This window comes from Engystomops pustulosus, chromosome 11 (assembly GCF_040894005.1).
Source record: "Engystomops pustulosus chromosome 11, aEngPut4.maternal, whole genome shotgun sequence".
NCBI lineage: Eukaryota > Metazoa > Chordata > Amphibia > Anura > Leptodactylidae > Engystomops > Engystomops pustulosus.
This window is the reverse complement of record NC_092421.1, coordinates 31,899,122-31,971,210: the sequence shown is the minus strand read 5'-3', so window position 1 is coordinate 31,971,210 and position 72,089 is coordinate 31,899,122. Positions and strand designations below refer to the sequence as shown.

General features: G+C 44.0%; 1 protein-coding gene and 2 long non-coding RNA genes across 4 annotated transcripts in view; 2 read left to right on the top strand and 1 right to left on the bottom strand.

The window, feature by feature from the left end:
- Positions 1-594, top strand: part of LOC140105851 (uncharacterized) — a 6,991-nt gene extending 6,397 nt beyond the window's left edge. Inside the window, exon 4 of the long non-coding RNA XR_011850658.1 lies at positions 239-594. This is a non-coding gene — a long non-coding RNA (uncharacterized lncRNA). The remainder of the gene's footprint in view (positions 1-238) is intronic.
- An 18,838-nt stretch (positions 595-19,432) lies between these two features.
- On the top strand, positions 19,433-47,877 carry LOC140106393 (beta-microseminoprotein-like). Its single transcript, XM_072130818.1, has 4 exons — positions 19,433-19,555; positions 23,026-23,131; positions 45,773-45,872; positions 47,645-47,877. Exons 1-4 carry the CDS (start codon positions 19,553-19,555, stop codon positions 47,769-47,771), a joined length of 336 nt encoding a protein of 111 aa, XP_071986919.1. The 5' UTR covers positions 19,433-19,552; the 3' UTR covers positions 47,772-47,877.
- Positions 47,878-53,437: 5,560 nt separating this feature from the next.
- Positions 53,438-72,089, bottom strand: part of LOC140106643 (uncharacterized) — a 26,515-nt gene continuing 7,863 nt past the window's right edge. Inside the window, exons 1-4 of one of the 2 annotated variants that reach the window (XR_011850824.1) lie at positions 55,586-55,652; positions 54,612-54,672; positions 53,812-53,930; positions 53,438-53,718 (exon numbers count right to left, since the gene is read on the bottom strand). This is a non-coding gene — a long non-coding RNA (uncharacterized lncRNA). Of the gene's footprint in view, positions 53,719-53,811; positions 53,931-54,611; positions 54,673-55,585; positions 55,653-72,089 lie in introns of those variants that run through there. The other variant, XR_011850825.1, reaches the window with a different exon arrangement.

The following is a 72,089-nucleotide window of genomic DNA, read 5'->3' as shown; positions in this document are numbered from 1 at the left end:
TAGTTACAAGGCTTCTGGTGAAAATCCTCTAGGTCTAAAAAAACATGTACAATATCAACCAAGAACTCAACCAAGATCAGACTAGATTTATTTCAGATACTTTTGTGATATACATGGAATCTCAATGGTCTTCTCGGGGCTGATGTTGGATAGAGCAGCGTTACATGGATATCATATTATACTAGTATGATTGTGCATATACAGTATTACTTTATATATATTTGTCTTCCCCATTTAGTGGCGGCAGACCTGACAGTTACGACAAGGAAAAGTGCACAGCCATCTTTGATAAGGAAAACTGCAGACACCATGTGGTTAGAAATGATGATCCTTGCAAGACTTGTCCCCACTCCATGGTGGGATAAATCCACTACTCAATATGATTGAGAAAACCGCAATATATACAGCATTTATCCAAAAATATAAGTTACCACATTTCATGCCATACATTGTTTCCAGCAGTATATAGTCCAGTTGTATGCTTAATAAAAAAGATCACTTTTTGTGTATGGTGCAAATGAGACATACATGAGAGGTGATGATTGCTTGATCCATTGCTTCACTGTCCTATAATAAATGTTTTTGAAAAGCTAACAGTGTCCTTTCACTTGTTGTGCTAAGCATAAACATCAATGTCAACTAAACCGATAGAAATCTATGGTAGCCCCAACTACAACATACAGTAGATTGTATCCATACATCTCCAGAATGAATAAAACTGCCTATAAAAGCTCCCATGCTTGTGGTGTGCTACCCAAATAGAATTAAAATTATTGCATACACATGTATAGGTTTCATAAATTAGCGGACAATGCCTTTGCGAGCTAACCTTTCCCTGAATCAGGTCCGATCAACATACAGTGTGAAATACATAAAAAGTCCATTGCATTACAGCCTGCCTTCTTAAATGGAAATATAAGATATTTTATGCTGTTCATAAAGGTCAATATCATATATTACTCTATTAGATAAAGTAAAAAAGGCAAATTCATACATTGATCACAAAAAATATATATATATAATACAAAATAGAAGAAGGAAAACGTAATGCATGTACAGTGATGTCTTTTCAACAGTATGTGGATGTAGCAATACGTGGAAAAAATTGGAAGGACTATTCTATGACTATCTCAAATAGATATAATTTTTGCCTTCACTATTGAGCTACTGGCATATCAACATTGTATTGATTAACTATGCTAGTAAGATTATGCATATACAATATATCTTTATATTTATATAAGTTCCCAATGTGGGTGCTCGCTTGGGTGCACCTTGCTGATGGTGCATATAACCTCAACTGGGGTGACTACTATAGATGAACCACCATCGACGATGACGAGCCCGCTTCAAAGGGGGATGGAGGTACAGAGACATTGTGCAGAATCGTAGTCGAGGACAGGCAGGAGGTGAGGATGGGCAGAACGGGATCAGAGTAGGGGATATAGCAATAGGTCAAGGCAGGCAGAACAGAATCATGGTCGGCAACAGAACCTGTATCACAACGGGAATTCAGAAAAATAGAACAAGGCATTCAACAAGCTTTCTCTAAGGCTGTGAGGCACAAAGATCTGGCGGGCTGTGCAGGGAGAGGCTTGGTTATGAAGGATTCTGGGATTGGCCAGCACTTGGCTGGCACTTTAAATTTTCTGAAGCCGGGGACGGTTAAGTGATCGGGGTGCCGCACTGGAGCACATAGAGGGGCATGGGTGACAGCTTCTTTTATTTATTAAAATTGATGCAGCTAGGTAAAATGCTTTTCTAGTCCGAACTCTTCGTCAGTTACATATTACATACATTGTAGAATAAACAAGGGACTTTTAAACCTAACCATTTGGCGGGAATATGAGATCATGATTACGCTACTGATAATCAAAACATGTAGTATTTAGTCATTGATAAAATGAATAGCCCTGGTCTACTTATGGAAAAAATGAATAAAATACATAAAGGGTAATAATAAGAATAGTGGATTAACCAAATCTGTTAAAACCTTACGGAAAAACTTAGGGAGAATAAATACATAAATAAATACATACGTAATACACACATAAATAAATATGATTGCTTGCCGTTATAATTAAGAGGAGTATAAGTAAGTAATCATTGTAATCTCATAGGCAGAGGTAAATTTAATTAAAAGAGGAGACAGCTTAGGGCGTTTTGAAATAATTTTTTTATAATTATTTGGACTCTTTACTAGAGATGAGCGAGCACTAAAATTCCTTTTGGCGAGGATAACGTGTAGCACTGTATGTATCAGTATTTTGCCTGGTTAAGGCGGCAGAGAGGAACCAAAGAAGGTGAGCAAGAAGCATTGAAATGATTTCCTACGGTATATTTAGTCGATAACACAGCATGGTCGCAACATAGTGACCAAGTTCCATAACTTATCCGGTGAAACACCCGAAAAATGAGCCTGACAGCTCATTTGATAAGGGGACAACATGTGAAGGCAGCCATGGAGACGACTTCCATGATTAAGAGCGACAGTATGGGGCATCCATATTGCGCTTCTATGAATGCAACTTCAGGTCTCCAGCATGGCGGCGACAGATGGGCCGAGTTCCATTATATATCTGGTGAAACACCTGAAAATTCTGCCTGACACAGCTTGTTTGATAAGGGGATGATGAGCTGTATATCCTCTCGCGCTCCAGCATCTGGGGTATAGACAGTTGCATGTATGCCTCTGAGGCTGCCTAATCTTGGGATGGAGCTGGCGGTCTGCTGCCAGGCGAGCTTTCGCCTGTCCAAGCCCCTGTCTCTCGGCTCCTCCCCACCCAAAAACGGGCCTGGGGGCCAGAAGCGGTTACTTTGAAAAAATTATAATTTTCAAAGCAGGCAGGGGGTACAAACAGCACTTCTAAGAACCTTTTGTATAAGATCAAGTGTAGTACTGTTCTTATAAGTAATTGGCTTGGTTATGGTGGGTGAGGGGAATGTAAACAGATGAGCTTCTTTTACCTGGTGGAGAATGAAAATCCTGAGAAAACCAGGCTTTATTCATCTTGATATGTCCAGCTTTGAAACCCAGTAGTTGTAGGGAATTGTGTGATCATTTAGGACGATGGTATGGTCAGCTACGTACTCCCTCACCATCTTTCTGTACAGATCAGCCCTACTCTGCCGAGACTGGGGACAGGTGACAGTGTCTTGCTGGGGTGACATAAAACTGGCAAAGGCCTTGAAGTTGACATCTGGCAGTCTACAATCACTCTGCGCTGCTGGTAAACTCTCGATAACATGGTTAATGTTGATTTCCACTTCATGGGCACGACGGACAACAGTCGGTGAGCAGGCAGTTGGAGACGGCGCTGCGCTGCCCTGAGAGTGGCAGCATCTGTGCTGGACTTCCTGAAATGCGCACAGATATGGCGCACCTTTGTGAGCAAATCAGACACATTGGGGTATGTCTTGAGGAACCGCTGAACTATGAGATTTAACACATGGGCCAGCATGGCACATGTGTCAGTCTGCCGAGTTGCAAAGCCGTCACCAGGTTACGGCCGTTGTCACACACAACCATGCCTGGCTTCAGGTTCAACGGTGCCAGCATCTCCAGGCTAAGTAATTTGGAGATGTGGACGTTGAGGGCTTGGGTGTGTGGGTGAGTTGCACTGTATTTCCTCTTGCGCTCCCGCGTCTGGGGTATAGAGAGCTGAACGCTGCGCATGGAGACAGTGGTGGATGCTGTGGAGGATTGTGGAGGCGAAGGTGTGGTTTTCGCACGGGAGGTGTTTGGGCCGGGGTCCTGGGCAGGGGGCTGACTAGCAGAGGCAGCAGATGACACAGGGGAAGGAGCAGTGGTGTGAACGGCCTTGGTTCTATTGAGTGGGGTGTTTAGCATTCATATGCCTGTGCATACTGGTGGTGGTTAAGCTGGTAGTGGTGGAACTCCTGCTGATCCTGGTGTGGCACAGGTTGCACACCACAGTCCGTCGGTCATCCGGTGTTTCTTTAAAGAACCTCCAGACTTCCGAAAATCTAGCCTTCGCCACGGGAGCTTCACTACGTGAAACATTTGGCGCTGATGCACCAGCTCTGGCCCTGCCTCTCCGTCTGGCCCCACCACTGCCTCTTTCAACCTGTTCTCGTCGAGGACTCACCTCCGTCTCAGAAGCACTGTGTTCACCCGCCCTATCAACCCAGCTTGGGTCTGTCACCTCATCATCCTCCGATCCCTCAGTCTGCTCCCCCCTCGGATTTCCTGCCCTGACAACAACTTCACCACTGTCTGACAACCGTGTCTCCTCATCATCCGCCACCTCTTTACACACTTCTTCCACTACGTCAACAATGTTATCATGACCCACAGACTGCGACCGGTGGAAAACCTGGGCATCTGGAAAGAGCTCAGCAGCAACCGGACAAGTGATTTGTGACTCTGGGAAGGGTCCAGAAAACAGTTCCTCAGAGTATGCCGGTTCAAATGCCAAATTTTCCTGGGAGGGGGCAGACTGGGGGGAAGGAGGCTGAGGTGGAGGAGCTGGAGGAGTGCTGATTTCGGTGACATTGTTGGACAGCGTGGAAGACTGACTGGTGGACAAATGGCTAGAAGCATTGAGTTACGAGTCCCAGTGACTTGAGACATGAACCTAGGGAGTGTAGCTCTGTGGCGTTCCCCTGCTCCATCAGCAGGTGGTGTCTCACCCCTCCCAGGACCACGGCCTCTGACCCCTGCAGTAGTTGGACGCCCACGCCCTCGTCCTCGTCCTCTACCCCTGCCCCTAGCCCTCGGGTTCAACATTTTCGAAATTAAAGCGGAAACTGTAAAATTTTTTTGTGTTTTTATGTGTTTTTTAATGTTTTTGTATTTTTTTTTCACAAAACGATCAGAAGAAGTCACACAGCAACAACAGAAGATGATGATGATTGCTATGGCTAGTTTGTAACCTACACTGATAGCACACAACTGGCCAGCCACAGGCAAATAAAAAAAATAAAATATATAACGCTATTGTAGCCCTAAGAAGGCCTGTTGGATTCTTGTATGGCTAGTTTCTAAACTACACTGACAGCACACAACTGGATTTTGTGCTTTGCCTGTGTTGACTTTTAGTTTTGAAAAAAAAAATTAAAGTAAAAAAAAAAATTGGCAGACTGTGCCTAATTCAATAAAACCCCTAATAAATTGTCCCACTTAGGTGTCCCAAGTCTTCATGCAAATTCCTCACAATATGGTACTAGCTGCACTACTAGTGCCAGCAAGGCCAGCCACAAGCAAATAAAGAAAAATAAAATTTAAAACGCTATTGTAGCCCTAAGAAGGCCTGTTGGATTCTTGTTTGGCTAGTAGTTTCTAACCTACACTGACAGCACACAACTGGATTTAAGGTATTCAACTTCTATATCCAATTTATTTCTTTTCTTTTTAATGTTCCAAATCTATGGTTTGTTGCGGTTCAATAAAGTACATTTGCAACATCCCCCACCGGGGCCTAGCCTTTTTTCGGGGCCTGGAGTCAGCCGGGGCCCGCAGTACCTGAGTGGCTGGCGGTTGCGGCCTAGGCACGCTAGTGTCACGGTGCTTGGTATGGGGAACCGGAGGGCTGTCCTACAGCCTGGCAGGTCTCCAGCAGGGTGGTGTTGGCAAGAAATGATGAGGGAGAGGCTGCTATAGCGGATCTCCCTGGGGCAACCCTTTGATGTCTAGAGTATAAGTCTCTGTGTGGTGGACAGGGTGCCCGTGATGGTGACAGCCGTAGTAGCAGGGACCAGACGGAGGCAGACGTTGAACAAAAACAACTTACAGTTCTTTATTGGAACCGATAGGAACCGCAGCAACGTGCCTTAACAAAATGGTGGAGTGCTGAGATGCATTTGGAGGGATCCACAGGAGGGATCATCAGCCTGGATGCAAGAGCAGGCTGGGAGGTAGCTGTGTCCTAATAGGAAGCTTCAGCTTTATCCTGGAGTCCTTCAGGTATCACCCTGGAAGGTAGGATGATACCCCTTTCCTCTCTCTGTCTAACTCACTGCTTTGTCTGACTGGCTAGTCTTTCTGACTGAATCCTGTCAGACTCACTTCTCTGACTGAACTAACTGTTGGAAATCTCCAACCGTCACTTTTTCTCTGCTCTTGGTCATGTGGTGGTTACTCCTCCAATTACATCCCAGCTTACAATACATTAGGATAACACATGTGATTGGATGACACATCTTACATCACATCAAAGAATTAACTCCTGCCTTGCCAGGCAGGATCTACCACTGCAGAGTTCATCTGTGTTATCTAGTGTTAGGTAGTGACATGCTGTGAGGCTAATCAGACCCTACACAGGCTGCAAGCTACATGGTGGGACGTATTTGCAAACACAGCTCTGCCTTGCATCGGCGAGGGTGTTGCATACCCCCGGGGCAATTGAAAGAGCCGCCCTCGGCTCGACTACAGACTGATTGGGGCGCAGAGGTAGATAGGGGCACTTCTGTGAAGTGCTGGCTACATGATCTGTAGGGACAAACCGCCCATGGTCCTGGAGACAGGCACCTGCGTTGGTGTCGGACTAAGACAAGGACATGTGTGACAGTTGGTCGCTAACGCCATTAAACCAAACTGTACAGTAGGAAAGGTGTGGTGTCATGTACTGTAATCCACTCCTTGCACCAGGGCCTGTATATTTGTTATATAAACACTTCTTCCCTGGCGACAAATATATAGTGTATATATGCATTACATTGGCATATGTGACACAATAAAACATTGTACAATGTACAAGTACCTGCCGACTGACATTCTTACCCTTGTGTGAGTGTCATCCAGGTGCTATATCTTTAACACCCCCGGTCCCCTAAGGACCCGCAGTTTACGGACTACCCCCAATAAAGATGCAAAGGGTCTCCTCTATGTGTAGAAGGACAGAGTCCTTTGTAGGGGTGCTATCATAGCACATGACAGTGGGCAGTTCAAGGTATGTCTCTTGACTGAAATAAATAAATAGGGGTGAGAGTCCCAGGAAAGTCTCTGGCTCTTGTGGAATAGTGGGCGCTCAGCCCAAATGGGATAGCAGTAATAATATTTACAATATGTACAATAAGCAGAGTACCTGGTAAGGCTTTCAGCCCATCAGGGGTTACTCAGTATCTTCTTCGGTGGTAAGTACTTCGGTGTCAGAAAAGCGTACCTGCCTCCTCCTTCTGTGCGACACCAGTTGATACTCCTGCAGGTACGCAGGAGCTTTACCTTTTGTCTCCCTTTGAGACCTCCGAAGTTCCGGCTGGGAGAAGATAACAACCTCCTCATCGTCCTCCTCTGAGTCAGGCGCTGGAGTCGGAGTCTCAGCTGCCTCTGATGCTTCAGGGGTTGCAGACACTGGAGCCGGGTCATCCTCCACAGGCAGCAGTATTGGAGACTGCGGTGGGGATGATGGTCTCTCTGGGGTACCTCTTACTGGAGTGGAAACAACAAAACAGAGTTGAGGCACAGTCACAAGTTCTAAGAAACTGGGGGTAGGTGAACACAAGGAGGTCTGTAAGTTGGGGGTCGAGGTGAGAGGTGTGTACATAGTGTGAGCCGGTTCCTATGTACCCGGAGTAGTGGACGGTCTCCTCTTGAAATCTCGTAGACTTCAGGGGAGAGACTGTCCCTAACTAGGTATGGCTCACGCTCCCAACGCCCATCTAGCTTACTGGTGGGATGGTTGTTGCGCAGCCACACTCGATCTCCTGGGGCAAGAGGCTCAGCACAGGCATTACGATAGAAGTCTCTTTTTTGTTTCTCTCGGGCCTCTTCCAACCGCAGATCCACAACTTCTCTGGCATCCGCCAGGCGCCTCTGGAGTTCGTGAACCCAGTCAGTCTGGGGGAGTAAAGACTGGGAATCAGGGGACTCCATGTCCCAGGTCATATCAGCAGGGAGATGGCCGTGTCTCCCGAACATCATATAATACGGGGTGTATCCTGTGGAGCAATGAGTGGTATTGTTGTACAGGTACACTAATTCGGGCAACAGTTTTGGCCAGTCAGCCCTTTTTGCAGGGGTCAGAGTCCTCAGCATGTTGATTAGAGTCTGATTCATCTTTTCACAAAGCCCGTTGCCTTGGGGAGGATAGGCTGTGGTCCTCAGCTTTTTGCAGCCATATAGAGTGCACAGCTCCTGGAAGACTTGGGACTCAAATGCTGTTCCTTGGTCCGTAAGGATCTGGTCCGGACAGCCATAGGGGAGGATGAAGCTCTTCCACAGGGCCGCTGCGGTGGTCCTTGCAGATAGATCTCTGACAGGTACTGCAACCACAAATTTGGTATAGTGGTCGATGATCGTGAGAGCATAACTGTGACCAGATCTGCTGGGCTCCAACTTCACATGATCCAATGCCAGGATCTCTAAGGGCCGTTGGCTCACAATGGGATGTAGAGGGGCCCTTTGATTGTGTCGCTCTCCTCGAGCGATGGCGCAGGCTGGGCATTCCCGACACCAGGCTTCGATGTCGGGCTTCATGTTGACCCAGTAGAAGCGCCTTCGGAGGGTGGCTTCAGTCTTCTGAGCGCCAAAGTGTCCGGACTGGTCATGGTACATATCCAGTTCTATCTTGGCGTCCCTCCTGGGAATCACAATCTGGTACAGCCGGTCATAAGTGATAGGGTCCAGAGTTCTTCTCTGTAGCAGACCCTGGTGCATGTTCAGAGTCTTTCTCTGGCGCCACAATTGAGACAGTTCTCCATCAGCTCTTCTGCGGCGGATTCTTTCAGGCACTCGCCCACTAGAGAGAGAGTCCATTACTTCTCCTATGGCGCGGCTATCAGCCTGAAGACTTATCCAGAGGTCCTTTTCCGCAGGGGGCTCTGACTCTTCTTGAGGAGTAGCTGGCGCTGCCTCTGACGGTAAGGAGTAAACTCTCTGGGCATCTTGACGCACAAACCGGGCATAGAACGCTGGCATCTCGACATCTTCCCACTGAGCATCCGTGGAGGGTCCCTCCCACTGGTCAGGGAGACGGGACAGAGCGTCGGCGTTGTCATTGGTCTTACCAGCCCGGTACTTGATGGTAAAGTTGAAGTTGGCAAGTCTGGAGGCCCATCGTTGTTCCAGTGCTCCAAGACGAGCGGTGTTCAGATGCGCCAAGGGGTTATTGTCTGTGAAGACAGTGAAGAAGGATGCAGCCAGGTAGTCCTTGAACTTTTCGGTCACAGCCCAGACTAACGCCAGAAACTCCAACTTGAAGGAACTGTAGTTCTGGTCGTTTTGCTCCGGTTCTCGGAGGGAACGGCTGGCGTAGGCTATGACCCTTTCAGTTCCGTTTTGGAGCTGGGATAGTGCAGCCCCTAGGCCTTGCTTGCTGGCATCAGTGTATAGGGTGAAAGGCAGACTGTAGTCTGGATATCCCAACACCGGAGGGTCAGTCAACCGTTGCTTGAGCATCTGGAAGGCAGCTTCTCGTTCGGCTGTCCACTCAATGGATACTCGGGAACGTTGGCTCTCTTTTGGCAGGCCCCTTAGAAGTTCTTGCAGGGGAGCCGCCAGCTGGGCAAACTTCGGGATGAAACGCCTGTAATAACTGGCAAATCCCAGGAAGCTTTTGATGTCCCGTATGGTTGATGGGGTATGCCAGTCGTGGACAGCTGCAATCTTCTCTGGATCCGGCTCAATTCCATGAGCGCTCACTACATGTCCCAGGTACTTGACGCTAGGTTGTAGCAGGTGGCACTTGGATGGCTTGACCTTCAACCCATGTTGGGTCAGGATTTGGAAGACTTCAGTCAGATGGTGGAGGTGGTCTTCATAAGTCTTGGAGTAGATGATGATGTCGTCCAAGTATAGCAGGACGGTCTCGGAGTTTCGATGACCCAAACATCTCTCCATCAGCCGTTGAAATGTGCCTGGGGCGTTGCATAGTCCGAACGGCATGTTGTTGAACTCGAACAGGCCCATTGGGGTGGTGAAAGCCGTCTTCTCTCTGTCTTCCGGCGCCATGGCCACTTGCCAGTAGCCACTGGTCAGGTCCAGGGTAGAGAAGTAGGCAGCTGACCCTAGGGCTGCGAGGGATTCCTCGTTTCGAGGCAGAGGATAGGCATCCTTGTGGGTGATATTGTTGATCTTCCTATAGTCAACACAGAATCGAAGGGTTCCATCCTTCTTTTTCACAAGGACCAGCGGGGCAGCCCATGGGCTGTGACTCTCCTGGATAACGTTGGCTGTCTTCATCTCTTGTACCAGCTTTTTCACCTCTTGGTAGCGGGCTGGAGGTATGGGCCGGTATCGTTCCTTGATAGGAGGATGAGAGCCAGTAGGGATGGTATGTTGGATCAGGGTAGTCTGCCCAAAATCCAGTGGGTGTTTGCTGAAGGCCTGGTGGTGCTTCATAACGACATCCAGGACACCTTGTACTTGGTCTGCAGGAGTAAAATCATCGTCTCCAATATTGAGCTCAAGCCACCAGGATTGCTCGGCAGGCTCACCTTCAGCACTTTGCTTCAGTTCCAACTGTTGGGAGGCAGACAGAGAGGTTTCCACCAAGTCTTCAGGATGGACGCTGAAGAGAGTGGCTACGGCCTGGTACTTTCTCAGATCCACTGGGGAGTCTCCCACATTTAGTAGTCGAATGGGTACTTGTCCTCGGGATACAGTGACTAGGCTCCGGGCGGCTAGAATGGGCAGGTCTTCATCAGCTGGTAGAGGTTCTACTATCGCCTGGTAGTCTTGACCTTGGACGCCCATGCAGGCTCGACACCATACTAACGTCTCAGTCCCAGGTTGAAGGCGGACAGGTTGGGGATCCTTGATCCGGGCTCTGCAGATTTCACCATTAGGGCCAGCAAACTTCTGTTGCGCCGCTAGAACCTGCATAGTCTCCTGAATTACCTTCCGGGAACCGTTGAGCACTGTTGGCAGGGAGTCGTGGAGAGCCTTCAGCACTTCAGGGTAGCAGTGGCGGAGGACATTGGTACCCAGTACCAGGGAGAAGTTACCGTTTTCGGGCACTCTTGTCACCACTACGCCCTGTCTGGTTAACTCAGTGTCTCCAATGGTTAGCGTGGGCTCCCAGTAGCCACGGATGGGTACGGGTTTTCCGTTCGTAGCAATAATGTTCAAGTAAGCCTTGGGAGGCTGGACTAAGGATGCTCCTCCTCGGCATTTCTCGACGGCAGCACTCCGGAGGGTGGTCACTTGAGAGCCGGTATCAATTAAGGCCGGTAGGGTAACTCCGTTGATGGTTACATGAACCATGGGGCGAGTCCCCACGAACCTGGGCATCCAGTTAGCATCTCGGGGACTTACAGGTTCTTCCCTTGGAGGTTGTCCCTTAGCTCCAAGGGTTTGTCGTTTAACTGACGACATCCATCCTCTTCATGCCCATATTTATGGCAGTAGCTGCACCGCTGGTGGGGTTTCTTCTGACTCCAGGTGCTTAACGACTTCGCTTCTCTTGGGCGCTGTTTGGCCGGAGAGTCACGAGGGGTAGCTGACTGTTCAGAGTTCTCTGGAGGTTTCTTTCTCATAGCGGAGACAGTCACTTCCAACTGGGTCAACCGATCAAGTATTTTATGCAGGGTGTCCGCCAGATTAGGGATCAGTCCTGCTAAGCCAGCAACTTCCGTAGCCGCAGGAGTAGGTGATGTTGACTGCGTTGGATGGCGAGCTAGAGCAGAGTCCTCCATTTCAATGGATTCAGGCTCTTTCTGCGGTCCAGTAGGCGGTCGGTCCCGTAATATGTCAATGGCAATTTCCTTAAACTCAAGAAAGGAGGCCTGGGCATGTTGAGAAGAGATGATCTTTAGTTGACACCTTTGATTTCTATCAACAAGTCCATTAATGAATTGTTCTCTCAGGGTTTGATCAGAGGTTTCAGCGTCTTTGGGATCAAGACGGGTTATGGCCTTCCATGTCTCCTGTAGGGAGAGGGCAAAGTCTCGGAGGGACTCTTGGGGCTTCTGTCTTTTCCCGAAGAATTGCTGCTTCAACTGTGAGGCAGAACACTTGTCAAAGGTGTTGCGCAGCCTATCAAGAATTTGGACCACATTCTGACACTGTTCTTGGGGCCAAGACTTGACTTCCCGGAGAGCGGGTCCTTTCAACTGCCCGGTTAGGATGCCCACTTTCTGTTCCTCTGTGAACGGGTACAGGGCGAAGGTGGCTAACAACTTGTCCCTGAATTCAGGGAGAGTGTGTGATTCTCCCTCGTAGTGGGGTAACCAGGGGGCCCCTGGATAGTATGGCATAGTCAGAGGCATCATGGTGGGGGTCCCAGGGACCCTGACTGTAGCAGGGGTGAAAGGACTCTCTGGAGGGCTTAACATGCTCCGGTACCCTGAGGAGGGACCAGGGGAGTGGACCTGCTCCAGTCTCGTATCTTCGTCCTGGGCGGACTTGACTGGCCTAGCTGAGGGAAGTCTGTAGGGTTACACAATGTCCGTTGCTATGGGCGATGGCTAGAATGGGACGTGGGCACTTTAAGACACAGTCACTATTCCCTGGGAGGTGAGCAAATAAGCTAGCATCGGAAACAATCTCTACCCCCCTTTAACTTCCCCAGCGGTACTCACTCAGGATCAGCCGCGGTGACAGGACAGCTCCGGTGCATGAAGGACTCCGTTCCCGATGTCCGGCAGGCAGCAGGGGCTCGTTGATGCTCAGTGGTGTTCTCCTCCAGTCGCAGGACACGTGCGCCAGAACTCCGGATGAGGCGCACGCTGCTGGCAGGCTTCAGGCGCGGCCTGCGCCGAAATCCAAGATGGCCGATTAACCCTCTTCGTTGCCGGCCGCACACGCTCCAGCTCCTCCTCCACGGTGCTTCGCGCCACTCGCGCAGGGGGCGGAGCTTAGTGACGACTCTGGAGTTCCCGCCAGTGAGGATTTGGCGGGCTGGAAATACTTGCTGCGCCACGGCCTTGTGAGGTAAATGCTTCAACCGCTCTGCACCAACTGTAGTTGAGCTAACAGAGTCCGTTGGCAGGGATTAACCCCCTGATTGCTGGAGCGATGCTTGACAGCGCTTGGCAGCAGTAATAAAGTCAATGTGAAATATAGCACAAAATCACTTGGGCCTATACCCGAATGGTAGCAGGGTTAGGCAGCACAGTAGTTTTTCAATAAAGGATAGTCTCTAGTGCCAGAATAAGGCACAGAAGTAATGATCCTGTGTTCGTGACGCCACTTGCAACATCCCCCACCGGGGCCTAGCCTTTTCTCGGGGCCTGGAGTCAGCCGCGGCCCGCAGTACCTGAGTGGCTGGCGGTTGCGGCCTAGGCACGCTAGTGTCACGGTGCTTGGTATGGGGAACCGGAGGGCTGCCCTACAGCCTGGCAGGTCTCCAGCAGGGTGGTGTTGGCAAGAAATGATGAGGGAGAGGCTGCTATAGCGGATCTCCCTGGGGCAACCCTTTGATGTCTAGAGTATAAGTCTCTGTGTGGTGGACAGGGTGCCCGTGATGGTGACAGCCGTAGTAGCAGGGACCAGACGGAGGCAGACGTTGAACAAAAACAACTTACAGTTCTTTATTGGAACCGATAGGAACCGCAGCAACGTGCCTTAACAAAATGGTGGAGTGCTGAGATGCATTTGGAGGGATCCACAGGAGGGATCATCAGCCTGGATGCAAGGGCAGGCTGGGAGGTAGCTGTGTCCTAATAGGAAGCTTCAGCTTTATCCTGGAGTCCTTCAGGTATCACCCTGGAAGGTAGGATGATACCCCTTTCCTCTCTCTGTCTAACTCACTGCTTTGTCTGACTGGCTAGTCTTTCTGACTGAATCCTGTCAGACTCACTTCTCTGACTGAACTAACTGTTGGAAATCTCCAACCGTCACTTTTTCTCTGCTCTTGGTCATGTGGTGGTTACTCCTCCAATTACATCCCAGCTTACAATACATTAGGATAACACATGTGATTGGATGACACATCTTACATCACATCAAAGAATTAACTCCTGCCTTGCCAGGCAGGATCTACCACTGCAGAGTTTATCTGTGTTATCTAGTGTTAGGTAATGACATGCTGTGAGGCTAATGAGACCCTACACAGGCTGCAAGCTACATGGTGGGACGTATTTGCAAACACAGCTCTGCCTTGCATCGGCGAGGGTGTTGCACATTGTTTTGACGGACCTTGTTTGAGAACTTTATTTTTGAAGTTGTACCTGTGTTGATTTACCCTACAGTGTAATGCTTGGGTGGTTCTACCCACATACTGTAAGTTACATTGACATGTGATCAGATATATAACGTATTTGCTACAGCAGTTAAAGTTAAATTTAAGATGAAAAATTTCTCCTGTAGTGTTCGATTTAAATGTGTCGGATGTGTTTATTATTTTACAGCACAAGTATTGTGATTTTCCACATGTTCAGCTCCCTTTCTTGGAAGCCGTGGTATGCGTACTCTTTTTGTGTTGTCTGGTTATACTGGGGCAAGTGCATTTTTACTGTTGGGGCTCTTCTATATTTGCACATTATGTTCTCCGGTACTATCTTAGTGAGTGTTGGGTCTGCTTTTGAGATGCTCCAATGTTTCTTTAGGATTCTTAGAATATTATTGCTGTCTTTACTGTATGTGGTGATGAATTCGAGTTGGTGGGATGGTTCTTTATACTGTTTTTCTTTTGGTTGGAGGTTCTCCAATTGGCGATATTGGCTAGCTCTTATCATCGCATCTGAAACTAATTTTTCAGAGTATTCTTTCTTTTTAAATCATTGTTTATTATATACTTGAGTGTCTGAGCAATTTCTCAAACATCTAAATTGGATATATGGAATGTTGCGAAGCCATTTTTTATGATGGTTGCTTTTAAAGTCCAGGTAGCTATTGACATCAACTTTTTTAAAGTGTGTCTGTGGTGAACTTGTTCTCATTATGTCCTATTATAAGATCTAAGAATTCCACTTTTTCTGTACTGCAATTAAGAGTGAAGGAAAGACCCCAATCATTCTTGTTTTTTTTCACAGAATTGTTGGAGAGATGACATTCCCTTTCCACATTATAAACAGATCATCTTTGTATCTTTTGTAAAGCCTTAGTTTTCCTAAATGTCTATTTTCAGATACAATAAAGATGTTTTCAAATATTTGCATGAATATTTGCAACTCAAATAATTGGGAGAACTGGAGGGAGTGATACAGAGATTGCAACTGAGCAGGCCAAAGTTGCATCTGCAGGGCTGAGAAATTTATGACATGATAGATTCGACCATGATAAACCACTCCACAAATACTCTTGCCACTGCAATTCAGTTCTTGTCTGGGTTTAGAAAGTATTAAGAGGCAAGTATCAAGATCAAGAGGTAAGGGGAAATAAGTGAAAATCTACCATAGGTAAACTATGGACACTTACTCATGGATCAAGGCACCGTGACTGTGGCAATCTTCTTTTGTTATCCGTAACCTCTTTTCTTCTAAAATCAACTTTTAAAATTATGTTAATGAGCCACTGCACCGTTTCATCCTCTCCACTCCTTCTTTAGCACTTGTGCAATGAGCACTTAATAGAGCTATGAATGTGTGTCCCTGATTTATCATGCTTAATTTTATGGTAGATTTTATTTAAATGAAATGGATGGACCTTTGTGTCCATTACATTACCAGTCATTTGTGAATAGCATTGGAGATGCCCATGGGCTTAGCAGGTAGTATCATACTGTGGTACCAGCTGCTATCAAGGATGTTAGGGACATGTCTCACACAGACCTATATTTTGTGCATATGTTGTAACTAGTGATTAGGATTCATTATAAATGCAAAAAAATTTTAAAACTAGTCTGTTGTTTTTCACTCCTGTGGATCACAGAAGGCAATAGAAGTCTTTGGATGGGCTACAGAACAATAGCGATGCAGCTGGGAAAGAAGACACTGCACATTTAGTAGAAAATGGAAGAAACATTAGATGATTGTCAATCTTCATTGGTCTGGAGATCCATGCAAGATCTCATCTTGTGGGTTAAGGATTATTCTAAGAATATGCCCAGAACAACACAGGAGGGCCTGGTCATGACCTTAAGCCATCTGAAAAAACAGCCTCAAAGCTTAATATTAAAAACACACTATGCTATTATGGATTAAAATCATGCAGGGCTTGCAAGGTTGCTCTGCTCATGCCAGCACATGTCTAGGTTTGGTTGAAGTTCCCCCACTGGGATGGCAGAAGGTCATGTGATCAGATGACACCAAAATAGAACTTTTTAGTATCAATTCCACTTACCGATTTTGAAGGAGGAAGAAGTACAAACCTAAGAACACATTCCAAAATATGAAGCATAGGGGAGGAAACCTCATACTTTGTGGATGGTTTTCTACAAAGGAAAAGGGAGACTTCACCATACTGAAGGGAGGATGGGTAGGGCCAGATATAGCAACATTTTGGACAAACACCTCCCTATTTAATAAGAGCATTGAAGATTGGTCATGGTTGGTTCTTCCATTATAACCCAAAACACACAGCCAAGGCAATTATGGAGCCATAGGAAGCATTTGAAGGTCCTGGAGTTGTCTCTGAACCAAATCATTCTTTGGAGGGAGTGTCCAGTGATAGCCTTGAAACCTGACAGATCTGGTGAAGGTCTGTATGGAGGACTGGGTCAAAATCCCTGCTGCAGTGTGTGCAAGCTTGGTCAAGAAATACAGGAAATGTCCTCTGTGATTTGTTCCTGTACCAAATATTAAGTCCTGTTTTTTCTATTTTATCAAATATTTTATTTTCTACTTTTCACTGAAAATGGTGTTCCATCAATCGACCCCATTTTTGGCCCCGTTCCTGCGAATGTAACAATGATCCATTGATGTGTACTTGGCACCGTAGGGACATTTTTCAGTCTCCAATGTTTAGCAGTAACTGATAAGAGAGCCAGTGTCATCATGACATCCATTCTCTGCTCTATTGTGATGCCAACACTGTGGTCTCTTGAGTCTCCTGCTCCCGCTCTTTGAAACAAGTAATGTAATGCAGCACAGACCTACGTCCACTTTGGACAGACAGCAAAGATGTATTCAGAGGATTTTTGAAGTATGCATTACCTTAATTTGCATAACATTCATTGGGCCCATTTATCATGCACAACAGATGCTGCATCTGCCAGGAGGCTTCCGGCCTCCCGATAAATCTTGGCGGGCTGCTGCAATGTGCGGGCTGCTGCAATGAACTAGCATAGAATTGTGCCCCAGGCTAAAGGTAGTGCCCACTGCATGGTCTAGCACTACAACCTCCCAAGCCGAACCGATGTAGAGGGCGTAATGTAGTTAAAATGACTGGGAATCACAGCTTGCATGCCTGTTTTCAAGTGTATAAACTGTGATAGCCCCCCCCCCCTCCCGAATTATGTTGAACAATGTACCAGTTGTCGGCTTTTGCACGTTATATTTAAGAAGTGTCCATGACACACGTGTTGTATGCGGCTGTATTATTTTTCATGTGACACTAATGCCCTATTTTATTGTATCAAAAAATCCTACCTTGCATTGGTAGGATCGCTGGAATACCAAATTTATATAGCTTTTATTATGCTTTTTAAAAAATTAATAACTTCTTTCTTCATTTTGCCCTATCCTGACACTCATACTTCAGTGCATGGAGTAATTTTTTTTCGGTACGTGAAGACTTTTCCACTGTCCAATTCCAATTTTGATCACTTGTTATAAACATTTTTATGTGTTTCTAAATGGGGAAAAAGTGGAGTTTTGGACATTTCGGAGATATTTAACATTACTGTGTTTACCGCCGAAATAACCGTTTTTATATGTTGATGGATGGGGACTACCAGTATGTTTTTGAAGTTCTTTAACTCTTGGGGGTCTGATCATTCCTAGAATATACTGCAATACTACAGTATTGCAATTTATGGAGAATTGCCATGAATCTTGCCGAATGACAGACTCCAGACTGCCATGGGATGGAGCGCCACTCCTGATGGCGTCAAGGGGATTGATGATCCCATCCCCGATGGCAGCACAGGCAGTGCAGTTTAAATACCGTATATACTCGAGTATAAGCCGACCCGAGTATAAGCCGAGACCCCTAATTTTACCACAAAAAAATGGGAAAACCTATTGACTCGAGTATAAGCCGAGGGTGTAGTATACAGCCAGCTAGCCCCCTGTAGTATACAACCAGCCAGCCAGCCCCTGTAGTATACAGCCTGTCCCAAGTAGTATACAATCAGCCTGCCCCCATGAAGTATACAGCCTGCCCCCATGAAGTATACAGCCTGCCCCCAAAAAGTATACAGCCTGCCCCCAAAAAGTATACAGCCTGCCCCAAAAAGTATACAGCCTGCCCTCAGTATGCCTAGTGAATAATAAAAAAATAAACTTAATACTCACCCTCCGACGATACTCACCTTTGATGCTTAGTGGCGGCTCCCGGTCCATGGCGCGGGTTCCCGGTCCTCGGCGGCTGCTCCTGGTCCTCGGCGGCGGCTCCTGGTCCTCGGCGGCAGCTCCCGATCCTCTGCGGCAGCTCCCGATCCTCTGCGGCGGCTTTTCTTTTCTATCTTCACGTGCCGGCAGTCGCGTCCATGCGACTTGCCGGTGGGCGCACAGTGCAATGCGGCGGTGTCAGGGGCGACACCGCTACATCATATTGTGCGCCCGCCGGCAATTCGCATAGACGCGACTGCCGGCACGTAAAGATAGAAGAGAGAAGCCGCCGCAGAGGATCGGGAGCTGCCGCCGAGGATCAGGAGCCGCCGCCGAGGACCGGGAGCCGGAGGGTGAGTATTAATTTTTTTTTTATTAACTCGTGTATTTTTTTTTTTTTTATTAACTCGTGTATAAGCCGAGATGAGGTTTTTCAGCACATTTTTTGTGCTGAAAAACTACTATTCTAGTTAGTAGATTAAATATAATTCTTTCTTGCTATGCACTTCATAACAAACTTCTCACATGATAAGTAGGGAAACTGCAGTTAAAATGTAAATCCCACATAGTGGATCCAATTTATACAAATACCACAGTGAATGAAGATCACAGTGGCAATCTACTTCTGTCAACATGTTAATTATTGCTGCTGTTTCTACCTATGAGATTGAACCTCAGCAAATGCCTCTGTCCTACCAATTTGTCATAGGAATTTTGTCTGGTTTCTACTGAAGTTGTAATAACTGCATACTGTGATACTGAATCATGTTTCCACAGTCATAGTGTGGACTGCTGGCAAAGTCTTAACCCAAGGTGGTAGAAACCCCTGGCCAAAAAAACTGATTGGGGCCCTCAATTAAATCCAGGTAACATTAATGCCCGAAAGCTGAATAGATCTTTATTTTTATAGTGCCATCAAATTACAGCTTATTGAGAAACTCAAAATTTACACCTCAGCTGCTGTAGAACCTCATAATACACACCTAGGCTGCTGCACATCATAATGTACCCTGCACGCCCCAGTTTTTTTCACCTAACAGATCAGGACACTGCTCCTATTTCGATTGTCCTAGGAGTGCACACATGGAAGATCCGCCCATCACCAGTGAGGCTCCGCCCACTTACTCAAGAAGCTGCACGTTATTTAAGGATTGTACAGGGCATTTATTACTTCCAGCACTACTCACCACTGGCAGTATCATTGTCTTCAGGGTTAGAAAGCTTTCACCAAGTATTAAACTGAGGCTCAAAATCAAAAAACCAGCACCAGTTTTCCAGGATGGTGAGTGTCTTTTCTTCTCACAGTCATTATATTGTAATTATACAAGTAGTTAACCAGTTACATCGGAATACAATGTCATTTCTGTAGACATCGCCTGGAGCTTTTTTTTAAGTTTTCCACTCCAAGACCTGTAAGATGGGTGTGTTTTGTGTGACCAATCATACTTCCTAATTGTGTTATTTAATATTCCTCATAACTTATGAAAAGCAAGGGGATAAAGAGGTACAATTGACAAGAGAGGAAGGTCTATCCTCTCTTTATAGGTTTTGTTTTTGGTGTGTTCAGTGCACATAAATGAAATGTACCCTCTAATCTGCATCTCTGATGATCATATTTAGACCAAATGTAGATTAGATTTTTTTTACATCTGTTAAAATATTTAAATCTTCAGAAAATCTTGTTACATTCTATCAGCTGTAACTATACCTATTTATTCTAGTTTTACATTTTTAAAAATGTGTTAAAATTATCACCAGAGTAATTTATAATAATCTCATGGATTTGCTCAGTTATGTACACTTTGTTCCTCATCTTGACTGGAAAATAACAGAAATGTTGATATTTTTGTTTATAGTTTAAACAGGAAAAACGGAAATGAGTATTCAGACCCTTTTTCTGTGACATTCATATTTAGCTTAAATGCTGTCCATTACCTTCTGATCCTCCTTAACCGGTTCAGGACCGGGCTCTTTCCTGTTTTTTCATTTTCATTTTTCACTCCCAACCTTCAAAAATCTATAACTTTTTTATTTTTACACATAAAAAAAAAAGTGTGATGGCTTGTTTTCTGCGTAACAAATTGCACTTCATAGTGATGGTATTGAATATTCAATGCTATGTACTGGGAAGCGGGAAAAAAATTCCAAATGCAGTGAAAATGGTGAAAAAACGCATTTGCGCCATTTTCTTGTTGGCTTGGATATTACGGCTTTCACTGCACGCCCCAAATGACATGTCTACTTTATTATTTGGGTCAATATGATTACGCAGATACCAAAATTGTGTAGGTTTTATAATGTTTTCATACATTTACAAAAATTAAAATCTCCTGTTCAAATTTTCTTTTTTGATTTTGCCATCTTCTGTGCGCTAATAACTTTTTTATACTTTGTTGTATGGAGCTGTGGTGTCATTTTTTGCGACATTTGATAATGTTTTCAATGATATAATTTTTCGGACTGTACGACCTTTTGATCACTTTTTATAGATTTTTTTTATATTTTTGAAAATGGCAAAAAAGTGCCATTTTCAACTTTGGGCGTTATTTTCCGTTATGGGGGTTAAATGCATTGAAAAACTGTTAATATATTTTGATAGATCGGGCATTTTTGGTTGTGTCGATACCTAATGTGTTTATGATTTTGACTGTTTATTTATATCTTTATCAGTTCTAGGGAAAGGGGGGTGATTTGAATTTTTAGGTTTCTTTATTATAATTTTTTAAAACTTTTTTTTATTTTTATTTTTACTGTTTTTCAGACTCCCTAGGGTACATTAACCCTAGGTTGTCTGATCGATCCTATCATATACTGCCATATTACAGTACAGTATGGCAGTATATGGGGATTTTCCTCCTCATTCATTACAATGTGCTATCAGCACATTGTAATGAAGAGGTTAAAACGAAATAGCCTCGGGTCTTTGTATCTGAAAATCTGCTGACATTGCTCTTGGCATTTTGGATAATAAAATTAAGGAATCTCTCATTCCCAAATATCCCAATACAGCCATCTTTTATGCTTTGCCAAAATCACATAAAGAATGCGTCTATGGCACGGGCTCCCCTTTGGAACATACTTCAACCTTTTGTTAAAGACTCTTTTGAAATGTTAAAGATAATGGACTCAATTGTATGGGAAAAACATTTCCACCGGATTAACTGCGATGTGGTGTCATTTTACACATGTATCCCACATAATTTAGCTATTCAAACTATTCCATATCGTCTTGAAAAGTACAGTATTTTCACGAAATTACAGATTTAATTCATACTGGATGTATTAGATTTTTTAGTAACTATTTATTTTTCTTTTGACAATGATTTCTCTCTTCAACATCAAAGGTTGCCCCTATGGGCTAGAGATTTGGCCAATTGCAGCGTTTTTGGGCTAAAAAACATGTTTTAGCTCCTTTCTCTTCCCCCAGTGGCACAATTTTGGTTTGGTATCGCTGGAGAGAGGAGCAGAGCGTTACTGTGTCCACTGAAACACATTTTTCCTATCTGATCCCTATCTATCCCTATCTGTTCCTTCCTGCATCCAGTTTGTTCCCTGTGTGATCACCTTTCATGATCACACTTGTCTTCCATTTTCCCATCTCCTGTCCGTCCCTTCTGAACCCAAACGCACTTTTCAGTGCGCTGTGTTAGTGTTGTTCCGCATTTGACGCACTTTTCAGTGTGCCATGTGAATAGCGCTGCACAGTATCTTTAGCGGTAGTTAGGGCAGTTAGGTGGTTTTGTAGCGCCTTTTTGCGCGGTGCATATAGGTTTTTTTTTGGTGCCTGGTATTATTTTTTTCCAGCGCCATAGGTGTATCCGTAGATGGGTGCACTTATCTAATTTTTGTGTGTGCCATCTGTGTGGCTTCTCCGTGTAGTTTGGTGTGCATTATTTTTTCTGTGTGCCATCTGTGTGGCTTGTTCGTGTGGTTTGGTGCGCATTATCAATTTTTTTTTTGTGTTGCATTTGTGTGGCTTGTCCATGTGGTTTGATGCGCATTAATTTTTCTGTGTGCCATCTGGGTGGCTTGTCCTTTTGTTTTGGTGCCCAATATTTAATTTTTTGTGTGTGTGCCGGCTAGACAGTTTATTCGTGTAGTTGCTTGTACATCATCTAATTTTTCTTGTTTCTGGTGCACATTCTTATTTTTTGTGTGGAATGTCTCAGAAGACGTACACCATGTTGGAGGCATATAACATGTTTGCCTCTGACACTGAGTCAGCAAGTGGGGATGATGTCCCCTTTTACCTATCATCATCCTCTGGCTCATCTTCCAGTGACCTGGAAGGACCCCCGAGAAGGCGTTATAGGGTTCCTGTGCCTGGGACTTCTATGATTGAAGTGCCTGAGCCTTATCAGGCTCGCTTGGGGTATCTGTTGAGGGTTGGAAAAGGGATAAAAATCTTATCCAAATTCTGGATGAATAAAGTGTGGTGCATACTTGAAATCTGGAACAGTTTTAGGCACATCGTGGCTAAAATACATTTTTTGATGTAGAGTGAATCCATCTTGTCAGTTCTTGGTTTACCTTGGATCTGAGTGAGATTTATAAAAATCCATGCCCCTTCAGATGTCCACATTTCAATAACTGGGAAGGACTGCCCCATGGCCCTCCCTGGTCATTGGAGGCTGATATTTAGATGAATAAAATAAAACATATTTAATTATACTTTTATTAAACGAAATAGTTTATTGCTGACAAGAATGAGGAATATTTACAGTATTAATAATGTAAAGCTTTTATTTCCAGAAATACTCTTTCGCTGCTTTCTTGGGTGCCGGGATCTTTTTGGGTATTTGTGATGCAGCCTGCTTTATAACCAAAACCTTTGAACCAAACGAAAAGGATCCTGGAGGTAAGCATTTAATTGCACCAACATATTCCTTGGTTGGATACTTTCAGAAAATAGACAAATTATTATTCATACTTCCTGCATTAAATTTTAGAATAGTCTACCAATATATGCAAATCAGGGTCGGGACAAGGTATTTTGGTGCCCTAGGCAGCCAAGACAAATGGTGCTCTGCCCCTTCCCATGGAACTTTGTGTTGTGCTGTGGTCAGGGATGTATGGAGAGTGTTCATGGGCATGTGTCAGACTATGACCATGCATATTACACATATATGCAGTTACAATGAGATGATTATGTTTATATAAACAAGCAACAAACCAAATTTATGTATAAATATATATGGCCAGGAATAGTACATATATAAAGGTATGATCATCTATATTCAAAAATAGAATATGGGATGTTTCAAACCCCCATAAATTACCATTCGCAAGACCATGAACAACCATTGATTGCCATATATATATGAGTGCTAATGATACCATTGATTTACATTATGGTACCATACAATTTTTGCTTAGTTAGTTTGTTTGACAATGCCTGATACTTCTCATCCATGCAGTTTGGGGCCTTCAACAGGGGTCTGGAGGCCACCATATTCTAATTGCTGACACATGTCCATCAAGTTCAACCAAGGAAGGGATTGGATGAGGAACGGATTTAGGAGAAACAATTCAATACAACATAACCATCAATGCTATTTAGATGTAAAAATGCATCTAGGCCCTTCTTGAAGCTCTCTGCTGTTCCTGCAGTGACCATCGCCTGAGGCAGGCTATTCCACAGATTGACAGTTCTCAAAGTAAAATAACCCTGTCTTCTCTGGTGATTAAACCTTGTTTCCTTCATATGGAGACAGTACTCCCTTGTCTTTTGATTTCATTTAATGTGAAACAACTTTCCACCATATTTTTTGTATAGACCATTCATATATTTATATAAATTAATCATGTCCCCTCATAGTCGTCTCTTTTCCATACTAAATAAATCTAGTTGTTTTAATCTTTCCTCATAACTGAGAGCCTCCATACCCCTTATCATTTTTGTGGTTATTCGTTGAACCCTCTCCAGCACCATCTTTTTTGGACCGATGCCCAGAACTGGACAGCATACTACAGGTGAGGCTGAACCAATACCTTCTACAGTGGTAATCCTATCCCGAGAATCCATACCACTTTTGATACATGACAAGATCTTGCTGACTTTAGAGGCAGCTGATTGACATTGCATGTTGTTATTTAATTTATGTCCTACTAGTACGCCCAGGTCCTTCTCAATAAAGGACTCTCTCAGAGTTACTCCCCCAAGGACATATGTTGCCTGATGATTATTAGACACCAGGTGCATAATCTTAAATTTATAAACATTTGTCAAATGGATGACCAAACACTCAGTTTGTCCAAGTCATTCTGAAGCCTATGAGCATCCTCCATAGACTGTATTACACTACACAGCTTGGTGACATCTGCAAAAATAGACACAGTGGGGCTCATTTACTAAGGGTCCTTACTTTTGTAAGGTTTCCCAAATATTTCCGATTTGCACCGAATTTCCCCGGGATTTTGGCGCACGCGATCAGATTTTGGCACATCGGCGCTGGCTTTCACGCGACAGAAATCGGGGGTGGTGGCCATCGAACAACCCGACGGGTTCGGAAAACCCACTGAATTTAAATAATTTTGTGTGGCAAGATCAGCACTTACATGAACCTGGAAGAAGTAGGTGAACTCTGGCAGACCTCGGTGCAGCAGCGACACCTGGTGGATATGGGGCGCATGGACCTTAGTGAATCCCGGCAAACTTAATCCTCGTCGGAGAACACGCTGCTGGATCGCGACTGGACCGGGTAAGTAAATGTGCCCCAGTGCTATTAATTCCTACTTCTTTATCATTAATAAATATATTAACCCCTTACCGACATGTGACGTAATAGTACGTCACATGTCGGGTCCCGGTACATGGAGAGGGTTCGCGGGCCGAGCCCTCTCCATAGCCGGTAAGTCTTTGCTGCATATTGCAGCAAAGGCTTACCGGTAACACCCGCGATCGGTGCCGGCATCTTTCCGTGGATCGTCGCTCCCCGTGACGTCATCGGGGAGCAGCGATCCGTCACCATGGTAATTTCGGGTCTCACGAAGACCCGAAGCTACTTCGGGTTAACCCATTCATTACCATGTGCTGTCAGCACTTGGTAATGTATGAGTAGTAAAATCCCCATATACTGCCATACTGTAGTATGGCAGTATATGATAGGATAGATCAGACAACCTAGGGTTAAAGTACCCTAGGGAGTCTGAAAAATAGTAAAAATAAAAATAAAAAAAAAAGTTAAAATAAAAAAATTATAATAAAAAAAACTAAAAATTCAAATCACCCTCCTTTCCCTAGAATTGATATAAATATAAATAAACAGTAAAAATCATAAACACATTAGGTATTGCCGCGTCCGATAATGCCAGATCTATCAAAATATGATAACGTTTTTTCACTGCGTCTAACCCCGTAACGGAAAATCGCGCCCAAAGTCGAAAATGGCACTTTTTTGCCATTTAAATTTTTTTTTTTAATTATCTAAAAAGTGATCAAACGGTCGTACAGTCCTAAAAATTATAACATTGTAAACGTCATCAAAATCCGCAAAAAACAACACCACCCACAGCTCCATACACCAAAGTATGAAAAAGTTATTAGCCCCAGAAGATGGCAAAATCCCCCAAAAAAATTTTGTATTTTTTTTTTAAATGTATGAAAACATTATAAAACCTATACATATTTGGTATCCCCGTAATCGTACCGACCCAAAGAATAAAGTAGACATGTCATTTGGGGTGCACAGTGAAATCCGTAAAATCCAAGCCCACAAGAATACGGCACAAATGCGTTTTTTTACCATTTTCACTGCATTTGGAATTTTTTTTTGCCGCTTCCCGGTACACGGCATGAAATATTAAATACCACCATTTTGTGTAATTTGTTTCGCAGAAAATAAGCCATCACACAGCTCTGTACATGGAAAAATAAAAAAGTTACAGATTTTTGAATGTGAGGAGTGAAAAATGAAAACGCAAAATCAAAAAAGGGCCGCGGCGGAAGGGGTTAAATAGTAGTGGGCCAAGCACAGACCCTTGGGGTACGCCGCTCATACATAACTGATGACCATTCCGAGTAGGAATCATTGACCACAACTCTCTGGATACGATCATTCAAGCAGTTTTCAATCCAATTGCAAATGATTCCTGCCAAAGCAATAGACCTTACTTCTACTCCGGAGTGAGCCCTCTTCACACAGACATGGGAGGGGAGGGGTAATTTATCATTGGCTTTCCGGGGCTTTTTTGGCATAAAAAAAGTCTCAAAGTAGTGACAGCTTTTTTTGAGACTTTTTGCTGCTAAAAAGTCTCACAGGACTATTTGAGACTTGGAACTACTGCTATTGCAAAGCCAGATTTATGACTTGAGACATTTGCAAGAAGTCTCATAGTTACTCCAGTCCCCTGTGCTGGAACTTGTTATGCATTTTGAGACTTTCTGGGGACTTTTTGAAAAAATTAATCAGAAAATAGACCATAAGAACTTATATTTAAGGGCCAAAGCCACTGATGGGCAGCGGCGCTCTAAAAATTAATATAGAACTCTCCCAAAGAGTCTGCCTAATGTTAAATAACCCCCATGGTGTTGGCTGCATATTGCAGCAAATGCCCACTGCTAACACCTTGATCACTGCTAGCATAACCTTTTATAACCCAGGTATTGGAAGTTCAACATGAGGTGGCTTGAGACAGCGTAAGGGTCTTTGTGGACAGAAGAAGAACTAAGCCATAAATGCCTACATTGCTATTACACATGGAAACTAAGGCCATCCTGACAAGAAGACACTGAGGACAGCTGTATGTCATTGTCCCCTGGGGATTTTCCCAGATTTGGGGGGAGAGCAAAGCCTCAAATTACTTGTCCTGCAAGTTTGTGTGATAAGAATTTTTGGAAGCAAGGAGGCCACCTATTGACTCTACATCATCATCGGATTGGCCAAGACAGTGGTTGAGGTAGTTTGAGGATGGGCAATGTGTGTGAGATATGAGTGTATGTATATAAGATTGTATATAGATCTTTAGTTAGAGCACTTCCTCCCCTCACCATCTATGTATATTTCCCTGTATTGTACCCTTAATAAATCCCCTATAAAGATCCATTGAATATTGTTGTCAATATAATATTAATTGACACCCCAAAACCAAGCAGATTTTATACCAGGTATTAACCCTTTGATTGCTGCCAGCGGCACATGGATGCTACCACCTTTGTGTTGATCAGTGCTCCCTGTTACATTATTGGGGCGCGACGATCTTTTGCCATGACAGCCCCGGGTCTTTATAAGATAACAAAAACCTAAATATTTCAAATCACCCTTTCCTTAGAAGTGGTTGTAGTGATGCCTCAAACACATGCCAGCAGGGCAGGGACGATTTAGCCTTTTTGCTGCCTGAAGCAAAAAATGTAATCCCCCCCCCCCCAGCACTTTATACCCTGATCCCCTGCAACAAACTGTTTCCTAACATGCTGATAGTATACCTACACAGCCCGCTGGCTGCCGCTATCTCACACACTAGTATCAGTCAGTGTGACGATTTGCTCCCTCAGGAAGACAACTTAATTGTGACTTCTTCCGGCCATCGTTTATCACTATTTATTATACATTATCATATATTATTATCACTAGAGATGAGCGAGCACTAAAATGCTCGGGTACTCGTTATTCGAGACGAACTTTTCCCGATGCTCGAGTGCTCGTCTCGAATAACGAGCCCCATTGAAGTCAATGGGAGACTCGAGCATTTTTCAAGGGGACCAAGGCTCTGCACAGGGAAGCTTGGCCAAACACCTGGGAACCTCAGAAAAGGATGGAAACACCACGGAAATGGACAGGAAACAGCAGGGGCAGCATGCATGGATGCCTCTGAGGCTGCTTAATCGCACCATTATGCCAAAATTATGGGCAACAGCATGGCCATGACAGAGTGACAGAATGAAGCTAGATAGCATGTAAAACATCCAATAATTGACCCTGACACTATAGGGGACGGCATGCAGAGGCAGCGGCAGCAGCGGCAGGCTAGAGAGTGGCATGGCGACATACTCTAAATGGACTCAGGCTTCAAACCAATGGGTGGCAGAGAGGAACCAAAGGAGGTGAGCAAGAAGCGCTCAAATAATATCGGTACATGATAAAAGTTTGCCAGTATATTTTGTGGATTACACAGCAGGGTGGCGACAAAGTTAACATGGAAGCCATGAAAACAACCCAAAATTCTGCCTGACACAGCTCTTTTGATAAGGGGACCATGTATGGAGGCAGTGAACTAGTAGTAGATTAAAGGTGCTGCAGTTAAAACTATGTTAGTTGGATCTTGGCATGGAGCTGGCGCTCCGCTGCCAGGCGAGCTTTCGCCAATCCAAGCCCCTGTCTCTAGGCTACTCCCCAAACAGCACTTCTAAGAACCTTTTGTATAAGATCAAGTGTAGTAGCGCTCTTATAAGTTTGGGATATGGCGGGTGAGGGGAATGTAAACAGATGCGCAAGAAGCGCATGATGCGCATGGAGCTGGCGCTCCGCTGCCAGGTGAGCTTTCGCCAATCCAAGCCCCTGTCTCTAGGCTACTCCCCAAACAGCACTTCTAAGAACCTTTTGTATAAGATCAAGTGTAGTAGCGTTCTTATAAGTTTAGGATATGGCGGGTGAGGGGAATGTAAACAGATGCGCAAGAAGCGCTGAAATAATATCGGTAAATGATAAAAGTTTGCAAGTATATTTTGTGGATTACACAGCAGGGTGGCGACAAAGTTAACAAGTTTGATGTGGAATGCCCTGTAATAGCTCTTGGGCGGTGTGCCTTTTATCGCCTAGGCTCAGCAGTTTGAGCACCGCCTGCTGTCGCTTAGCGACGGCACTGCTGCTGTGCCTAGAGCTACCGACTGATGGCGCCATGGCCACGGATGGTAATTCGGAGGAGGAGGAGGTGGAGGAGGGGTGGGAGGAGGAGGAGGTATACTAGACCTTTGAGACCTGGACCGAGGTAGGCCCCGCAATTCTCTGCGTCGGCAGTATATGACCAGCCCCAGGGTCAGACTCGGTCCCAGCCTGCACCAAGTTAAGTGTAGTAGCGTTCTTATAAGTTTGGGATATGGCGGGTGAGGGGAATGTAAACAGATGCGCAAGAAGCGCATGATGCGCATGGAGCTGGCGCTCCGCTGCCAGGCGAGCTTTCGCCAATCCAAGCCCCTGTCTCTAGGCTACTCCCCAAACAGCACTTCTAAGAACCTTTTGTATAAGATCAAGTGTAGTAGCGTTCTTATAAGTTTAGGATATGGCGGGTGAGGGGAATGTAAACAGATGCGCAAGAAGCGCAAAAATAATATTGGTAAATGATAAAAGTTTGCCAGTATATTTTGTGGATAACACAGCAGGGTGGCGACAAAGTTAACAACTTTGATGTGGAATCCATGAAAACAACCCAAATTTCTGCCTGACACACCTCGTTTGATAAGGGGACGATGTATGGAGGCAGCTATATGGACGACTTTTGGAGGTAGCAATGGAGACAACGTGTGGAGGCTGCTATGCAGACAATTTAATTTGGATAGTGCCTGTATGTAGCAGTCCAAAAAGTTTTCAAACCAGAGGAGCAGGTAGGTGGCCCTCCAGAAAAATGAAATAGATTGAGTGCCTGTATGTGGCAGTCCAAAAAAGTTTTCAAACCAGAGGAGCGGGTAGGTGGCCCTCCAGAAAAATGAAATAGATTGAGTGCCTGTATGTGGCAGTCCAAAAAAGTTTTCAAACCAGAGGAGCAGGTAGGTGGCCCTCCAGTAAAATGGAATAGATTGAGTGCCTGTATGTGGCAGACGGCAGTCCAAAAAAGTTTTCAAACCAGAGGAGCGGGTAGGTGGCCCTCCAGAAAAATTGAATAGATTGAGTGCCTGTATGTGGCAGTCCAAAAAACTTTTCAAACCAGAGGAGCAGGTAGGTGGCCCTCCAGTAAAATGGAATAGATTGAGTGCCTGTATGTGGCAGTCCAAAAAAGTTTTCAAACCAGAGGAGCAGGTAGGTGGCCCTCCAGAAAAATTGATTAGATTGAGTGCCTGTATGTGGCACTCCCAAAAATTGTTTAAAACAGAGGACCGGGTAGGTGGCCCTCCAGAAAAATTAAATGCATAAAGTACTATAGCTAGAGCCAGTGGGCCCTGTCAAAAAATAGCCAGTTTCCTCTGCTTTACTGTACAAAGAGGAGGAGAAGGAGGAAAATGAGGAGGGGGAGGAGTGGATAAATTATTCAGGTTGAGCTTCCTTCACCTGGTGGAGATTGGAAATTATGAGAAATCCAGGCTTTATTCATCTTGATAAGCGTCAGCCTGTCAGCGCTGTCAGTCGACAGGCGTGTACGCTTATCGGTGATGATGCCACCAGCTGCACTGAAAACCCGCTCTGACAAGACGCTAGCGGCAGGGCAGGCAAGAACCTCCAAGGCGTAGAGCGCCAGTTCGTGCCACATGTCCAGCTTTGAAACCCAGTAGTTGTAGGGAGCTGTGTGATCATTTAGGACGATGGTATGGTCAGCTACGTACTCCCTCACCATCTTTCTGTAAAGATCAGCCCTACTCTGCCGAGACTGGGGACAGGTGACAGTGTCTTGCTGGGGTGACATAAAGCTGGCAAAAGCCTTGTAAAGCGTACCCTTGCCAGTGCTGGACAAGCTGCCTGCTCGCCTACTCTCCCTCGCTACTTGTCCCGCAGAACTACGCACTCTGCTGCTAGCGCTGTAAGAAGGGAAATACTGTTTCAGCTTGTGAACCAGGGCCTGCTGGTATTCATGCATTCTCACACTCCTTTCCTCTCCAGGGATGAGAGTGGAAAGATTTTGCTTGTACCGTGGGTCCAGGAGAGTGAACACCCAGTAATCGGTGCTGGAATAAATTCCTTGAACGCGAGGGTCACGGGATAGGCAGCCTAGCATGAAATCTGCCATATGCGCCAGAGTACCAACGCGTAAGAATTCACTCCCCTCACTGGCCTGACTGTCCATTTCCTCCTCCTCCAACTCCTCCAACTCCTCTTCTTCTGCCCATACACGCTGAACAGTGAAGGACTCAACAATGGTCCCCTCTTGTGTCTCGCCAACATTCTCCTCCTCTTCCTCCTCATCCTCATCCTCCTCCACCTCCACCTCCTCCGATATGCGCTGAGAAATAGACCTAAGGGTGCTTTGGCTATCAACAAGGGAATCTTCTTCCCCCGTCTCTTGTGACGAGCGCAAAGCTTCCGACTTCATGCTGATCAGAGAGTTTTTCAACAGGCCAAGCAGCGGGATGGTGAGGCTGATGATGGCGGCATCGCCACTGACCATCTGTGTTGACTCCTCAAAGTTACTCAGCACCTGACAGATATCAGACATCCACGTCCACTCCTCATTGTAGACTTGAGGAAGCTGACTGACCTGACTACCAGTTCTGGTGGAAGTTGACATCTGGCAGTCTACAATCGCTCGGCGCTGCTGGTAAACTCTGGATAACATGGTCAGTGTTGAATTCCACCTCGTGGGCACGTCGCACAACAGTCGGTGAGCGGGCAGTTGGAGGCGGCGCTGCGCTGCCCTGAGAGTGGCAGCATCTGTGCTGGACTTCCTGAAATGCGCACAGATGCGGCGCACCTTCGTGAGCAAATCAGACAGATTGGGGTATGTCTTGAGGAAACGCTGAATTATCAGATTTAACACATGGGCCAGGCATGGCACATGTGTCAGTCTGCCGAGTTGCAGAGCCGCCACCAGGTTACGGCCGTTGTCACACACAACCATGCCTGGCTTCAGGTTCAGCGGTGCCAGCCACAGATCAGTCTGCGCCGTGATGCCCTGTAATAGTTCTTGGGCGGTGTGCCTTTTATCGCCTAGGCTCAGCAGTTTGAGCACCGCCTGCTGTCGCTTAGCGACGGCACTGCTGCTGTGCCTAGAGCTACCGACTGATGGCGCCATGCCCACGGATGGTAGTTCGGAGGAGGAGGTGGAGGAGGGGTGGGAGGAGGAGGAGGCATAGTAGGCCTGAAACACCTCGACCGAGGTAGGCCCCGCAATCCTCGGCGTCGGCAGTATATGGCCAGCCGCAGGGTCAGACTCGGTCCCAGCCTCCACCAAGTTAACCCAATGTGCCGTCAGCGATATATAGTGGCCCTGCCCGGCAGCACTCGTCCACGTGTCCGTGGTCAGGTGGACCTTGTCAGAAACGGCGTTGGTCAGGGCACGGATGATGTTGTCTGACACGTGCTGGTGCAGGGCTGGGACGGCACATCGGGAAAAGTAGTGGCGGCTGGGGACCGAATACCGAGGGGCGGCCGCCGCCATGAGGTTGCGAAAGGCCTCGGTCTCTACTAGCCTATAGGGCAGCATCTCCAGGCTAAGCAATCTGGAGATGTGGACATTAAGGGCTTGGGCGTGCGGGTGGGTTGCACTATATTTGCGTTTCCGCTCCAGCGTCTGGGGTATGGAGAGCTGAACGCTGGTGGATGCTGTGGAGGATCGTGGAGGCGACGATGGGGTTTTTGTGGCAGGGTCCTGGGCAGGGGGCTGACTATCAGCTGACACAGGGGAAGGAGCAGTGGTGTGCACGGCCGGAGGTGAACGGGCTTGTTGCCACTGAGTGGGGTGTTTAGCATTCATATGCCTGCGCATACTGGTGGTAGTTAAGCTAGTAGTGGTGGAACCCCTGCTGATCCTGGTTTGGCAAATGTTGCACACCACAGTCCGTCGGTCATCCGGTGTTTCCTTAAAGAACCTCCAGACTTCGGAAAATCTAGCCCTCGCCGCAGGAGCCCTCGCCACGGGAGCTTCACTAGTTGACACATTTGGCGCTGATGCACCAGCTCTGTCCCTGCCTCTCCGTCTGGCCCCACCACTGCCTCTTCCAACCTGTTCTGGTCGAGGACTCTCCTCCGTCTCAGAAGCACTGTGTTCACCCGGCCTATCAACCCAGCTTGGGTCTGTCACCTCATCATCCTCCGATCCCTCAGTCTGCTCCCCCCTCGGACTTCCTGCCCTGACAACAACTTCCCCACTGTCTGACAACCGTGTCTCCTCATCGTCGGACACCTCTTTAGACACTTCTTCCACTACGTCAAGAAGGTCATCATCACCCAAAGACTGCGACTGGTGGAAAACCTGGGCATCGGAAAATTGCTCAGCAGCAACCGGACAAGTGGTTTGTGAGTGTGGGAAGGGTCCAGAAAACAGTTCCTCAGAGTATGCCGGTTCAAATGGCAAATTTTCCTGGGAGGGGGCAGACTGGGGGGGAGGAGGCTGAGGTGCAGGAGCTGGAGGAGTGCCGATTTCGGTGACATGGGTGGACTGCGTGGAAGACTGACTGGTGGACAAATTGCTCGAAGCATTGTCGGCAATCCACGACATCACCTGTTCGCACTGTTCTGGCCTCAACAGTGCTCTACCACGAGTCCCAGTAACTTCAGACATGAACCTAGGGAGTGTAGCTCTGCGGCGTTCCCCTGCTCCCTCATAAGCAGGTGGTGTCTCACCCCGCCCAGGACCACGGCCTCTGACCCCTGCAGTAGTTGGACGCCCACGTCCACACCCTCGTCCTCTACCCCTAGCCCTCGGGTTAAACATTTTTAAAATGAGAGTTATAACTTTAATTTTTTTTTAACTTTTTTTTGTTTAAAACCAAACGATGCTATCCTATTGCTATGGCTATTTTCTAGCCAAGTATGAAAGCACACTACTATGCCAGATGAGATGACGCTGAGTTATTAAACAAAATAAACGTAAAATAAAAAAGGAAATGGCAGACTGTGCCTAATTGAAATCCAACCCCTAATAAATTTTCCCACTTCGGTCTTTGCAATGGATATGTGCGTCACTAAGCGCAAAACACAGCGGTCGCAAGTCTCACTACAAATTGCTCACAATTTGCTAGTAGATGCACTGCAGCAAGTACAGCCACCAGCAGATCAACCAGAAATCAAATATATATAACGCTACTGTAGGCGTAAGTAAGCCGTTTGGATTCTCCTATGGCTATTTTCTAGCCAAGTATGAAAGCACACTACTATGCCAGATGAGATGACGCTGAGTTATTAAACAAAATAAACGTAAAATAAAAAAGGAAATGGCAGACTGTGCCTAATTGAAATCCAACCCCTAATAAATTTTCCCACTTCGGTCTTTGCAATGGATATGTGCGTCACTAAGCGCAAAACACAGCGGTCGCAAGTCTCACTACAAATTGCTCACAATTTGCTAGTAGATGCACTGCAGCAAGTACAGCCACCAGCAGATCAACCAGAAATCAAATATATATAACGCTACTGTAGGCGTAAGTAAGCCGTTTGGATTCTCCTATGGCTATTTTCTAGCCAAGTATGAAAGCACACTACTATGCCAGATGAGATGACGCTGAGTTATTAAACAAAATAAACGTAAAATAAAAAAGGAAATGGCAGACTGTGCCTAATTGAAATCCAACCCCTAATAAATTTTCCCACTTCGGTCTTTGCAATGGATATGTGCGTCACTAAGCGCAAAACACAGCGGTCGCAAGTCTCACTACAAATTGCTCACAATTTGCTAGTAGATGCACTGCAGCAAGTACAGCCACCAGCAGATCAACCAGAAATCAAATATATATAACGCTACTGTAGGCGTAAGTAAGCCGTTTGGATTCTCCTATGGCTATTTTCTAGCCAAGTATGAAAGCACACTACTATGCCAGATGAGATGACGCTGAGTTATTAAACAAAATAAACGTAAAATAAAAAAGGAAATGGCAGACTGTGCCTAATTGAAATCCAACCCCTAATAAATTTTCCCACTTCGGTCTTTGCAATGGATATGTGCGTCACTAAGCGCAAAACACAGCGGTCGCAAGTCTCACTACAAATTGCTCACAATTTGCTAGTAGATGCACTGCAGCAAGTACAGCCACCAGCAGATCAACCAGAAATCAAATATATATAACGCTACTGTAGGCGTAAGTAAGCCGTTTGGATTCTCCTATGGCTATTTTCTAGCCAAGTATAAAAGCACACTACTATGCAAGATGAGATGACACTGAGTTATTAAAAAAATAAACGTAAAATAAAAAGTAAATGGCAGACTGTGCCTAATTGAAATCAAACCCCTAATAAATTTTCCCACTTTGGTGTTTGAGGTGGATATGTGTGTCACTAAGAGCTAAACACAACGGTAGCAAGTCCCCCTGCAAATTCCTCACAATATGGTACTAGCTGCAAATAAAAAAAAAAAAGTATAACGTTATTGTAGCCCTAAGAAGGGCTGTTGGGTTCTTGGAGAATCACTCCTGCCTAACAGTAAGCTAATAGAACACCCTAACGCTTTCCCTGACCAGCAGCAGCTCTCTCCCTAGCGGCATCCAGACACAGAATGATCCGAGCAGCGCGGGCAGCGGCTAGTCTATCCCAGGGTCACCTGATCTGGCCAGCCAACCACTGCTATCGACGTGTAAGGGTACCACGTCATGCTGGGCGGAGTGCAGAGTCTCCTGGCTTGTGATTGGCTCTGTTTCTGGCCGCCAAAAAGCAAAACGGCGGGAGCTGCCATTTTCTCGAGCGGGCGAAGTATTCGTCCGAGCAACGAGCAGTTTCGAGTACGCTAATGCTCGACCGAGCATCAAGCTCGGACGAGCATGTTCGCTCATCTCTAATTATCACTGTTGCTTTCAACACTTGATGTTTTCAGCTCCACGCAGAACATTTCCACACTGCACCCATAATAATACAACACACACTTCTCCTAAATATTTATTAATAATTATATAAATATAAATAAAATAAAATAATTGAAACATGCCCCACATATAAAATTTCCGATATATAGTCCCCTGATTAAATTATAGTACACTATATACAGTAACCTATTATAGTATTAATACATATATCCCCCATAGAAGTAATATAAATAGCCCCCATAGTAATTTATAGCTCCCTATAGTAGTTATATATGTAACCCTCATAGTAGTTGTATATATACTGCTTATAGTATAACTATAGCCCCATCGTAGTAATATATTAAACCCCATATAGTAGTGCTATATATAGCCCCATAATATAGAAATATATAGCCCCCATATTAGGGAAATATATAGCCCAAATAATAGTGAAATATATAGCCCCCACAATAGAGATATACACTCACCGGCCACTTTATTAGGTACACCTGTCCAACTGCTTGTTAACACTTAATTTCTAATCAGCCAATGACATGGCGGCAACTCAGTGCCTTTTGGCATATAGACATGGTCAAGACAATCTCCTGCAGTTCAAACCGAGCATCAGTATGGGGAAGAAAGGTGATTTGAGTGCCTTTGAATGTGGCATGGTTGTTGTTGCTAGAAGGGCTGGTCTGAGTATTTCAGAAATTGCTGATCTACTGGGATTTTCACGCACAACCATCTCTAGGGTTTACAGAGAATGGTCCGAAAAAGAAAAAACATCCAGTGAGCGGCAGTTCTGTGGGCGGAAATGCCTTGTTGATGCCAGAGGTCATAGGAGAATGGGCAGACTGGTTCGAGTTGATAGAAAGGCAACAGTGACTCAAATCGCCACCCGTTACAACCAAGGTAGGCAGAAGAGCATCTGTGAACGCACAGTACGCTGAACTTTGAGGCAGATGGGCTACAGCAGCAGAAGACCACACCGGGTGCTACTCCTTTCAGCTAAGAACAGGAAACTGAGGCTACAATTTGCACAAGCTCATTGAAATTGGACAGTAGAAGATTGGAAAAACGTTGCCTGGTCTGATGAGTCTCGATTTCTGCTGCGACATTCGGATGGTAGGGTCAGAATTTGGCGTCAACAACATGAAAGCATGGATCCATCCTGCCTTGTATCAACCGTTCAGGCAGGTGTCATGGTGTGGGGAACATTTTCTTGGCACTCTTTGGGCCCCTTGGTACCAATTGAGCATCATTGCAACGCCACAGCCTACCTGAGTATTGTTGCTGACCATGTCCATCCCTTTATGACCACAATGTACCCAACATCTGATGGCTACTTTCAGCAGGATAATGCGCCATGTCATAAAGCTGGAATCATCTCAGACTGGTTTCTTGAACATGACAATGAGTTCACTGTACTCAAATGGACTCCACAGTCACCAGATCTCAATCCAATAGAGCATCTTTGGGATGTGGTGGAACAGGAGATTCGCAACATGGATGTGCAGCCGACAAATCTGCGGCAACTGTGTGATGCCATCATGTCAATATGGACCAAAATCTCTGAGGAATGCTTCCAGCATCTTGTTGAATCTATGCCACGAAGAATTGAGGCAGTTCTGAAGGCAAAAAGGTCCAACCCGTTACTAGCATGGTGTACCTAATAAAGTGGCCGGTGAGTGTATAGCCCCCATAGTAGTGAAATATATTGCCCCCATAATCAGTGCCGGCTCCAGCACCTCCTGCATACCTGGGCAAGTGCCGGGGCCCATAGAGCTGCCGGGTGCCCACACACGCTGTGCACATGTTCAATCATCACTTTCTGTGATGAGGAGCTGTGTCCTGCACCCCTCACTCGGACAAGGCATAGTACAGGTAGAGTCTAATGCAGCACATTACAGGTTAAATCCCCCCCCCATCTCCTCCTCACACGGAGCTGCAGAAATATGGCTGATCAGAAATCGGGACAAAAAGGTGGTGGAGGAGGAGAAGCAGGTTTTACTGATCCATATAGTGAGTGTATTGTATGTGTGATGATGTGTTTGCCTGCATGTCTGTCTGTTTTCATGTATCTGTCTGTCAGTGTGTGTGTGTTTGCCTCCATGCTTGTCTGTCTGTATGCATGTATCTGTATCTGCCTGCCTGTATCTGTAGCTGCCTGCATGTATCTGTATCTGCCTGCCTGTATCTGTAGCTGCCTGCATGTATCTGTATCTGCCTGCCTGTATATATGTCTTGCTGCATGTGTGGATGTGATATTAATCAGGGCCGATTCTAGCTTTTTTGCTGCCTGAGGCGAAAACTGAAATGCTGCCCCCTCCCCCCCTTTAAAAAAAAAAAAAAAAATCCTAGCCCTGATCTCCTTCTATATACCGCCCACTGAATGTACATACGCAACTTAACACTAGCGCTGTGTTTACTAACATAGCACTAGTGTACAGAGGTGGGTCTTGGCCTGATCACGTATACGTTTCTATGGAAACGCATGTGATCGGTAACCAGAACCCGGTCTCTTGCAATAAAACAATACAAAACTAAATTAATTTAAATAGTAATAGAAATTAAATAGTATTTACACTAAAAGTACATAAATACGTGAAACATTCTATCTGTACATATATATATATATATATATATATATATATATATATATGTACATACAACTTACTACATTAACATTCCACATTAATAGACATTTTTAATCTATACATACATCACCCATATATATGAAATAAACCACTACTCCTATAATGAATCATGACTTACCCATTTTTCTTCAGAGGATCTTGCTGGTACATCAGCAGGTGGTAGATGGAGGGGTCAAAAGAGTAACTGAGGGGGTCAAAAATAAGTAAGCAGGAGGACCATACACAGCATCACATACCGCAGGCAGCAGCATACACACCGCATCATACACACACTGAATATACATGCAGCATACACACAGCATCAGATACAGCATCATACACACAGCATATACATGCAGCATCATATACAGCAGGCCGCAGGGCCGCCGATAGGGCAGTACAACTGGTACTGCCCTATGGGGCCCGGACTCTAAGACACTAGGGGGGGGGGCCCGGGGGCCCGGCCGGTGGGCCGCAGACTGTGCGGTCTGTGCTGCACACAGGTGCGGCCGGTCGGTCCTGGGCCGGTCTGGGGCCGGGCCGGCGCTGATCCGGGCCGCCCGCACTCCCTCCTTACAATTTTTGATTTAATGTATAGTACCTGCATCGTACGATCGTTCGATGCAGGTACTATTAATCAGTACACAGACGCAGCGCAGCACCGCTGCTTCTGCGTCTGTGTATACAGGCAGCTACACAGGTTGCGCAATCGACGTCAGGTTGCGCAACCTGTGTAGCGTGGAGGAGGCTGGCACTTACCATGTCAGCTCCGGCCCTCCCTGCAGCTCCGCGGCTTGGTGTGGAGGCGCGGGGCAGTGACGTCACTATCCTGAGCCTCTACACCAAGCCACAGAAGACCGAGGACAGGAAGAAACCTGCGCCAAAGGGGTGAGTATTATGTATTTTTTTTTTAATTATAGAAAGGGGACATTAATTTTATGTCTGGGGCAGGGGGGGGGGGCATTATTCTGTATCTTGGGCCCGCAGGGGGCATTAATTATATGACGGGGGGTATTCTATATCTGGGGCTGGCAGGGGCATTATTTATGTGTCTGGGGCAGGGGGGGACACATTCTGTATCTGGGGCCCGCATGGGGCATTAATTATATGACGGGGGGCATTCTATATATGGGGCTTGCAGGGGGCATTATTTATATGTCAGGGGGGGGGGCTTGCGGATATTATTCTGTATCTGGGGCCCGCAGGGGGCATTAATTATATGACGGGGGGCATTATTCTATATCTGGGGCTGGCAGGGGGCATTATTTATGTGTCTGGGACAGGGGGGGGGGCATTATTCTGTATCTGGGGCTGGCAGGGGGCATTCTATATCTGGGGCTGGCAGGGGGCATTATTTATATGGTGGGAGGCATTATTCTATATCTGGGGCTGGCAGGGGGCATTATTTATGTGTCTGGGGGGGCATTATTGTATATCTAGGGCTGGCAGTGGGCATTAATTCTATGTCTCGGGCAGGGGGGCATTAATTATATGTCTGGGGCGGGCTGGGGCCATTACTTCTATGTCTGGGGTGGGCAGGGGCCATTCATTCTGTGTCTGGGGTAGGCTGGGGCCATTCATTCTGTGTCTGGGGTAGGCTGGGGCCATTCATTCTGTGTCTGGGGTAGGCTGGGGCCATTCATTCTATGTCTGGGGTAGGCAGGGGCATTTATTATATGTCTGGGGTAGGCAGGGGCCATTCATTCTATGTCTGGGGTAGGCAGGGGGCATTTATTATATGTCTGGGGTAGGCTGGGGCCATTCATTCTATGTCTGGGGTAGGCAGGGGGCATTTATTATATGTCTGGGGTAGGCAGGGGGCATTTATTATATGTCTGGGGTAGGCAGGGGCATTTATTATATGTCTGGGGTAGGCTGGGGCCATTCATTCTATGTCTGGGGTAGGAGAGAAAGAAGAAATAAATTACCCTTACCATTACAGTGTGTTACATTATGGGGCACTATTTGTGTGGTACTAATATTTCAGGGGGCTCTATTACAGTATTTGGGGCACAGTATTGGTGGTAGCAGAAGAAGGGACAATGGGAAAGTGCAGAACATAAGACGTCTGTGTGGTAAACTCTGCAGGAATTCTGTGTACGTGGAGGAAGAGACAAGGTGATGGTGGAACTAATGGAGAAGAGGAACGAGAACAATCCGAGGACACGTCACCTGATGTCACTGGATGCAATAGGTGAGGATCTCATGTGTTTTCTGTAGCTGTATATGATAAATACTGATTTTTTGCATGTTCACTTCTGTGTATATATGTAGTATTATAGTAGTTATATTCTTGTACATAGGGGGCAGTATTATAGTAGTTATATTCTTGTACATAGGGGGCAGTATTATAGTAGTTATATTCTTGTACATAGGAGGCAGTATTATAGTAGTTATATTCTTGTACATAGGAGGCAGTTTTATAGTAGTTATATTCTTGTACATAGGGGGCAGTATTGTAGTAGTTATATTCTTGTACATAGGGGTCAGTATTATAGTAGTTATATTCTTGTACATAGGAGGCAGTATTATAGTAGTTATATTCTTGTACATAGGGGGCAGTATTATAGTAGTTATATTCTTGTACATAGGAGGCAGTATTATAGTAGTTATATTCTTGTACATGGGGGGCAGTATTATAGTAGTTATATTCTTGTACATAGGGGGTAGTATTATAGTAGTTATATTCTTGTACATAGGGGGCAGTATTATAGTAGTTATATTCTTGTACATGGGGGGCAGTATTATAGTAGTTATATTCCTGTACATAGGGGCAGTATTATAGTAGTTATATTCTTGTACATAGGGGGCAGTATTATAGTAGTTATATTCCTGTACATAGGGGGCAGTATTATAGTAGTTATATTCCTGTACATAGGGGGCAGTATTATAGTAGTTATATCCTTGTACATAGGGGTCAGTATTATAGTAGTTATATTCCTGTACATAGAGGGCAGTATTATAGTAGTTATATCCTTGTACATAGGGGGCAGTATTACAGTAGTTATATTCCTGTACATAGGGGGCAGTATTATAGTAGTTATATCCCTGTACATAGGGGTCAGTATTATAGTAGTTATATCCCTGTACATAGGGGGTCAGTATTATAGTAGTTATATTCTTGTACATAGGGGTCAGTATTATAGTAGTTATATTCTTGTACATAGGGGGCAGTATTATAGTAGTTATATTCTTGTACATAGGGAGCAGTATTATAGTAGTTATATTCTTGTACATAGGGGGCAGTACTATGGTAGTTACATTCTTGTTTATCAGAGAATGTATTGTAGTATGTTTTTAGTGTACATATATGGCAGTATTAAGTTGTGTGCTCTTAAAATAGAAGCATTATTCCTCTATAATAGAGGCAGTACGAGTTGCATTTACTTTATCCATTGAATGCTGATGCTTATTTATTGGCATTCTTGTGACTACACACTTATAGATGCATGCATCTAATAAAGTTATTTTTATAGTGTGGTACATGAGTATTTTGTCTTTATATATATCCCTTGTTTAAAGGGAATCAAGCACCAGGTGCACAGCATAGTACCTGAAGGTATCATGCTATGCACCTGATGACCCTGACTTCAGCACTGTAAGTTCCATCAAAATGGCCTCTATGGTTATCCTTTAATGCTTTTATAAAGAATTATGTTAATTACCAGCTTAGGAGCAGTGGGAGTGCTCCAGTGCACCTAAGGGCTCCTTATGTCACCCAGCGGCCAGTCCTGCGGTGATCCGAAATCCCGATACCTGTGCCTGCTCAGCAGCCTCTGTGAATCAGTGTGCAGGTGCTGGGACTTTAGGTTTCCTTGGGGCATGCAATGAACGCTCCTTCTTTTCCTTCCCATTGGTTCTGAGGAAATATGAAGTCCTGACCCTTATGCAGTGATTCACAGAGGTTGCTGAGCAGGCACAGGTACCAGGACTTCAGATTACCTCAGGACTGGTGGCAGGGTGACGTAAAGAGCCCTTAGGTGCACTGGAGCACCCCCACTGGTAATTAACACAATTCTTTATTAAAACATTAAAAGATAGTGGCGGCCCTAGCAATTGCACTTTATAATGTTATATTTGTTATATGTTGTCTGTTAAACACTTTTATATGTTTACTGTTCACCATGCTTTAGTTTTTGATGCCATATTTGCACTATAATAAATATACTTGACCAAAAGTATGACTCCTATTGGCAATCTACCAGAAGAGTGTGCCTTGTCGTAGCAACAGGCCTCAAACCCTGTTTGTGAAAGGTCACTGCGGGGGGCAGGAGGCTTGTTCGGTTTTGGGGTGTGTTGGGGCCCAGACACTTTTGCTGTATGGGGCCCCGAATTTCCTGATGGCTGCCCTGGCAGGCCGCAGCATACACTCCGCGTCATACACACACAGCAGACAGCAGCATACACAGCATCATACACACACAGAATATACATGCAGCATACACAGCATCAGATACAGCATCATACACACAGCATATACAGGCAGCATCATATACAGCAGGCCGCAGCATACACTCCGCATCATACACACACAGCAGACAGCAGCATACACAGCATCATACACACACAGCATATACATGCAGCATACACAGCATCATACACACACAGCATATACATGCAGCATACACACAGCATCACATACAGCAGGCCGCAGCATACACAGCATCATACACACACAGCATATACATGCAGCATACACACAGCATCACATACAGCAGGCCGCAGCATACACTCCGCATCACACACACACAGCAAACAGCAGCATACACACACAGCATATACATGCAGCATACACACAGCATCACATACAGCAGGCAGCAGCATACACAGCATCACAAACATGAGGAAGCAGCATACACAGCATCATATACACACAGCATATACATGCAGCATCACATACAGTAGGCAGCAGCATACACAGCATCACACACAGCAGGCAGCAGCATACACACAGCAACATGCACAGCATCATACACACAGCAACATGCACAGCATCATACACACAGCAACATGCACAGCATCATACACACAGCAACATGCACAGCATTATACACACAGCAACATGCACAGCATCATACACACAGCAACATGCACAGCATCATACACACAGCAACATGCATGCAACATACACACAGCAGCATATACACAGCATTATACACAGCATACATACAAAACAGCATACACAGCAGCATACACACAGCAACATGCAGCATACCTGTAGCCTACACACAGCAACATGCACAGCAACATGCACAGCAACATGCACAGCATACACCCAGCATACACCCAGCATACACCCAGCAACATACCTGTAGCTTCCACACAGCAGCACACATAGCTGCTGATGAAGTTCAGGAGCTCTGAGCTGGTGGGGGGAGCTTGCTCATCGGAGCTTCTAAAGCAGGAGCAGAGAGCTCAGCGGAGGATACTTTCTGGCTGCCCGGCTGTGGTGGAGCAGCAGCAAAGTGAGAACTCTCCATCTGACTGCTGCTCCACCAGCCAGTGAAGCCTCTGCACAGGCTTCCCGTCTGACCCTTCTCTTTCATCAGCCCACCGGGAGCCAGCCTTCCACCTCCTCCTGCCAGCAGCGCTGCTGTTCATGTGCGGACCTGCCGCTGCCTCGATTCCTCACAGTAGCGCTGAAGGAGGACACAGGCGGCGTTTGATGATGTCATGCCGCCAGCATCCTCCATCAGCGCTACTGTGAGGAATCGAGGCAGCGGCAGGTCCGCACTGCTTGTGGGTGATTCGGGCGAGTGCACAAATCACCTATAGCTGTTTCGCCGCCTGCCTCAGGGCTCCGCATCTGCCGCCTGAGGCGAAATTTTCATCCCGCCTCATGGCAGATGCGGCCCTGATATTAATCATCTCAAATGTACATGAGAAGCAGAGAGGGTTCTGTGTCAGCAGTAATGTGCATTATGAGGTTTAGCAGCAGTGATGTGTATTATGAGGTTCTGCAGCAGCTCAGGTGTGTATTATGATGTTCCACAGCAGCTCAGGTTTGTATTATGAGGTTCTGCAGCAGCTGAGGTGTGTATTATAAGGTTCTGCAGAAACTGAGGTGTGTATTGTGAGGTTCTGCAACAGCAGTGATGTGTATTTTGAGGTTCCGCAGCAGTGATGTGTATTATGAGGTTCTGCAGCAGTTGAGGTGTGTATTATGAGGTTCTGCAGCAGCAGAGTTGGAGTTTCAGTTTTATTACTTGGCAGAGTGGAGGGGCACACATTTTTAGGTTCGCCCTGTTGGTTTAATGACCTCAAAACTGCCCTGACCCTGACAAGGCTATTTGGGATGATAACCTGGGGAATATTTCAGGGAACAGGAGACTGTTTTAGTTTTTGAATTTTTAATGCTGGCACGTGAGTTCACTGCAAAGGCACTGTCGCCCGGGGCCCACTGAAACCTGGAGCCGGTCCTGCCCATAATAGTGATATATATAGACCTCATAATAGTGAAATATATAGCCCCCCACAATATTGAAATATATAGCACACTTAATAGTGATATATATAGCCCCCATAAGTGATATATATATATATATATATAGCGCCATAATAGTGATATACAGTATATAGCCCCAATAATATGGATATACAGTATATAGCCCCCATTGTAGTAAAATATATAGCCTCCATTTTTATATATGGCCCCTGTTTATTAATATAAATATAGCCCCCAATTGTAGCAATATATAAATATATAGCCTTGTTTAATGATCTACCGCTCAAGTATAATAAGAAAATAATTAAAGTAATACTCACCTGGGCTCTCCCATGCCGCTGCTCTCCTCTTCTCCCTGCAGCCATGCAGCATGTTGATTGCAAAGGCGCTCCGTCTCTCTGTATGACGTCACGCCGGGTTGAGTCATACAGAGTGACAGATTGTTCAGGTAGTAAGGACTTACCAGATATTGGTAAGTCCGTATATCGGGCAATCTGCCCTTCCATCAGAGGTCCATCACCTGCCACCTGAGATGGGAACTTCAGAAGGTCACCAATTCAGGGCAAGGCAGAGAGGCTCAGGGCTGCTGCAAACATCCTCCCCCACCTGCCATACGTGCGACCATCGGTTCAGTTTTTCAGATGTGGTTTTTGATGCCCAAATCAGGAATGGAGAAAAAGTAGGAGGAGCAGCACCTTTCAATTATTTGTCTCAACCCATTATCCTCCACACCTGCTTTTGCCTCCAAAAACCGAACGTTGGAAAGGTATTCCAAATTTCATCATGAAGAACATATTACTATGCGGCGTATGTATTACAAACATATAAGTACATTTTATTTTCTAGGATGCAAGCATGAAGGAACCTTTTATAGATATGGTTCATCATGGTCAAAAAACTGTATCGATTGTGAATGCTCTCAGGGTTCCTTAAGATGCTGCGTACGGTAAGATATTTTATTTTGCATGTAAATTGTCAGTATAGTAGGGCTAAAAGGAAACCTACCAAACATACCTTGATAACACTGATGCTGGCACATTTCATCCCTGATCCGAGTGGTTTTGCTGAAAAAACAATTAAGGTCGGTGACACACGTAGCGATTTTGTTGCGTTTTTTTCATTGCGTTTTTGCATTCTTGAAAAACGCATTGTATTTGCACATTGGCTTTTTCAATGGGTTTTTAGTTAAAGTGTTTTAACTTGTTGTTTTGTACCCCTGCATTTTTATTACGCTATTCCATAAAAACATTTAAAACATGTAGAAACACATAAAATTCACAGAGACCAAAAAGAGATACCAAGATCCATGTAAAGCCATACGTGAGAAGAGTAAGGGCTATCTCCCCATTCACATATCATTGGTAGCCCAATCTTATCAGTATACTCAATGTAGATCAGAGTCCAGTAAAGGCCCCTAATGATAGAGACCCATAAGGAAGTCGTATGGTGGCAACATAACACGTGGGGGGCCATTAGCCACATGTGCGGGGCTTTGTCTCTGCCCTTCTTTTTGGACTAACTCTGTATTTTTGGTATATGTCTCTATCATTAAGGGCCTTTACTTCAAACTGATCTACATTGAGTATACTGTTTAGATGGAGCTACCTGTGATATGTGAATGTGAAATATTTATGATTGTGTTTGGTACCTTTTGTTTCCTAGCATTAACTATTTGTCTATTTGTTATCATGTTGGGGCGATAGCCCTTAATTTATCTGTTTTAGGTCCATGTGAATTTGATGTGTTTCAACACATTTTAAATGGTTTTATGGAATTTTGTGTATGTTGTCATAATAATTTCTTGGGAATAAAATGATTCATATCTTTTTTGCCAATACACACCTACTCGTTCTTTGATATTTCTAAAGACCTGCTACACCTACACATGCCTAGCACCCGGAGCTGCATCTCAGCTGCCCCTGCACAAATGTAGTCAACTGGAGGAAGAAAAACATGTAGTATTATACAGCAACCGGGTATGTAAAATAAAGGAAGAAAATGATCAATGAATAGCAAAACTCATTGTAAAGGCCTAAGTGGACCTGCACAGGTAACATCTGCAAAGAGTGATATTCTACAAAGCTATATGAATATGCAAATAAGATACAAAATAAACTGAAGGTTTAATAAAATAAAAGTCATGCAAAAAGAAGACCCCATCTTTTATTCAAGGAATTAGTATTCAAATAAGGATCCATTGAGATTGGGGCACAAGACTGAACCCAAATAAGAACCCAAAATAAAACAAAATCTTTATTAATGTTATTTGGGATGGGACATTCTTAAATGTCATAATATCTAAAAGGGACAGGACCCCCAAATCCTTTAACATTTTATTTCCAATGCTGCATAACCATCAATCCCAACCTACTGTTGTTAATTTTATTTTTTACATAGCCATAAGGGTGGTGGTGGTATTTTTTTTTATGGTACTTATTCATGGCACCATTTTATATTCAATATAATGTACAAGGAAGTAAATAAAAATAAAGCACAATTTCAGCGTTTTCCTATGGGTTGTTTTTATTGGATGCAGGCTACCTCTATTGTTACACCCCTGCTTTGAATAATCCATATAAATATTTATATAAATTTATGGCTTCATTTTAGAGCTACTGGACATATCAACATTGCATGGATATAGAATTTTACATGTATGATTTTACATTTATAACACAATACAACATTTTTTAATATTTTATTTTCTTCCTCATTTAGTGGGAGCCAACCAGTCAAATACGACACTGAAATGTGCACAGCCATCTTTGATAAGGACAACTGCAAATACCGCTATGTTAGAAAGGATGATCCTCGCAGGACTTGTCCACATGAAATAATAGGCTAAATTTACTTTTCAGTGTGAAAAACAAAAATTGTGGTCCATAAATTTACATTCTTTTTATATTCCTTGGATAAATACTTCTATACTATATTTCATGTCATTACATCTAGCAGTCATGTTATACTGTATGGTAAATAAAAGACCACTCTTTATGTATGGTCAGAATAATGCAAATGTGCCAGCTGATGATTGCTTGCATACATGACAGGTGATAATATACCCAGCCAGCCTGTGACCCCATGACCCACAAGGACAGTCTAAACAGGGGTACTGGAAGACGAGATTACAATACCAGTAAAGCATAAACATAATTATGAGCACACATAATCAGAAGTACAATGATGGACAAGTGTAATAATGAACCAACATAATCGGAAGTGGACTTGGAGTATACTTACCGGTTTGCAAGGTTTGGAAGAGGATGATGATGAGCCGCTGTGTGGCGAGAGGCATTAGAAAAGGCAGCAAGTACTGCTGAGGAGAAAAGCCTGAATTCGGATGGATCAGTGGCATAATATGGCATCCCGGGCCAGAAGTCCCAAACCGGAAGTAGGTCCCCGGAAGTGCGTGTCACCCTGGAACGCAAGCCGGAAGTGAATGCACAGTGGAGGAGGGGCTATGCGTTACACGTTGCTTCGCAATGTAAAATTAACAAGCACCTAGCGATCATCCAAGGGAATAGTAGACTAAAGCTAAGAGGGTGTAAGATAGAGAAGTAGATGTGTAAAAGAATGAGAGAGTATGTGAGATTCTGGAATGATATGGGCTGGATGTACTGAAGAGATGATGGGTATATGATGCTAAGATGGAAATAGTGTATGGTACATGAATGGGCAAAATGTAGTGGTGTAATGGAGAAGATATATATTATATATACATGTATAGTGGGAGAACAGAGTGTGGGTATGGAGTTGCTGTGAGAATGTGGATGCCAAGTAACATGGATTGGAGGATGTATGCAGGGCCGGCGCTATGGGTAGGCAAAGGTGGCAATTGCCCAGGGCCCCCAGGGAGAAAGGGGAGAATCTCTTCTTTCAAATGAATCTTGAATTTTGTTTCTAGGTGCTATGGATCCAGAGATATTCAGGTTTAAAGTGAGGATATCAGGTGCCATTTTTATATATAAATATCTCCGTTTTCCTACATTTTAGAAACACTAATTTATATTATATATTTATATTCATATAAAAGAGGAGACTCTCTTCTTTCACAGGAAAAAAGAAGTGAGGTTCTATGAGTCACAGAACCAGAGATACAGCCCCCTGAAGTGTCTCCCCCATCTCCAGATTCTTAGCCATCAGGCTGCGGGAGCATTTGCTGCACACAGGAGCTGCTGCACCTCACAGATAATGGAAATATTCACTTTATATGTTACTAGTACTACATTTTGAGAAGGGATTATATCAACTAATATTCATGTTTTTAACCCTTCTCATTGCAAATCTAAGAACACACTTTGGGCCACATGTATCAATCGTTTTTTTCTGTTGTTTTTGCGCCTTTTCATTCAGGCGCACCATTTTTGTGCCATTTTTGCGACTAAATGCCAAACTAGCTGCGCAGCAAAAATAACCAGCTTTCCCTCATTTATCCTAGCAATCCAGATGTTTTGATGCGCCTAATGATATTCATCACGTGCGACTTTTCATTTAGGCGCAAAAACACTCCAGCCCGAAGCTGGTGTTAACTGAGAAGAAAGCACTGAGTCCCTTTGCAGAACAGCTCATTTCTAGCAGCAAAGCTCAGCCAGACACGAGAACAGATCATACAGACATGAGATACTCTGCAGACACTAGAACAGTGGTGGCGAACCTATGGCATGGGTGCCAGAGGTGGCACTCAGAGCCCTTTCTGTGGGCACTCAGGCCATTGACCCCAAGACAGAGCTCACCAAACAGGACCAAATCAACCGGATCTTCCTGCAGACCCAGGCAATTTAAGAGATGCTGCAATCAGCGCTATTTTAAAGCGACACTTCATTGGCAGTTTGGAACTGCGTGAAAAGTGAGAAGGTGTTCATAGAACTGCATTATCTTTGGAGGTCCTCCTACTGGACCCTTCATTCTTACTGTACAGAGACACCCTGGTGAGAAGCTACAATGATAAGTCTGATGGTGCCCTCCCTCTTTCAGCTGTATTAGTGGCCTCAAGGGGCCGATACAATTGATACAATTGACAATGTTGATGAGCAGGTAGCAATAGGTTTCTGCTTAAAATGCAATGTTGGCACTTTGCGGTAAATAAGTGGATTTTGGTTACAGTTTGGGCACTCGGTCTCTAAAAGGTTCGCCGTCACTGCACTAGAACATATAATACAGTCATTAGATACTCTGCAGACAGGAGCTGCAGACTCTATTTACAGTTCATCACCTTCTATTTACAAAACATTCTGCAGAATCCTGAGCTCAAAGCAAGAGAGAAGAGAACGTTACAGAATGTTGCACATAGTACTGACAAGTATCCCCCATGTAATATCACTAGTGTGTCTGAGGGGGATACTGTGCAGAATTACAGGGGTGCAGCAGGAGACCAGCACTGGGGGATCCCCTCCAGGAGAAGCCACTGCTGAGGAGGTCACTGGGTGCTGGGTGTCACACACCTGGGTGCTGCTGTGAGTGTTATCTTCATTCTGGGCTGTGGGAGAAGCAGAGAGGAGCTTGTAGCAGGATCACATGTAACTGCCTGAATCTAACATTGCGCCTAAACTGTGTTAAAGTAAAGTGATTAATAAGAGGCAGAAAATTACCTTATCACAGATGGTTGTAGCTTGTGATAATTCTGGAAAACAATGCGCCAGAATTTACGCGCAACTACTACACTTAGGCGCACAAAAGTGATAAATGTGGCCCATTCTCTCTTATTCCCCTTTATTTTGTGATAGTTATTTTCTGTTGTGAAAATTGACTGATACGATGAACATTCAATCCTCTTCGCCTAATGTGACTACACCGCGACCAGAACGTGTCCATAAAGTTATATGTAACACCAAAAACACACACATGTTCTGGAATAAAGTTTTTATTTCCCCCCATCCTCCGTTATTTACACCGATGTTATGACGTTCTCACTCTCATTCTTATGAAGCGCAGAGGGTTCTGTTATTGTGCGGATAATACATTGGCGACTTCTAAATGTGACTTTTATTATCTCATTAGCTTGGTTTATGGATATATAGTTATTTATTTGGGTTACCATTGTGTAAGGAAAAGACAATGATACATATGTGTGAATTTTCTGCAGTTCCCTTTGCTGCATATTTTGGTGACTATACACATGTGGAGTCTGTATGCTCTCCTCACATCTTACTGTTTTAGGAAAGTAGATTTTCTTTATATTAGTATCTGGATTTGTACATATTTTAGAGGAAATTTTGAATGTTAATTGCCAAATGCATCGCCTGGTTGTCTGCTTTCAAAATTATATCGGGTTTATGGCGCCTTTACTTTTTATTCTGTTTAATTGATATATTTTGTAGGTTGTGACTGTCTAAAAATGTCTAGCTGAAAAGCAGATATCTAGTTATTACAGTTTTAGTGATATTATGTGGATTTATTCATGTGAACATATCAATAGGGCACATTTGTGAACTCTACAAATGTCCATGTTTGTATCAAATTTTTTGCCATCAAAGTCAAATTTTAAGTATTTTTAATAAAATGTTTCAATTTGAATCAAAATTGCATGAAGGCGCCTATGTCTATAAAATCTTTGATGCAATTTTGAAAATGGGGCAAGTGTCTGCTTTCAGAAAATATCGGTCCCTCTCCCCAATGGGCCTCACAGTCTAATCAACCTACCAGTAATTTTTTTGGAGTGTGGGAGGAAACCGGAGGACCTGGAGGAAACCCACGCAGACACAGAGAGAACATACAAAATCTTTGCAGATGTTGACCAGCGCTGCAAGGCTGTAGTGCTAATCGCGGAGCCAACATGCTGCCCATAAATCTCCCTATCATTTATCTATCTCCTATAAAATTCTCATATTACAGTTTGTTTTACCATACTAAAGGAGCCTCTTGCTGACTGTGACTGGTCATAAAATAGTTTTATTTTGGGGCCCCACTTTTAGTTTTGCCCAGGGCCCCACTTTGTCTAGAACCGGCCCTGGATGTATGGAAAAAGGAAAGTGTTAGGGGAAGAAAGAAAAAAAGGAAATGCAAAATAATTGGCCCATATGAGAGGTATACCTATACAATCCGGATAGAGGCAACAATCCGAGGAATGAACAAATAAAACATTATAAAGCATATTCAGAAAAAACTCTGTATCTTATATTCTCTGTTTAGTTTCTCGAGGGGTCATGGCGTCCAGGCGATGGATCCAAAATGCTTCTTGCATCTTGAGGTATTTGATCCTGTTGCCCCCACGTCTGGGTGCTTTGGCATGTTCGAGGGCTTGAATTTTCAGCCGTGCTATCAAGTGCTGTGCTTGTTGAAAGTGAAATGGGAGTGGCAGCAATAATTTATTACATCTTATGTCATATTTATGTTTTGATATAGGATTTCACATACGTTGGATAGTTTCTCCAACATAAACCAAACCGCAAGGGCATTTGATCGCATATACAACATATGAGGAATCGAATGTAAAATATCCCCTGATGTTGTAGGCTTTGCCTGTTCTATGGTGGTGAATTTTGACCCCCTTCAGTACATGGGAAGGTGCCATATCGGGGAGGGCCAAGGAAGCGTTGTCTTCTGAGAGATTGGGCAGGACCTTCGTCAGCTTTTACAAGTTTATCTTTCACATTAGGGGGTTGTTTGAAGCAAGGGTGAAAAGGATTAGCAAATTCGGGTAGCTGTTGTGTAAAATTGACCAGTGTTTACGAATGCTTTTGTGCATTCTATAGATGGAGGAATGGTATTGGTGTACAAAAGTAATCCTAGGCTCATGGGATTTAGTGTTAAATATTGTATCAGGGAAGGATTGAGTTTTTAATAGTTTGGTAGGATAGCCTCGGTGTTTGAATTTCTCCTGCATTTGAGAGAGTCTCAACTGTTGTTGCGAGGGGTCTGAGACTATCCTCTTAATGCGCTGAAATTGAGATTTGGGTAGGGAACGTTTGAGGATGTGGGGTGGCAGCTGGAATAATGTAAAAGACTATTGCGATCGGTAGGTTTGGTGTATAAGTCGGTTGTAAGGTATCCATCAGTATCTTTTGTTATAGTGGAATCAAGTAAGTCTATTTTTTCAAGGCTGTAGTTTATGGTAAACTGCAATTCAGGCCAAATTTGGTTAAGATGGGAGTAGAAAGCTAGTAGGGAGTCCAAAGGGCCCCTACATATGCAAATTATGTCATCAATGTATCTTTTCCACAGCATAGCGCGAGTAAAGAACAGAGCATGGGTGTAGACGAAGCAATCCGCAAAATCGGCCATGAAACAATTTGCATATGGAGGAGCCACATTGGACCACATTGCTGTTTCCCTAATCTGTAGGTAGAAAGTATCCCTGAACAGAAAGAAATTTTCAGTGAGAACCAATGTGAGTAGGTCTAAGCAGAGTTGTCTGACTTGTGGATCTTTGACTTTAAATTTTTGTCTTGCTTACAAAATAAGACAAAGACCAGTAGCTAGGGTACAACAAAATGTATTACAAAATAATATTCAAAAAGCTTTAAACAATTAACATAAAACTCAAATTGCTTGCAACATTAATGTTGGCTTAAAAGAAATATTTTTTTAATTTTTGAAATGAAATTGTCAACTTTGAACTCACAAATTTTTAATTTGAAAATCAGAAAATTAAAAACATAGATAATCGAAAATTGGGTTCAACATTACTGCCCTCTTTGAAGAAATAATTTGGTCAATTTTTGAATTGAAATTGTCAAGTTTGATTTCACAAATTATAAATTTTTCAATTACTTCAACGGAATTATACAAGGGCACTCTTCTATGTTTTTTACAACCGGCTCAAGGTGTAAAGTAATAAGTTCCTCTTCTTCCTGCTTTAAAGTAAATAAACTGAATTTGTCACATTTTTTCATATTGAAAATGTCTACATAGAAATGCAAGCTGCATATCATCATGTATGAAATTACCAGGATTGAAGTAGCTGATGTGTCTGCATCTGAGAAACCCTGTGGATGATTTGTTTCAGTCTCCATTTCTTGGCTTGTGGATGGCGGTTTACTTTCAGGGTCTTCTTGATGATGTTTAACTTTAAAATGGATGTTTAGGAAAGCGTTTTTATTATTATTACATGCAGCATGTTAGGCATTCATACTTCAAAATAAAATCGACAATTCAACATTTTTAAAGTCAAACATATGAGTACATGTTGTAATTTGGTGAAATGGTTCCAAGAAGTTTTGCACTGTTCTTTGAATTCTCCTTTTACACACAGGTCTGACTTCTTTAGAACTGTATTTGTGTGTTATATTAGTTTGGATCAAGGTCTTGTTTGTAATATGTGTTTTAATCTAATCTGACAGTGTCATTAACATTTTGGTATCAAATAAACACACAGTGCAATAAAGATACATGGACAAAAAAGAAACATTAATTTTAACGCTCAACCAAGGCAGCCATATTGTGCACCGTATTATAATGTGATAAAAACAATCAAATCTAGAACACGTGTTCATTCTCCATTATTTTAAGTCCATCCACAACATAGAAAGTCTGTCTGTTATTTGTTTGCCCATATGTGCATCTGAGCTTAATTCCGGGAGGCCACAACATTGGGAGGTGTATTTTGTCCGGACAAAAATGGTTTGTTTGGTTTTACACAGACAGTGACATATGTGCACGATTAATAAAATTTATAAAAAGTAGCTGGACACAGATTTGGAAGTACATTAAAAGCATCATTAGCATCCTTAGAAATTTGGCAAATTACCCAAATGGCTGGTTATTTTTTTCTCCTTGGGTCATCCACAATCTTTGTATGTTGAAACATGCTAGAAAAAGTATGCAAATATTAGATGTTTGCAACAATATTCAATTTGTAAATTTTTCAGACTAAATACTTTATATATTATTGTACATGCAAATGTTCTTATCTAAAGTACTTCTGTGCTCATTTGTAAAAGCAATCCAAAATGTAGAGATACATTAGAATTTGCAATCAGGAATAACATTCTTAAAGTACAGCTCACAACAGGATCAATGATTGTAACTCAAGGGCATCGGCATACTGGTGTGAGCTGTCACCAAATTTTTTTTACCGTATATACTTGAGTATAAGCCGACCCAAGTATAAGCCGAGGCCCCTAATTTTACCACAAAAACCTGGGAAAACCGATTGACTCGAGTGTAAACCGAGGGTGGGAAATGCATTGGTCACAGCCTCTCCAGTATATAGCCTGTCGGACCCTGCCCCACAGTATATAGCCTGCCCTCTGCCCCAGTATATAGCCAGCAGTGGGGGAAGCCAGAAAGGTGAGTTTTGATATATTTTTTTTACTTGCGTATAAGCCGAGTTTGGGTGTTCACCACATTTTTGTGCTGAAAAACTAGGCTTATACTCGAGTATATATGGTAATTTTGAAAATCCAACTGCAGCTCTATGGTCTATAAATTTTTACATCTAGCTAGGAGCACCTCATGTTCATTAGCCAGTTTAATTGAGTGAAAAGGTTAACAAAATGCCGAGCTAAGAACAAAACCAGAAAGAGACTGCCCATAAAGCATGTAAGTGGGCTATATTTCAAAAACATTATCCTCGGAGTAAATATTAACGGTTCAAGAACCAGAATATCACATTACAATGTTGTAGTGAAAATGTATCAAACATATTCATCTTAGAAAATCATTTGAACAATTTACAGATTTTTAAACAAACATAACAATTAGAGGAAGCATTTAACTTACATAAATCTTACACTGGCCACATCTATTGACAAAAGCACTGTCAGCATGTCTTCATCTCTGGTTTTTGTCTAGTTTTTTTTATGTTGCAGAATTTTATTTTAATATGTTCAAACATTATTATGCTACAAAGTATGTAGGTAATTATTAACACTTGTTACTTGTGTGTTGTCTCGACATTTCTGACAAATTTCGGTTTGCTTTTTAAATGTCACACACTCATCAAGGCCATGTGCTGTCTATTTGCCTTAATTATTTTGTAAACTTCTAAGCTCAATAGCACACATTAGCCAGGGTGCTTGATTCTACAACACTAATTATACCTGGTCTCCGACTTGTTCATAAATTTGCAAATGTTGTCACTATTCTGTAAAATGTAAGTAGGATTAATAATCCAAGGACTGTGAGGCTGGTGCCACACGCACCACTTTGTCTGCGTTTGCAAAAGCAGACAAAGCCGCACCCACCGGGCGGGCCGCCGGCCCGATCGCATCTGCGTTTCTAAAATGAAATTAACGCAAAACACTGGCGGCTCGTTCCTGATTGCAGGCGTTTCCATAGAAGCGCCGATGCGATCGGGCCGCGGCCCGTCCCGGTGGTTGCGGCTTTGTTTGCATTTTGCAAACGCAGACAAAGCGGTGCGTGTGGCACCAGCCTAAGTCTTTGCAGACTTGGACAACAGATAATTTAACAACATAACGGATAACATTCCAACACATTTAAAGGGGTATTGCCATCTGGACATTCACCTTTAATTAAATTTATTTGCCATATGTAAACATTTCTTCAATTGGATGTTTTTTGAAAAAAAATGTTCCTGTGTGAAGATAATTTTACATAAATGTTGCCATATTGACCCATAGAAACGAGATGGCTTCCACGGTTACGACCACATCACACTCTGTCAGCAGTGGCCAGACATGCGCTTTCGAGCCCTGCCTGACCACCTGGATTCAGCGATCATTACCACAGGACGGCTGTGGGACCTGCAGTAACTCCCGGACATTTCATATACAAAAACCTTTTGTTTCTTTGGGCAATCACTGCAGCAGAGGTGGTCACATCCAAGGACACAATTTTGTTTCTAAGGGACCATATGACTACATTTATGAGAAATTATCTTCACACAGGTAATTTTTTACATCTAATTGAAGAAATATTTACATATGGCAGATTAATGAAACTGAATGTGACTGCCCAGACAACAATACCCCTTTAACTTAATGTCAAAGTTATTTTTCATTGTTTCATAAAACATTTTTTTCCATCTTCAAGCTAAGAATTCCCTCACAGGGTGTATTTTTCAGAAACTGTTATTTTGCAAATGTTGTGAAGCTTCAGGATATACTTACCAAGATGTGCACACTATTTGCTTCTTGCTCTCTGTTGTTTCTCTTTATGTTCAAATGTTTTTTATTTTTCTGTTTTTCCTAAATATTTTTAGATATTTATTAGCATTTTTTTTTGGATTCACACCACTCCAAAATGGGCAGCGTTACAGTTCCCTGTTGTGTGTCATTTTGGCTTGCTTTGGGAGCAGACATTACTAAATAGGCGCCGCCACAGTCCCTTCTTGTGCGTCAATTTTGTGTGTTTTGTGCGGCCAAATATTAATTAATCTAGGTGGTGCCAGTCACATGTGTTGCGGCCCTTTTTTACAGTCACGTGTTGCGTGCCCCTTTGGAGTGTTTTGGGCACCGCCATAACTCAATGTGCACGACACGCAGACTTTGATACTTCACATGATTTTTAGAACCAACATTCGGCACTTTACACATTAGGATGCCCTTACACACTTAAATAAGTGGAGATGAAACACTAAATTCAAAAAATTGAACAGAATTTGTCCAAAGACTTTTAATGTAAAGACACCCCCGGAGCCATAAGCAAAGGGGGACATTACTTTGGCATGGGGGGATTTAGAAGGCTGGAATTTTTTATGTAGTTGTATTTATTCAATATAAGTGGGTTATGCTTTGAGAGGGCAGAGTATGTAGGGTAGGGTGTGCAACATCCCCCACCGGGGCCTAGCCTTTTCTTGGGGCCTGGAGTCAGCCGGGGCCCGCAGTACCTGAGTGGCTGGCGGTTGCGGCCTAGGCACGCTAGTGTCACGGTGCCTGGTATGGGGAACCGGAGGGCTGTCCTACAGCCTGGCAGGTCTCCAGCAGGGTGGTGTTGGCAAGAAATGATGAGGAAGAGGCTGCTATAGCGGTTCTCCCTGGGGCAACCCTTTGGGGTCTGGAATATGAGTCCCAGTGTGGTGGATAGGGTGCCCGTGATGGTGACAGCCGTAGTAGCAGGAACCAGACGGAGGCAGACGTTGAACAAAAATAACTTACAGTTCTTTATTGGAACCGACAGGAACATTAGCAACGTGCCTTAAAAGGATGGTGGAGTGCTGGAGATGTAGTTGGAGGGAGCCACAGGATATAGATCACCAGCCTGGATGCAAAGGGCAGGCTGGGAGGTAGCTGTGTCCTAGTAGGATGCTTCCGCTTTATCCTGGATTGCTTCAGGTATCACCCTTGAAGGTAGGATGATACCCCTTTCCTCTCACTAACTAGCTATTAGCTCCACTCTTCAGGCAGGGAGCTGGGCTCACCTGCTCTTGGTCTGGTGTGCTGGCTGCACAGACTCCTCTGAGTCTCTAATCTGAGAGAGTGAACTCTCTCCTCACACTGCACTCTCTTCTGAGAGAGAACTGACTTCCAGAGGTTTCCTGAACAGCGGTTTTGTTACTCCCCCTGGTCAGGTGGTGGCTACTCCTCCAATTACATCTCAGCTCACAGGCATAAGGTGTAACACATGTGATTGGCTGACACATATGACATCTCACAAAACAATTAACTCCTGCCTTACCAGGCAGGTTCTACCACTGCAGTGTTCCCCTGTGTTATCTAGGGACTATGTAGTGACATGCTCTGGGGCCGATCAGACCCTACAGAGGCTGCAAGCGACATGGTGAGACGTATTCGCAAACACAGCTCTGCCTTGCGTCGGCGAGGGTGTTGCAGGTGTACTGTGAGAGGGGTGAGACCCAGCAGTAGGTATCACTTCCTGTCCTGTGTCGCTCTTCCTCTTTCTCTCACCTGAAGACCATGGAGAAACATTTCTGCTGCCTCAGGGAGCGTAATACTGAGGTTATAACACACGGTTGTCACCACATACACCTCACACATCATGTACCAGTGTAGAATCAGCTTCTACATCATGTCAAAAGGATTTTTACCTCAGAGATTATAATTATCAAAGGAGTTTATGTGGTATGTCTCCTTGTGAATATAAGCCCAGTTATCTTATACACGATAGAAATGACTGTATATCAGCTTATTACCTCATATACCAGTGATGGCGAACCTTTTAGAGCTGGAGTGCCCAAACTTCAACCAAAAGCCACTTATTTATTACAAAATGCCAGCACAGCAATTTCAGCAGTAATTTATTTATCCTTTTTCTTTGACAACTTTCAGTCGTTCAGCCTCCTAAGGACACCAACACAGTTGAAAGGAGGAGGGCAAATGCGTCTAATATTGTAGGAAGATTCTCCAGGAAGATTCTTTGAGTTCTGTCTGGTGAACTTCATCCTGGGGTCATGGCCTGGGTGCCCACACAGAGGGCTCAGAGTGCCGCCTCTGGCACTAGTGCCATAGGTTCGCCACCACTGTCATATACTGTGGATATGGCTGCTAAATGTTACTGGGGAGAAATATTTTATAATTAGAGATGAGCGAGCACTAAAATGCTCGGGTGCTCGTTATTCGAGACAAACTTTTCCCGATGCTCGAGTGCTCGTCTCGAATAACGAGCCCCATTGAAGTCAATGGGAGACTCGAGCATTTTTCAAGTGGACCAAGGCTCTGCATAGGGAAGCTTGGCCAAACACCTGGGAACCTAAGAAAAGGATGGAAACACCACGGAAATGGACAGGAAACAGCAGGGGCAGCATGCATGGATGCCTCTGAGGCTGCCTAATCTTGGGATGGAGCTGGCGGTCCGCTGCCAGGCGAGCTTTCGCCTGTCCAAGCCCCTGTCTCTCGGCTCCTCCCCACCCAAAATGGGCCTGGGGGCCAGAAGCGTTTACTTTGAAAAAATTATAATTTTCAAAGCAGGCGGGGTCGTTTGAATATTTCACCTAGGAATAATGGAATAGCATAGTGGTTCTATTTTTAATAGTTTTTTCGGAAATGGTTCCATGATTAAGAGCGACAGTATGGGGCATCCATATTGCGCTGCTATGATTGCAACTTCAGGTCTCCAGCGTGGCGGCGACAGATGGGCCGAGTTCCACTATGTATCTGGTGAAACACCTGAAAATTCTGCCTGACACAGCTCGTTTGATAAGGGGACGATGTATGGAGGCAGTGAAGTAGTAGTAGATTAAAGCTGCTGCAGTTAAAACTATTTTAGTTGGATCTTGGGATGGAGCTGGTGCTCCGCTGCCAGGCGAGCTTTCGCCAATCCAAGCCCCTGTCTCTCGGCTACTCCCCAAACAGCACTTCTAAGAACCTTTTGTATAAGATCAAGCGTAGTAGTGTTCTTATAAGTTTGGGTTATGGCGGGTGAGGGGAATGCAAATAGATGCGCAAGAAGCTCTGAAATAATATCGGTAAATGATAAAAGTTTGCCAGTATATTTTGTGGATAACACAGCAGGGTGGCAACAAACTTAACAAGTTTGATGTGGAAGCCATGAAAACAACCCAAAATTCTGCCTGACACAGTTTGTTTGATAAGGAGACCATGTATGGAGGCAGCTATATGGATGACTTTTGGAGGCAGCTATGGAGATGACGTGTGGAGGTAGCAATGGAGACAACATGTGGAGGCAGCTAAAAAGACGACATGTGGAGGCTGCTATGGAGACAATTTAATTTGGATAGTGCCTGTATGTGGCAGTCCAAAAAAGTTTTCAAACCAGAGGAGCAGGTAGGTGGTCCTCCAGAAAAATTAAATACATAGAGTACTATAGCTAGAGCCAGTTGGGCCTGGCAAAAAATAGCCAGATTCCTCTGCTTTAGTGTACAAAGAGGAGGAGGAGTGCATAAATTATTCAGGCTGAGCTTCCTTCACCTGGTGGAGAATGGAAATCCTGAGAAATCCAGGCTTTATTCATCTTGATAAGCGTCAGCCTGTCAGCGCTGTCAGTCGACAGGCGTGTACGCTTATCGGTGATGATGCCACCAGCTGCACTGAAAACCCGCTCGGACAACACGCTAGCAGCAGGGTAGGCAAGAACCTCCAAGGCGTACAGCGCCAGTTCGTGCCACATGTCCAGCTTTGAAACCCAGTAGTTGTAGGAGCTGTGTGATCATTTAGGACAATGGTACGGTCAGCTACGTACTCCCTCACCATCTTTCTGTAAAGATCAGCCCTACTCTGCCAAGACTGGGGACAGGTGACAGTGTCTTGCTGGGGTGACATAAAACTGGCAAAGGCCTTGTAAAGCGTACACCTGCCACTGCTGGACAAGCTGCCTGCTCGCCTACTCTCCCTCGCTACTTGTCCCGCACAAGTACGCCCTCTGCCGCTAGCGCTGTCAGAAGGGAAATACTGTTTCAGCTTGTGCACCAGGGCCTTCTGGTATTCATGCATTCTCACACTCCTTTCCTCTCCAGGGATGAGAGTGGAAAGATTTTGCTTGTACCTTGAGTCCAGGAGAGTGAATACCTAGTAATCAGTGCTAGAATAAATTCTTTGAACGCGAGGGTCACGGGATAGGCTGCCTAGCATGAAATCTGCCATATGCGCCAGAGTACCAACGCGCAAGAATTCACTCCCCTCACTGGCCTGACTCTCCATTTCCTCCTCCTCCAACTCCTCTTCTACTGCCCATACATGCTGAACAGTGAAGGACTGAACAATGGTCCCCTCTTCTGTCTCGCCAACATTCTCCTCCTCCACCTCCTCCGATATGCGCTGAGAAACAGACCTGCGGGTGCTTTGGCTATCAACAAGGGAATCTTCTTCCCCCGTCTCTTGTGACGAGCGCAAAGCTTCCGACTTCATGCTGACCAGAGAGTTTTTCAACAGGCCAAGCAGCGGGATGGTGAGGCTGATGATGGCGGCATCGCCACTGACCATCTGTGTTGACTCCTCAAAGTTACTCAGCACCTGACAGATATCAGACATCCACGTCCACTCCTCATTGTAGACTTGAGGAAGCTGACTGACCTGACTACCAGTTCTGGTGGAAGTTGACATCTGGCAGTCTACAATCGCTCTGCGCTGCTGGTAAACTCTGGATAACATGGTTAATGTTGAATTCCACCTCGTGGGCACATCGCACAACAGTCGGTGAGCGGGCAGTTGGAGGCGGCGCGGCGCTGCGCTGCCCTGAGAGTGGCAGCATCTGTGCTGGACTTCCTGAAATGCGCACAGATGCGGCGCACCTTCGTGAGCAAATCAGACAGACTAGGGTATGTCTTGAGGAACCGCTGAACTATGAGTTTTAACACATGGGCCAGGCATGGCACTGCCGCTGTACCTAGAGCTACCGACTGATGGCGCCATGCCCACGGATGGTAATTCGGAGGAGGAGGTGGAGGCATAGTAGGCATGAGAGACCTGGACCGAGGTAGGCCCCGCAATCCTCGACGTCGGCAGTATGACCAGCCCCAGGGTCAGACTCGGTCCCAGCCTCCACCAAGTTAACCCAATGTGCTGTCAGCGATATATAGTGGCCCTGCCCGGCAGCACTCGTCCACGTGTCCGTGGTCAGGTGGACCTTGTCAGAAACGGCGTTGGTCATGGCATGGATGATGTTGTCTGACACGTGCTTGTGCAGGGCTGGGACGGCACATCGGGAAAAGTAGTGGCGGCTGGGGACCGAATACCGAGGGGCGGCCGCAGCCATGAGGTTTTGAAAGTCTCTACCAGCCTATAGGGCAGCATCTCCAGGCTAAGCAGTTTGGAGATGTGGACGTTGAGGGCTTGGGCGTGTGGGTGGGTTGCACTATACTTCCTTTTGAGCTCCAGCTTCTGGGGCATGGAGAGCTGAACTCTGGTGGATGCTGTGGAGGATCGTGGAGGCGAAGATGGGGTTTTTGCACGGGAGGTGTTTGGGCCGGGGTCCTGGGCTGACTAGCAGATGACACAGTGGAAGGAGCAGTGGTGTGCCCGGCCGGAGATGAACGGGCTTGGTGCCATTGAGTGGGGTGTTTAGAATTCATATGCCTGCGCATACTGGTGGTAGTTAAGCTGGTAGTGGTGGAACCCCTGCTGATCCTGGTTTGGCACAGGTTGCACACCACAGTCCGTCGGTCATCCGGTGTTTCTTTAAAGAACCTCCAGACTTCTGAAAATCTTGCCCTCGCCACGGGAGCTTGACTACGGGCAACATTTGGCGCTGATGCACCAGCTCATGCCCTGCCTCTCCGTCTGGCCCCACCACTGCCTCTTCCAACCTGTTCTGCTATAGGACTCGCCTCCGTCTCAGAAGCACTGTGTTCACCCGGCCTATCAACCCAGCTTGGGTCTGTCACCTCATCATCCTCCGATCCCTCAGTCTGCTCCCCCCTCGGACTTCCTGCCCTGACAACAACTTCACCACTGTCTGACAACCGTGTCTCCTCATCGTCCGACACCTCTTTACACACTTCTTCAACTACGTCAATAATGTCATCATCACCCACAGACTGCGACCGGTGGAAAACCTGGGCATCGGAAAATTTCTCAGCAGCAACCGGACAAGTGGTTTGTGACTGTGGGAAGGGTCCAGAAAACAGTTCCTCAGAGTATGCCGGTTCAAATGCCAAATTTTGCTGGGAGGGGGCAGACTGGGGGGAAGGAGGCTGAGGTGGAGGAGCTGGAGGAGTGCTGATTTCGGTGACATGGGTGGACTGCGTGGAAGACTGACTGGTGGACAAATGGCTAGAAGCATTGTCCGCAATACACGACATCACCTCTTCGCACTGTTCTGGCCTCAACAGTGCTCTACCACGAGTCCCAGTAACTTGAGACATGATGAACCTAGGGAGTGTAGCTCTGCGGCGTTCCCCTGCTCCCCCATCAGCAGGTGGTGTCTCACCCCGCCCAGGACCACGGCCTCTGACCCCTGCAGTAGTTGGACGCCCACGTCCACGCCCTCGTCCTCTACCCCTAGCCCTCGGGTTAAACATTTTCCAAATTAAAGTGTAAACTTTTAATTTTTTTTTTTTTTGTGTTTATTTTTTTTTATTTTTTTTTAACAAAACGATGCTATGCTACTGCTATGGCTAGTTTGTAACCTACACTGACAGCACACAACTGGATTTTGTGCTGTGCCTGATGACTTTGAGCTATAAAATGAAATAAAGGTAAAAAAAAAAAAAATCTGCAGACTCTGCCTAATTCTACTCAAACCCCTAATAAATTGTCCCACTTCGGTGTTTGAGGTGGATATGCGTGTCACTAAGAGCTAAACACAACGATCGCAGGTCTCCCAGCAAATTCCTCACAATATGGTACTAGCTGCACTACTAATGCCAGCAAGCCCAGCCACAAGCAGACAAAAAAAAGGAAAATATAACGCTATTGTAGGCCTAAGTAAGCCGTTGGGGTTCTCCTATGGCTATTTTGTAGCCTACACTGAAAGCACACTGCTTTGCAAGATGAGTTTGAGCTATAAAATGAAATAAAGGTAAAACAAAAAAATAAATCAGCAGACTCTGCCTAATTCTAATCAAACCCCTAATAAATTGTCCCACTTCGGTGTTTGAGGTGGATATGTGTGTCACTAAGAGCTAAACACAACGGTAGCAAGTCCCCCTGCAAATTCCTCACAATATGGTACTAGCTGCACTACTAGTGCCAGCAAGCCCAGCCACAAGCAAATAAAAAAAAAAAATGTATAACGTTATTGTAGCCCTAAGAAGGGCTGTTGGGTTCTTGTTGAATTACTCCTGCCTAACACTATTCTAATAGAACACCCTAACGCTTTCCCTGACCAACAGCAGCTCTCTCCCTAGCGGCATCCAGACAGAGAATGATCCGAGCAGCGCGGGCAGGGGCTAGTCTATTCCAGGGTCACCTGATCTGGCCAGCCAACCACTGCTATCGACGTGTAAGGGTACCACGTCATGCTGGGTGGAGTGCAGAGTCTCCTGGCTTGTGATTGGCTCTGTTTCTGCCCGCCAAAAAGCAAAACGGCGGGAGATGCCATTTTCTCGAGCGGGCGGAGTATTCGTCCGAGCAACGAACAGTTTCGAGTACGCTAATGCTCGAACGAGCATCAAGCTCGGACGAGTATGTTCGCTCATCTCTACTAATGAACTAATATGGCACTTTGTTAATTACCTACTGTATTGGCTACTACTAATGTAATGTTATTGCTACTCTAGGTGAACTGGGGGATAATTTATCATAAAATGTATACAATGATACAATGTAGGTCCCCTGTATGCGCCAAATAAACTGAGAGACTACTGCTTCCTGAAATATAACCGGTGGGCAGCTGCACTTTCAAACAATTCTATACCAGGTACTACCTGGTGAAAAATTTTACTACAACCTTTTTAATTTCCTGGTGTATAGGAGAGACAGGAACACTAAAAGCTGGAACACTGCACTTTCTGGAATTGTCCCCTGTATGCCGCTCCACATCCACTTTGTGTAAGGGGTAAAAAAAGTTGCAATTCCTGGCTTGCAGGTCAGAGAAGTGGAGTACAAGCTCTGATAAATTTCCCCCACATTGTTACTATTGGCTACTCTGGGGGAGTTACTGTGACTATTAGCTACTGTACGACACTGACTTTTTGCTATTGTATTGTAGCAGTACTATGGTAAAAGCAGGAATCTACCATCATATGTACTACGGTTTGTATATTCCTGATGGTAATAATTTAGTAGAGGACGTATATTTTTTTTTTATATCTTGCACTACACTTGATGATTAATTTCTAACTTGAAAAGTAGGAACCTGTGAAACATTTAATCCTCACGCCCAAACAGTGGAGATTTATTTCTAACCCAAGGTTATAATCGGGTGCATTCATTGCTCCATAATCTGTCATTCGTTGCTGTTGTTTCTACGTATAGAATTGAGCTTTGCAAATGTTGCGCTCTGCCCCACTGCCGCAGCAATTTAATTTCTGCTCAAGTTCTAATAACTTTCCACAGTCTTAGTGTAAATTGCTGGCAAAGACTGAGCCCGGTTTTGTGTTTCTTAGTTGTCACAAGTTTATGACCCAAGTCTGTACTGATGTAAAATCCCAGATAAGTGACCAAATGTACAGTCACTGCGCCTCACTGCACCATTACACGAATAAGAATATAATAGAAGCAATAGAACACAAAGTGACAGATCAGGAGGTAGAAGAAAGTCAGGTTACTTTGGAAATCTTATGTTGATTATAGTCACAAAGCTTCTGACCAAGTATAAATCTGAGGCTCAAAGCCAGAAAACCATCAGAACCAACAAAAACTTTCCAGGATGGTGAGTGTCTTCTCTTCTGCACATACATGGCACATTACATCATAATTATACAACTAATTATCAACTTACCACAACTTACCATACTGGAATGCAAATCCCTCTAATTACATAGAAATACTATATAACTTTCTAAAGACATTTTCTGGAAACATACATTTTGATTTTTCAGATGTTTTCTTAATTTTTTTCTTTATAAAAGCCTTAATTTTAGTTACCCCTTTCAAAGCTATAAGATTGCTTGAGCTTTGTTGGACAAAATGAGGTTCAATTGGGGGAAACACTTTTGTGGAATTTCTTAACAGGTTTTTTTTTTTTTAAAGAAAATTAGAAAATTTAATCTGTAATCTACATTTCATTATTATACCCGATGTAAATAGTATTGGACACAATTGAATTTTTAAAATATTTAAATGGGTTGTTAACTTTCAGCCAAGGCAGAGCACATATATAATGGTACAACTAGGCAGAGCACATTCATACTGGAACAACTAAGCAGCGCACAATAATTTTGGTACAACCAGACTATGGAGAGTACAGATATAATGGTACGACTAGGCAGAGTACAGATATAATCGTACGACTAGGCAGAGTACAGATATAATGGTACAACTAGGCAGAGTACAGATATAATGGTACGACTAGGCAGAGTACAGATATAATGGTACGACTAGGCAGAGTACAGATATAATGGTACGACTAGGCAGAGTACAGATATAATGGTACAACTAGGCAGAGTACAGATATAATGGTACGACTAGGCAGAGTACAGATATAATGGTACGACTAGGCAGAGAACATATATAAAGGTACGACTAGGCAGAGAACATATATAAAGGTACAACTAGGCAGAGAACATATATAACGGTACAACTAGGCAGAGTACATATATAACGGTACAACTAGGCAGAGTACATATATAATGGTACAATAGGAAGAGTACATATATAATGGTACAACTAGGCAGAGAACATATATAATGGTACAACTAGGCAGAGTACATATATAATGGTACAATAGGAAGAGTACATATATAATGGTACAACTAGGCAGAGTACATATATAATGGTACAACTAGGCAGAGTACATATATAATGGAATAGCCTGCCTCAGGCGCTGGTCACAGTAGGGACATGTGTCTTTCTTCAACTGTATAAATTATATAGCTATGGTTATGTTAGATATGTTAGTCATATTACATACCACATTGAAATATTAAAATCAGTAAAGAGGACGTTGTATAAATACAAGTGAAATACAGTGAACATGGGGATGGAGGGGACAAGGGTGGGATGAGGAAAAATAACAAGGTGCTTTTGAACACCTAGACTTTTTTTTTCATTTTTGGGAAATTTTAGAAGGGTAATAGATTGGCTAGAGATCTAACCAGTCTTTTAGAAAAATCAGTAGTTTGTTTATAGAATATATTCATAATTGTTATGTATTTGTATGTATTTGACTGATAATATCTTGTGAATATATTAAGAACCTGTGTTTTTTTCCACTGTTTAGTGCCAGTTATGAGTTAATTGCACATAGTCTCTCTTATTATTTGGGTATAATAACTTTATTAATTTGGACCATGTCGGGCTCATGCTGCAAGACACTTCATTGAGATCTGATGTGGAGAAGAAAGAAGTGGGAAGCATTTTCTGCTGTTCATTTGTAAATGGATAACTTTAGAAAAAACATTTCATACCCTACTTGAGGGGGCTAGTATTTTATTGTCACCAGATTTTAACCCATTAAACATATGTAACTGTTCTAGTTACATGCCATAGGTAATATGTACCTTCACAGAAATGAGGTTTCAGAGTAGCATCCAGTGACTGAAGTTTGTTATGAAAATGAGCCCCCCATCACTTCCATTACAAATCTTTACAAACAGAAGGGTTCAATTGTGAAAATGCAAAACTTTGCCATTTTATTTCAGAAATACTCTCTGGTTATTGCTTTGCTCTCTGTTGGGATGTTTGTGGGTTTCTGCGATGCCACATGTGAATTTTACAAACCTATGGAACCAAAAGATCCTAGAGGTAAGAACATGGTTATACACTATAGACTGAATTTAGACTTTAGATTTTATTTTCATAAACATATCTCTTGGTTGGGTACATTCAGCAAATTATTTTCATAATTCCTTTAAACATTTTAGAATAGTCATCAATACATGCAAATAACTGTATAAAATATACAACGTATTATACATAATAATGCGACGATTCTGTGGGTAACCACCTTTTTCAAGTTAGTCTGTATCTGTATGCATGTCTATCTGTCTCTCTGTATCTTTATGTATCCATATGACTATCTGTCTGTATGTATGTTTTTATCTATCTATCTATCTATCTATCTGTATTAAGTTTATCTATCTCTCTGTATATCTATATGTTTTAATGTCTATCTATCCACCTATATGTCTATCTGTCTGTATGTCTAGCTAAATGTATATCTATCTGTCTATATATGGATCTGTTTAAGATGTGAATGTTAGCAGTGCACATTCATTTAGGGGACATACACATAAATACAAACAGCTTTGTATATTAGCTATATATATATCACCACAATTTACCTCAATGATAGGAGCTGACATTCATTGCCCATTCCCATAAAAGATCATGTCAATGTATATTCTGCATATAAATCGCATAAAATTAGTACTTTTTATTCTCTAGGATGCAGTCAAGGAGGAATATTTCATAAATATAACTCGTCTTGGAGAACTGATTGTAAGGATTGTAAATGCTATTGTGATGGATCCATGAGTTGCTGCCGAGTGTAAGATGTTTTATACTACATGTAAAGAATAAGTATACAGTATTAAGTTTCCTTAATTGGACCCAGGATAGAGGGAACCAATGCAGCATATTTCTTTATGATGCAAGGACTCAAATCCACAAAAAAATTAAATGGGGGACATGTATTATCATATGTGCGCCTAAAAAATGCCGGGATCTTTCGTTTTTATTTGAGCGGAGAATTGTTGCGGATCATTTATAATGAGTTTGCAACAGAAAGAACAGATGTTTTCAACTACCCTGATACCTACATCTTTTTGTGGCGCAAGTGGTAGTGGCCTAGCTTTTCCACATTTATGTGTATTTTGTTAGCATTTTTAGCCGCAATTTTTGGCGCACCTACCTATTGAATCCCACTAAAAATGCAATAAAAAGTGATCAACAAAACAAATGTACTCCAGAATGATACTGTTGCCAAGTACAACATGTCCCGTAAAAAACAAGCCATCAACCAAGTTTGTAGCCAAAAACGTAACAATGTTATGCCACTTGGAATACGGCGATGCAAAAATGATTTCCCCCCACATTAAGGTTTTATTTGGCAAATTTAGTAAAACATAAGAAAAAATATTCATGTCTGGTATCCCCATAATCGTATCGACCCATAGAATAAAGATAACATGATTATTAGGCTATATGGTGAACACGAAAAAAAATAAAAATAAAAAATCCAGTACAGAATTGATACTACTACTCGTGACCTCAAAAAAAGTTCCTAAATTTTCAAAAATAGGTGATACCAACCCCAAAATGGTAACACTGGAAAAAGCACCTCATCCCGCAAAAAAAATGCTGTCACATGGCCCCAATAACGCAAAAGCGAAAAATTTTATGGCCTGCAAAAGGGGCCAATGAGGAAACTAAAATCCTGGCAGTTGCAGGGTGCTCCTTCCCTTCTGCACCTCGCTGTGCGCCCATAAAACAAGTAACGGCCACTTGTGCGGAGTCTCTGCACTGGGGAGCAATTTCATAACAAATTGTATGGTGGGTTTTCTCTTTTTATCTTTTGGAAATGTGTAAATTTTAGGGCTAAATGAACGTATAACCGACTAAATTTCACCTCCATTTTGATTTAATTACTTTGAAGATCTCAAGGGGTTAACAATCTTTGTAATGTTTCTGATAGTTTGAGGGGTGCAGATTTGAAAATGGGTTGGTTATATAGGGGGGTTTTAATGCTAAATATGTAAAATTTAATTTCAAACAGTATTTATCCCCAAAATAGTCAATTCTGAAAATACAGAAAATCTCTATTCGATTTGTAAGCCACATGACGTCAAAATAAATTATCCAAACATTTCAAAAATTATGAAAATGTAAAGTAGACATATGGAAAATGTTATTCGCCAAGTTATTTAGGTAGTAAATCTATCTGCCTGAAAACGCGATGATTTCGAATTTCGAGAAAGGCAAACTTTTCTCTTTTTTTTGTAAATAAACGCAAAACTTATCAGCAAAAATTTACCAAATGAAGTACAACATGTGCGGAAAAAACAATCTTTTAGATAAGTAACAGTGTTATAACCATATAAAGAGATGCAGGTCAGAGTCCAAAAATGGGACTGAGCCTTAAGCTACAAAATGGCTGTGTCCTTAAGGGGTTAACCAAGTTTTGTCTGGCTCTGCTTTTACAGTATGTCTAGATATGTTGTTGGTCCCTTTGTGTCTTGTCTCTCCCAGTGTGTCTGTGCTTTTGTACAGCGAATAATGGAATAGAATGCCCTGATAAATGTGTCCCATTGTATCCAAAGATGTGACCTACCACTTAAGTGTGCTTAAGTGCTCAATATCCACTAACTCCCCTCAGTGAAATTGTTAAGTATCAGGTTTGATCATCAGAACCCAAAACAGGTGTTAAAATTGTTCTATTTGATAAAAATGAAGCCCATTCACCCTCTTCATGCAAATCATATCTGAACAGCACATCATATATGATCAGTGAGCATTGTTATTGAAGGTTTTTACCATAGGACAGATATTTACTTTTATAGTATATATCCTCTAATTGCTTTTCCCTACTTTCTGATGGCATAATTTAATATCCGTACAATGTACCGGGAAACCATAAAGAAATAACAATGAGGTAGAATAGGAAATATAGGACAGATGTCCCCTTTTTTTAATGCTGTTTTTTTATTGTAATTCTTCACTCTTCACTTGTAAAATATACAATAATCAACCCTATCAGATTGGATTTATAAAAAAAAATATGGAATCTAAGGTCTATATCCAAAACTAGTAACATGGGCAGTTTTGCTACATATACATATCTTAAAATGGAAAACATAGAGGAAGCGGCACTCACCGGTCTTGTGCAATTCAGTCTTTATTGCGGTGTATACATAGGCAGTGCGGGGCCTGGCGACGGGCCGTTTCGCGCTAAGCTAGCGCATTATCAAGCCATATGACGTCATCTCACCGCGCCGCGCACAATATATGCGTCGGAACCGGTGGTGGGCGTCATGACAACAACAATACAATAAACAACGTGACAGTGTGAGTTAAAACACAGAGAATACAAATTCATATTAAAAACACTGGCAAAATATGCCTATCTGGGACATGCTTACATACGTGTAAAGACTGTATCGGGCCGTAACACATAGAGTGAGGACACTTAGTGAAAATAGCGGAACAACACGGCTAGTATAAGGCGAGTATATAACTAATGGTTGACAAGCTATAAAGGGAAGAAAAAGGGAAGGAAAAGGGAAGGAAAAGGGAGAGGGCTTTACACAAAGACACTATAATCATTCCTGTCATTAAGGCTACATTCACACGAACGTATGGGGGACGTATATACGGCCGACGTATATACGGCCGATATACGTCCCCCATACACTCCTATGAGCGCACGGCACCCTACGGGAGCGGTACGGTGCAGCACACGTGCGGCACCGTACCGTTCCGTACCCGGGAAAAAGATAGGACATGTCCTATCTTTTCCCGTAATACGGGGCCGTGTGCTATAGGTTGCTATGGAGAGGGGCGGGGGTGAGCTGCGCTCACCTCCTCCTCCTCTCCCCGTACACTGCCGTTGCCCGCTACGGTACGGTACGGGCGGGCAACGGCAGTGTGAATGTAGCCTAAGTCCTAGGGCACCTGTGGCATTGAACTGTATTATGTATCTGCTTTCTAGTCTAAGCAGATTCTTACTCCTATCGCCCCCTAGGGGGTCAACTTTGACATGATCAATGCCTGCAAATCTCAATACCCGTGTGTCTCCCCCGTGTTGTTTTCTGACGTGTTCAATTAACCGGGGGCATCCCTCTCCCGTGTTAACCGACTTGCAGTGTTCC

What these genes read in the sequence shown, in the direction of transcription:
- LOC140106393 (XM_072130818.1), top strand. An exon ending in AAACGAAAAGGATCCTGGAG is followed by an intron (nt 23,132 to 45,772) that starts GTAAGCATTTAA and finishes TTTATTTTCTAG; the next exon opens with GATGCAAGCATGAAGGAACC. An exon ending in TCCTTAAGATGCTGCGTACG is followed by an intron (nt 45,873 to 47,644) that starts GTAAGATATTTT and finishes TTCCTCATTTAG; the next exon opens with TGGGAGCCAACCAGTCAAAT.